Source organism: Chenopodium album, chromosome 22 (genome assembly GCF_948465745.1).
Source record: "Chenopodium album chromosome 22, dcCheAlbu1.1, whole genome shotgun sequence".
Classification (NCBI taxonomy): Eukaryota; Viridiplantae; Streptophyta; class Magnoliopsida; order Caryophyllales; family Amaranthaceae; genus Chenopodium; species Chenopodium album.
Window position 1 is genome coordinate 15,152,671 of NC_137855.1, and position 51,717 is coordinate 15,204,387.

The 51,717-nt window shown below is 35.1% G+C and overlaps 5 protein-coding genes and 1 pseudogene across 5 annotated transcripts; 2 read left to right on the plus strand and 4 right to left on the minus strand.

Moving 5' to 3' along the window:
• The first annotated feature begins 1,690 nt into the window (after window positions 1–1,690).
• On the plus strand, window positions 1,691–6,517 carry LOC145605252 (glycerol-3-phosphate dehydrogenase [NAD(+)]-like). Its single transcript, XM_081661295.1, has 11 exons — window positions 1,691–1,869; window positions 1,973–2,049; window positions 3,155–3,227; window positions 4,528–4,745; window positions 4,865–4,972; window positions 5,117–5,180; window positions 5,258–5,295; window positions 5,529–5,649; window positions 5,752–5,806; window positions 5,911–5,959; window positions 6,181–6,517. Exons 1-11 carry the CDS (start codon window positions 1,752–1,754, stop codon window positions 6,355–6,357), a joined length of 1,098 nt encoding a protein of 365 aa, XP_081517421.1. The 5' UTR covers window positions 1,691–1,751; the 3' UTR covers window positions 6,358–6,517.
• A 941-nt stretch (window positions 6,518–7,458) lies between these two features.
• Window positions 7,459–11,423, minus strand: LOC145605654 (protein SIEVE ELEMENT OCCLUSION B-like). The gene is made up of 7 exons (XM_081661727.1): window positions 11,073–11,423; window positions 10,879–10,971; window positions 10,210–10,658; window positions 10,028–10,137; window positions 9,757–9,902; window positions 9,178–9,651; window positions 7,459–8,344 (listed from the first exon to the last, which is right to left on the minus strand). The coding sequence occupies exons 1-7, from the start codon at window positions 11,379–11,381 to the stop codon at window positions 7,652–7,654; spliced, it is 2,274 nt and encodes a 757-aa protein (XP_081517853.1). The 5' UTR covers window positions 11,382–11,423; the 3' UTR covers window positions 7,459–7,651.
• A 1,651-nt stretch (window positions 11,424–13,074) lies between these two features.
• Window positions 13,075–16,594, minus strand: LOC145605138 (protein SIEVE ELEMENT OCCLUSION B-like). The gene is made up of 7 exons (XM_081661162.1): window positions 16,262–16,594; window positions 16,056–16,154; window positions 15,414–15,844; window positions 15,224–15,321; window positions 14,979–15,124; window positions 14,371–14,844; window positions 13,075–14,017 (listed from the first exon to the last, which is right to left on the minus strand). Exons 1-7 carry the CDS (start codon window positions 16,502–16,504, stop codon window positions 13,334–13,336), a joined length of 2,175 nt encoding a protein of 724 aa, XP_081517288.1. The 5' UTR covers window positions 16,505–16,594; the 3' UTR covers window positions 13,075–13,333.
• Window positions 16,595–18,880: 2,286 nt separating this feature from the next.
• LOC145605085 (protein SIEVE ELEMENT OCCLUSION B-like) lies at window positions 18,881–22,779 on the minus strand. The gene is made up of 7 exons (XM_081661101.1): window positions 22,041–22,779; window positions 21,831–21,920; window positions 21,194–21,642; window positions 20,981–21,090; window positions 20,701–20,846; window positions 20,115–20,588; window positions 18,881–19,811 (listed from the first exon to the last, which is right to left on the minus strand). The coding sequence occupies exons 1-7, from the start codon at window positions 22,722–22,724 to the stop codon at window positions 19,137–19,139; spliced, it is 2,628 nt and encodes an 875-aa protein (XP_081517227.1). The 5' UTR covers window positions 22,725–22,779; the 3' UTR covers window positions 18,881–19,136.
• A 2,406-nt stretch (window positions 22,780–25,185) lies between these two features.
• LOC145605385 (CO(2)-response secreted protease-like) lies at window positions 25,186–34,864 on the minus strand. The gene is made up of 11 exons (XM_081661427.1): window positions 34,619–34,864; window positions 34,405–34,505; window positions 34,204–34,301; window positions 33,037–33,198; window positions 28,220–28,331; window positions 27,426–27,966; window positions 27,235–27,335; window positions 26,695–26,937; window positions 26,472–26,586; window positions 26,152–26,365; window positions 25,186–25,939 (listed from the first exon to the last, which is right to left on the minus strand). The coding sequence occupies exons 1-11, from the start codon at window positions 34,727–34,729 to the stop codon at window positions 25,389–25,391; spliced, it is 2,349 nt and encodes a 782-aa protein (XP_081517553.1). The 5' UTR covers window positions 34,730–34,864; the 3' UTR covers window positions 25,186–25,388.
• A 4,955-nt stretch (window positions 34,865–39,819) lies between these two features.
• Window positions 39,820–41,938, plus strand: LOC145604009 (pentatricopeptide repeat-containing protein At3g49740-like; annotated as a pseudogene).
• The last annotated feature ends 9,779 nt before the right edge of the window (window positions 41,939–51,717 follow it).

Sequence of the window (51,717 nt, forward strand, 5' to 3'; positions counted from 1 at the left end):
AATCTATATCAAGAGCACTATCATCTGACTCAGATGAGGATCCTGTTTCAGATCCACTTTCATCACCCTTAAACAGCTTCCTCTTCACCAGTTCACCATTCCCCTTATCACTCACACCACTCACACCTTGCCCCTTTGAACTCTTTTCTGTAAACCTAGGACTTCTCCTCACCACAACCTCAGTTGGCTTCCTAGGTTTCAGTTTAGCTTTAGGTTTAGGTTGAGGCAAACAAAGAGTTTTTGGTTCACTTCCAGAAAGTTTGTTCAATCTTGGGCTCCTCCTGCTGACAGGTACAATGCTCAAATCTGGGGTTTTTTTGGTTTCAGATGGGCCTTTTGTAGTTGAACATTGTTGGGTGTGAGTTGGATTTTTGTGGGATGGGTTTGAACTAGAAGGTTTAGATCCATTGCCATTTGGTTTTGGGTTATTTGGATTAGAATGGGTTGCTTGAGATCCACTTGGGTTGGATGTGGATGGGTTATCTAAAATGACAGTAGGAGGGTGAAACCTGTCCCACTCTTCCACCCCAACTGTTTGAAACAGCTCCAAATGCCCATCACTGTGTTTGGACTCTAAGAATCCCCTAACATCATCATCATTTTCAATCCTTCTCTTCCCATTAACCCAAGTCTTGCCTTTCTCCCTATACCACAAGCTGTAAATCTGAGGTACCTCCCACCCAAACTGTATAAAACCTTCACTACAGAGATACCTTAAATAACTAACACTCCTCACAAATGACACAGGGACACCATACTTCCAATACACAAACCCAGCTTCATACACCAAATACTGCCTCCCACTTCTTTGCTTTTCCACAAACCCTCCAAACAATCTAATTTTAATGTCAACACACTCCTCATCACCATCCATTAGTCTACAATTACAGCCACACAAACATGCAACAAATCAATTTAAAATTCCAGCATCAGATTCCACCAATACACAATTATAAACAACACAGCGTAACACATAACAGTGCACACACACACACTTAATTAATTCATAATTAAGGGCTTAAATTAATCAAAGCGCGCAATTCTAGGGTTTACTATCAACTTTTTTTCCCTAAATTGCCCAAATTGAACACATAAAATTGCAATTAAACCACCATTGATGCTTTGTTGGACCACTACAAGTACGAAAAAGGGTACTTACCTGTCAATTGCTGTCAAAAGAATCTCCAACCTTCCACTTCAGCAATGGAGAACACGATGCTCTTACTTGGACCTTCCCTTCCACTCAGAAACTTACACGCACACACCTAGCAGATCTGAGGATAAGTTAGAGAGAGAGAGAATGAGGAGCTTGTGTAAGAGAGAGAAAGAGAGTCGTGGTCAAAGGGGAGGTAAAAAAAATTTCAAAACAAGTCAACAATGGAGGTTGAGAACAATGAATGGGAAGAGAAGAGAGAGAAGGCATCAGTAAGAGGAAGAGAGTAGAGGGTAGTTAATAAGCTGGGCCCCACTAACGGCATATTAACAGAATCCGTCAACTGGTAGTTATTTCTACAGTTAGGGATTTTAGGTGGTAGTTATATAATTTTTTTTTTTTTTAACAGGTAGTAAATCTGACAAGTGGTGTTTTTAGTGGTAGTAAATGTCAAATTTTCCTTTAAATTTTTAATACAAAATCAATTCATTGGAACTCCAAAGATACCATAAGAAAGTAGTTTCTACAAAAAAAAAAAAAACATGCACAATCTATCACAAAACCAAATCTCTCCTCATTTTCTGTAATAATCATCTCCATGAAAGCTGAAGAATTTCCAGAAAAATACAAAGTCGCTGTTATTGGCAGCGGCAACTGGGGAAGTGTTGCTGCCAAGCTAATTGCATCCAATACCCTTAATTACAGCATCTTCCATGGTAATATCAAAACATTTTATTGTTTTTACCTCCAATTTTTGTATACATTTGATTAAAATTTTGGGAATTTATATTGATTTATGATGTTTTTGATGTCCATCAGATGAAGTTAGGATGTGGGTATTTGATGAAACATTGCCCAATGGAGAGAAATTGTCGAATGTTATCAATCAAACCAATGTAAGGTGAAATATTTGTGTTGTATTTATGTTTGATTCCATAGATGACGTAATATTTATGAGATGATGATCCTGAATTATTATGAAAATGATATGTAAAATTAAAGTAAGAGTAGCAAAAATCACTTAGAGATAGTATCATGAATTCTAAATTGATAATCCTAAATGTTCTTCACATTTTGATTGTGTAACTTTGACATTTGATCATATATATCTATAGTTGGATATTAGTAAAGAACATAACATTTGAATATTAGTGGGACGAATCAATTAAGACCCAACTTGGCTATGTTGTTTTTTCATGTATTGATAGTAATTTAGAAGATTTTCTCAACTTATGAATAGCATCAAGATTCCAAATTGGAAGAAGGACTATTGTGTTTGGAAATGAGTTAAAGGGTCTATTCTATTGGACTTATTTGTCTAAACTTATCTTACATTTCGTATGTACTTATTATGACCTTATTTTGTCTTAAAGTTTATTATACTCTTTGAGTGTGTCATAACTTAATTTGTTTGAACTTATTCGAACTAATATTATCTATTTTGTTTGAATTAGTCAATATACTCAATATAAGTCGAATACAATAAGGCCTAATGCTTATGCTTATCTCTTGGGTTCATGTATATAGTGAAACCCTATTATAAATGAAAATAACAATTGTTTGTAGTTGCTTTACCTCATCATTTCACCTAAAGTCTAAAGATCTTTTCCTTCAATAAATGTTCCATTACATTTTTATTTATTTTTTATTCGCTTTTAATTGACCAAATTCCACTATCTTATTTTATATCAATATTAAATAAACAAAACCCCAATATCTTGCTTTTTATTTATACAATCATCATAAACTAACCAAATTCTATTGTCTTATATCTTTTAATTTACCATCATAAAAATTTCTGTTAAAAGCATATGAGACTTTTATTTGGAGATGGGAGTATTGATAGTGAATGGAATATGATGTATTCACATTATCATTTGAATTAGTAGTATTCCTTGATTATGGCTTTTGTTTGTTTTGATCAAGTAAATTTGACATCCTACTGAATTGATGAGATGGATCATTTGTCATTGGTCTGTTTATTTTTGGGTATTTTCATAGATAAATGTGAAGTACCTGCCTGGCATAGAGCTTGGTAGAAATGTGATTGCGGACCCGGACCTCGATACCACAGGTATTATATATTTTCTTTGCTTGAAGTTAGGGATCACATATACTTCACTTGTTGCAATTTATGGAGCAAGGGTTTTGTTTGTAGAGAGGTATGAAGTTGGAATCAGCCATGAAATCATGGTGGAAACAGTTTATTATTTGATATTAATACTTTGCATTTGGTTTGGTTTTTAAATGATATCTTTTTTTCCCTGTTATTTGATATCTAAAATTTTGGTTTGATGGGTTTAAAATTCTTATTAGTGTCAACAAAACACATGTGGAAACCCATACTTAATACCTAAAATTCGTGAACTAAACACCCCTTAAGGATGTGGTAAGTTTTTTGGTCGATAATGGGGGTAATAAAAATAACTAAAAACTGATTGATTAAAGATAATTAGTGGTGAGAGGACCCACATTACATGAAATCTGAAGGGAGAATATGAGAGAAAAAGAGCATATTAGTGGGTCTACATGGATTGGGTGAGTTAAGTTTTTATTATAAGATAATTAGATTGTTTGTGGTCATCACAAAAATAAATTCATAAATGTTAATAATCCAGTAGAGGAGTCCTATTTGAGGATAGCTCAGAAAGATGTGTCTTATTTCTTGAAGCTTTAGTGGTTTGTGATTGATTTTTCTTGAATGTATCCTTACTGTAGTAAGTGATATCAGGGAGAGAATGGGGTTAAAACAACTATTAAAAGATATATATGTGAATCATGTCAAATTCTTCGATTTGAGTGGTTGGGACTATGTAACAATTGATTTCAGGAGGGAAATTGGAAAAAGTTACTTGTTGGTTTGCTACTTAAGATAATTATACAACTATCCTAGTTAGCTACCATGCTATTGAGGAATCAGAATAGTTATGTTCAATTTCCTCCTCTACATATTGTTTAGAGTTCCTTAAATATTCATACTGCTTCTTATAAGTGATTACAATTTTACTATTTAGGTGTATTTTGGTACCAAGAGATTTGACAATAAAGGCTAATATGCTCATTAAGAAGCATCAAACTATGTAGACATCTGCAAATACAGAGTTTCTATCCACTGCTTCAACCTTGATACTTGATACATACAAATGAAACTATGAAAAATTAAAATGACATTTTTTAAGTACTCAATATCCAATTGTCACAATGTTTGATACATTAAATGAGAATTTTGACTTGGTAAAGTGGGTTAATATTGTTCTCTTTAGAAGCTCTACTCAAGATTAACTTGTATGTTCTGTGATCATCATAGTTCAATGGTATGTTTTCTTTTTAATTCATTTTATTGCTTAAATATTGGCTGGGTGAACTGTGTGCAGTCAGAGATGCTAACATGCTGGTATTCGTGACACCCCATCAGTTTGTCGATGGTGTTTGTAAGAGACTTGCTGGAAAACTAAGGGGTGATGTTGAGGCTATTTCATTGATCAAAGGCATGGAGGTCAAAGTTGACGGCCCACGCATGATATCCTCTGTAATCTCTAAGCAACTTGGAGTCAATTGTTGTGTTTTAATGGGGGCAAATATTGCTGATGAGGTAATTAAACAATTATTTGTTTATTTATTTTGACTTCCTATTATACTATCTTTCAAAAAGAGGTATGGCCTATCGATCTCTTTCTTGGGTGCTCAAAATAACTGATTCTTCTTTTGTAGATAGCTGAGGAGAAGTTTAGTGAAGCAACATTAGGATATAGTGAAAATAAAGAGGTTGCAGAGAGGTGGGCTCGACTGTTTGCCACACCCTATTTTTCTGTCACAGCTGTGAGTTGGTTCTTTATTCTTTTGGAATCTCTTCCGAAAATCATAGATACTGTTGTGTGGATAGAACATTTCATGATTTATTTCATCTGCGCTATGTCTCCTCACAATCTCACGACACCATTATAATTGTTTCTTGAAAAACAGATTCAAGATGTGGAAGGAGTGGAATTATGTGGTACACTAAAAAATGTAGTGGCCATAGCTGCAGGTTAGCACTTGTTCTTTCCCATCGAAGATTATTGATACGAGTTAATGCATTCAATGGATAATGTGCTCTACTTACAGGATTTGTTGATGGCTTGGATATGGGGAGTAATTCAAAAGTAAGCAAATTTTTGTGTGTAAATATCATATGGCTCAAAATGTATTTCAAAAGTAATTAAATGTCCAATATATATTCAAAATGCTGTAAAAATCTATTTAGCTAGATTTGTTGCTGGTATAGGTCACATGTGGCTGCAACTCCTGCAAGAGTAATCTGAACGGTCTATATAGCTAGACTTGTTGCTGGTAGGTCACATGTGGCTGCAAAAGTAATCAGAATGGTTTATTTCAGGCAGCAATCATGAGAATTGGCTTGAATGAAATGAGGGCATTCTCCAAGCGACTGTTCCCATCTGTTAGAGAGGACACTTTCTTCGAGAGTTGTGGAGTGGCTGATCTTATCGCAACTTGTTGTAAAATCTCAGCTCACATTCTTGTTTGTTTGATTGTTTTTCTTTTTTTTTGTTCAGTACATTCTTTTCAACTTAATCTACTCAATGGTTTTCCTTTGACAGTTGGCGGAAGGAACAGAAAAGTTGCGGAGGCTTTTGCAGTTCATGGAGGAAAGAGGTATAGATTTTGTAGAGCTTTTTTATGCTTCCCTAAAATGTATTTTGCGGTGATTGACTGTTTCAGGCAAATGCTAACTTAATATTATTTTTTTATTGTGCTAGACCCTTTAAGGAGCTGGAAGCTGAGATGTTGCAGGGGCAGAAATTACAGGTAGGCTGTTAAAAATCTTTGTATCCATTGGATGCATATGGAAAATGAAATATATACAACTTAAAAGACAATGTTAAACTGCATAATTAAAGCTTCTGATTCTACAGAGAAGTTGATCAATATCTCGGATGCTCAAGTCATTTGACTAGCAATATAATTTTCTGATACAGTAGATGATGTTTATTCCACTAATAGCAGCCTCTGTCTTTAATTTCTTGAAGGGTGTCTCGACAGCCAAAGAGGTATACGAGGTCTTAGAAAGCAACAGATGGTTTGATTCATTTCCCCTTTTCAGAACAATACACGAGATTTGTATCGGATCTATACCGCCGTCTGCCATAGTGCACTATAAATCAGAAGTACATCCAAGTTCTCTCCAACAGAAATCTGTGAGCTGATACAATACCCTAACCAAATTTTTATCCTTTTTTTTTTTCAACATTCCAAATTGATTTAGACTCCAAGTTTCACAAAATATTGACATCGTTGGGGTTGAACCTAAACATTGGGTTCAGCTCTGCTGTTTTGACTGAAACCAAGTTATATTTTCTGTAATTGTTATAGTGAGAGTCAGCAGAAGAAGTTTGTAGTGCAATCTGTAATCTGTATCTGCAACCTATCTGTGAAGTTTATATAACTTGGAGCATAAATACCATGAAAAGATACATGATACACATGAAAATTTAATGGTTTTCCTATAGAAATGTATTGAATTTGAATTTGATGAAACAGTAAATTTCATCAAATGAATTATGCAGAAAAACTTTTAATGTATGAAGAGGAATTGAGAATTTTATTGATATTTTGATAGGGAGGGAAGCTCTTAAAACCCAAAATTTGGGGAAAAATTAATCCTCATTTCTCATAAATTTACATAGTAACATATACAGTATATAAAAATGCAGAAGTTGAAAGGAGCTGAGCTTATTACATCCTATCAACTTTCTAACAGAATTGGACTATCATAACAAACTATCAAAAAACTTCTTGCTGAGGTGGATGAGGCCTAACAACCTCTTGCTGAGCCAGACAAGGTCGTATGATGACCAATTCTCTTGACCTTAACTTGCTATGATTATTTGCCCCGCATCTGCTGCTGCTAGATTGAACTTGAACCAAGTTACCTAGCTGGGAATATAAACCGACAAACTGTGCTGACGTTTCTTCCAGCAACTGAGTCTGTAAGTTTAGAATCAGCAGTTCCATGTAAAGATGGGTGTAACCTAAACCAGTTGTCAACTCTATTCATATGTTATCCTATCTTCGACATAGTATATGAGCTCCATCCACGGTTTTCATGGCATTCCTTGTGCTTCTCAACCTTTTCGAATGATTAAGATTCACTTACGTGTCAATGTTTTAGTAGGAACAAAAGGAAGCCCAAACCTGAGATCAATCAGTGGATATCTTAAAGAGTTTTAATCTCTCTAAACTAATTAACATAGAGGCTAGTTTAGCATCAACATTGAATAATAACTTGATACTTTGTATGTGGAGAGAGTACATTAATACATGAAAGTGAATTACAACATTGAACCCACTTACAACGATAATGGATCAAAATATTGGTAGCAAAAGTATCACTTGATTCACCTCACCTCTTTGGTCTTTATTCTTGTATAATGCTTTTATGACAGAAGGAAAAAAAAAAAAAAAAACAAGACAAAATGAAAATCACAGAATCATTGTGACTTAGCCCTCATATTGAGCAACAGCAGTTGCAGCAGCCGCCACTGCAGGTGGAATCTCAGCTTCAGGATCGTAATCTTCATGGCAGCAGATGAATGAATTGAACCTATGCATGTGGCGGCGGCACTCAGGGCATAGCATACTTTTTGGAATTCTCACACTAGAGGGGAACTCAATCCTATGGCATGGATATTCCTTCATATGAAGTTCTTTGTAATGACTTCCAAACCCAACTTCGAATCCTTCTCTTATAGCACGTTCCTTCCATATCTCCATTTCTTGAAGAGCAGTCAAAGCAAGTTTACCCTGACCGTGGACCACAATTGTCGAGCCTTTGGCTAGGACTGCCCAGCCACCATGAGATTTGTCATGGCTGTGGAGCCTTTGTATCTCTTGCAGTATGATATCTGCATGGTCATGGACTCTCCCTAGTTGAATCTTCGAGAAGATCATGCTCTCAATTCTTGTCCAAAAATACCAAACAAAGGTCGGGTCTTGCCAGCAGTGGCTCAGTTGTTCCATTGTTATAGCTGCACAAACCTTACGCACCAGTTCCTTGTTATGGCTCCTGCCTACATAGACCATTTCAAGTGGAACTCGCAGAGCTCGCGAGACAGTACGTGCCTCGTTTGTAAAATTTCTGATCCATTGTAAGTCATCTCCTCCATACAAGAAAATGTACTTCTCTTCTCTGATCTGTTTGTTGGAAAGTTAGAGGTTCCCTTGAAGTTAGTGTAGAAATTGTTCACCAATAGTACTTTACTAACATTATTGTTTCGACTTTTGACAGGACTAAAGGTACTAAAATTAACATATAATAGTTGAAGCCATGACAAGAAGAACAAGAACCTACTACGGATGTTAGCATAATTTGGTGAGTTTTAATAGTTATGCAATCTTGCCATAATTTTGAGGGTTTTTTCCCCCTTTATTTGGTCATTGTAGACTCATTAACCTGATCTATTAGCTTAAATTCTATTGATTCTCTGTTGCAGATTGTCTTTGATATTCAAGTTGCGAAAGCACTTCTTTTAGAGTTTCCCCCTCCTGCTAAACAAGTAAGCTATTTACTGCACTAATCAACTCCACCAGTTTTATCTATGATCTAATTGCCTTCGGATCATTGAGCTGTTATGATTGAGAGTCTGGTGTTTCTGCCTATTTTAAATTTTCTACAACTAGTAATCACGTCTAAAATTTTCATGGCTTTTGGAATTGTGGTAATGCAATACTCTCTTTACAAACTACCAAGAAACTGCATGCATGGGCATATGAATATTTCAGTAATTCACTTAAGGTGGGCAAATGGACTTTGTGGGGCTTTGAAGCTCTTGATGTGTATATAGGATTGTAATGGTTTTAATTATTCTGAACTTATGACTGTTCTTTCCTTGTTTTTATTAGTTCATAACCAAATTGTAGTAAGCTACTCAAAATTTGCCTGGTTAATTTCTTTCTAAAAAGCAGACAACCTGTATGTTTGCAAGTAGCTGGGAACTTGCTTAGACAAAATTGTAAAGGAAACTTACCCAGTCTAGTATTTTTTGATCAATGCCGTCAACAAGAAGTTCAAGCCTCCATGTTTCCTGTTCCCAAAGAGCCTCCTCCCTTATGCTTGTGAATGGGAAAGCTTGGCTTTGCCATATCCACATCATGTGGATTGCGTTTGGGCTCAAAACTTTTCCCTGAGGATCCAGCACCACAAGCATAGGCTTACCATGATAGTGCCAATCATCTTTAAGGAACTTGATGACTGCATTTCCGATTATTGAAGGATGATGAACAGAATACCAGGGCATTGAGGCTTTTAGAGTCTCAAGCTTTATTTCCATGGCATCTGTCCATTGGAAAGAACGGTCAATGACTGGCATCCAGACAATCTCATATTCGTGAACCTTCGATTCATTGTAGCTTTGCTCAAGAATGAAGAGCTCTTCATGAGTGATATCCAGGCCTGATATGAGTAATAGCACATTTTTCCTCCTCAAGATCTCAAGGTGGACCTGCAGATAAGCAAAAATATAAGTACAGTTTCCTGCAAGATAAATATTATTTTGGAAGGAATGATATTAGATACATTAATATGGGCTGAAGTTTCGAGCACAAACCCTTCTCTTTGCAGGACCATCATATAGTGGAGATATATCATCATCAGCATAGATCAAGGTCTTCAAGACTTTCATGTTGTCAACATGAATTGTGTGGTATATGATTTTCTTGATCATATTATACGCGTCAATCTGTTTCTTCTCCTCTATATGAGAAAGCAATGTCCATTAGAGCTAGATGATTTATTAGGCATTATTGTACAGGTATCATGCAAAATTAGAAGTAAGAAGTTTGATGAATTGAGAAATGGCGAGGCACATGCTATCTGACCTATAAGCCTGTACAAGTTGTCTAAGGTGCTCCTGAGATGATCATTGATAGTTTTAAGTTTGTGAGCCCAGTTGCAGAGCTCCCATGATTCAGCTGTGGCTGACATATTTCTGACAAAAGAAAATCTGTTAGAAAACCTTGCATTGTATCAGGCATCGCATTATTGTATAGTCAAAGCTTACCCCACTCCCTTGCTAGACAAGGTTGTAATCTGGGTCGCAGCAGCCACAGCACTTCTGATTATCCAATAAACAGCTATCGGGAAATGCCTCATTGCAGCCTTGACTTCAGGATCTTCATCTGTGATATACATAGTGGGTAACTCTCCAAACTCAACAATGCACCTGGTTGTATCAAGCATGGCCTTTATTAGATTATTAGTGGCTTCAAACTGGTTCCTGTAGGCGCCTGCATGCTCCACGACCATAGGCAATTGCTTCATAAGTGCCATCGATTTTGCCAGGGCATTTGTAGAATAAATTTGGGCAAGAAGCCAGAAGTCTCCAAAAGTCATAGCAAATGCTGCTAATGTGAGCACCACCTTGGCTTCCCAAGAAAAGTGTGGCAGCATATTCAACACCGAAAGGGTGGTATTGTGTGCATCGTATCCACTCAGTAACTTACATGTCATCTGCATCAGTTTTACAGGTATTACTTACAGTAAACTAAAACCAAATTTAGCAAGTAATTTTCAGAAAACAGGACACATTCTTGTGCATGTAATTAACTAAAACTGCATTTAATTATATGCTAATAAAGGTGAAAACAGGGAACCTGTTAGTGTGTTTAGATTAAGCTGCAACCACTGAATACTTGGATCTTATAGTTCATTAAAAATGTACAACAAATACCTCAGAGGATATCCTTTCGACAATGAGTGGCAAATCAGGAACTTCTTGAAGACCGTCAAGGGTAAGTCTGCTTCCTTGAGCATCCCTCTGACCCTGTAACAAATCAGAACACCTCTCTCAGTAAACATTCAAGGCCTGGTATGAAGAAAATACTAATACAAATATACAAAAAATCAGTTATTAATTCGCTTTACCATTGAAGGCCTTTCAGTATTTTGAGTAGCATGACGGATGATTTCCTCAACTAGATGGAAAAGAGGTCTGACATTAACATTTCGAGCATCAGGTTGGTGTAGCTGCTCAATCTGATTGGAGAGGGCATTATCATCAGAGGTCAAGAAGATGCCTCCTCGTTCGTTACCCCTCAAAAGCAGTGGCCTGATTATATCAGAAGGTAACATGTTTTTTTCAGCATCCCATGATAGTTTTGGTAGCTGAGGCTGTAATTGAGGCTGTAACTGAGCTGATACTTTGGGGGTCATTGGATTCGGGGTGTTTGCCATGGTGGCTATAAAAGTTGTTATACACTTTTGTTTGGTTTACGAATGTCAAAACTTAGAATGGCTTGTGTGTTCCGTTTGATGTTTACTGCTCTTTTATAGCATTGCAGGAATAAAGCAAAGTGAATCAACTTCAATTCCTTGCTTCCATTGAAGTTTAGTTTGTAAAAATATTCTTCGTTTGTTTAATGAAATACTTAGATTTTGTCTCTCAATCACCTTTTACTTTTTCACTGTGGGATTCTGGACTTGCGGTTGTTAATCAACACAATAATTTCCCTTAATTGATGGTGTTTATTCTCGTGTTTGTGTTCGAAGTTTAGAGATCGAAATCGGTTCAAGGACAATTAGTTAAATGCAAACAGTGTTGTGAAAGGCAGAGTGTCAGAGCAATTGCTTAGTTGATTTGGTTTGCTCGATTCTCTAATTAACTTCAATCTCAATATTCTTCAGTTTGGTAGGTAAAACCACAGTAGAGCAAAGAACAAAAGATTCCATACCCTTGCTTTTTCCCCTGTTTTGGAAAGGGAAATGAATTCTTGCTTTTGTAACATATGTCAAATGACTTAATTAGATTGATGTAACAAGCATGAGTAACGTAAATAAAAGTGGCTAAATCACAACCCGTTTTGTGTGTGGTTAGGCACACCGTGTGTCCACTTATAAAAGAACAAAGTAACACATACTTTGTATAACACAAACCAAGTAACCCCTGTAATACTACTCAAGTAACCCTTGTAACACTGATCGAGTAACCCTATAATACCGACAAAGTAATACACCTTTAAGACTAACCAAGTAACTCCTATCACACTGACTAAGTAATCTCTATAATGGCGGTGTGGCCAATCACATAAGAGCATATGTATTTGTGCTTGAAATATTATCATATATATTAATATTATAGCCTTCTACTTAAACTGTAAATATAACACATAAGTATGTGGGTGAAAGTGAAGAAAGGACAAAAGCACCTAATAATCTGATATGGCTGATATCAATCTTCTATGCTCCAATTTTCCAATTAGCTTTTGTCCATGGCTCTAATTTTAAAACTGAATAACAAAACAATTACATATTAGGTATTTATATAAAGTAATTTGAAAATTAAAAAAAAAGAAAAAAAATCAAAGGTAATGTCACCTCATTGGTTAAACAATTTTCAGCAACAAAATACCCAAAATTAAGAGATAATTGCATTAGGATAACCCCCATCATCGTCATGCTATCAACTGCATACTTGAAACTTTTATGGAATGAATGGAGCTTAGTATCATATATAAAGTTTACATTGTACTAGGTATAGAGGAGAAATAATATAATGGATACTTAGTATTGGTTTGGTTTCAGAGCATTTTTAAGATAACAATGTTACTATGTTAGAATATATGGCATGTCTGGTGCTTTGTCCGATTGGGGGAAAGGTCGCCCAGTCAGGCAAAGCTCAAATCATGTTACGTCAATTTTCTCCATTTCATGGTGATGTTACGCACCGGAGAAGTGAGTAACGGTGGAAATTCGATCAATGATAGTTTTTTTAAACAGAAAATTATTTTATTAGGTAGTTTCTTTACTTTCTTACAACATTTTTTAAGTACTTAGTTGATTTTTTTTTTTTTTTTTTTTTTTTTTCGACAGGAAGTACTTTGTTGATAGTTTCTCACAAAAACAGGATTATGATAGGTAGTTCTTACCAAAAAAAAAAAAAAAAAAAAAAAAACCTTAAAGTTAAATAGTTACAAATGTAAAGTAAATTAACATGTAAAAACTTATTTAGGACAAAGAGAGTTTTTACTTAAATGGAGAGTACATTAACACATGAAATTAAACTACAAGATTAAACTAACCCAATTGCAACAACATGATAACAATGCAAAGTATCACCTCACCTCTGGGATTTATTTGCTCATATAAAAATGCAAGACAAATTAAAAATAACATAAACATATTGTAACTCAGGCCTCATATTGATCAACATCAGTTGCAGCAGCCAGAACTTCAGCAACTTCAGCATTGTGATCTTCATGGCAGCAGATGAAAGATTTATTCTTATGCATAGGGCGACAACAGTCAGGGCAAGGCATACTCCCTGGAATTCTCATACCAGAGGGAAACAGAATCCTATGACATGGATATTCCTCCATATGAAGATCTGTGTAATGATTTCTGAACCCCACATCGAATCCATCTCTTATAGCTGGTTCCTTCCACTTCTCGAGTTCTTGAAGAGTCATCATGGCCACCTTACCCTGACCATGGACAATGATCCTAGAGCCTTTGGCTAGCACTACCCATCCACTGTGTGATTTGTCATGACTATGGAGCTTTTGTAACTCTTGCCATATGGTATCTCCATGGTCATGGACATTACCTAGTTGAATCTTCGAGTAGATTATGCTCTCGATTCTTGTCCAGAAGTACCAAACAAAGGTTTGGTCTTGCCAGCAATAGCTCAGCTGCTCCATTATTATAGATGCACAGATTTTGTGCACTTCCTCCTTTGTATGGCTCCTGCCAACATAGACCATTTCAAGAGGAACTTGGAGAGTTTTTGCTACATTTCGCGCCTCATTAGTGAATTGTCTGATCCATTTTAGGTCATCAGCTCCATACAATAGAATGTATTTATCTTCTCTGATCTGATGTTAGCATAATTATATGAGGTTAGATTATGCAGTATTACATAAGAGAATCTGAAATTTATAATTGACACAGTCAAATATGATTCATATGCCAATGCACTAGTTTGAATTTGGTACATATGATTAAATTTTGATTTTATGAAACATTATGTATTTTTTTTTTTTGAGGGATTATGAAACATTATATTAATACCTATCTAACAGTATATTTCATTATTAAATTTATTTTTTATATGTTAAAAAAAACAAGGGTCTAAGTTAGTGTATGAATATTGAAAATAAAAGTCAAACGTGTCAATTATTTAAGAACGAAGGGAGTAAAATTTTGCATCATAGTGAAGGAAAATTACCCAGTCTAGAATTGTCTGATCAATGGCATCAACAAGCAGTTCAAGCCTCCATGTTTCCTGCTCCCAAAGCACCTCCTCCCTTAGGCGTGTGAACGGGAAAGCTTGATTTTTCCAGATCCACATCATGTGGATTGCGTTCGGGCTCAGAACTTTTCCCTGAGGATCTAGCACCACAAGCATAGGCTTACCATGAAAGTTCCAGTCATCTGTCAGGAACCTGATGACTGCATTTCTGATTAAGGAAGGATTATGAACAGAGTACCAGGGCATTGAGTCTTTTAAGTTCTCGAGCTTAACTTTCATGGGATCAGTCCATTGCAGAGAACTGTCAATGATTGGGATCCAGACTACCTCATATTCATGGACCTTCGATTCAATGTAACTTTGCTCGAGAATGGATAGCTCTTCATGAGTGATATCGAGGCCTGATATGAGTAACAACACATTCTTCCTCCTCAAAATCTCAAGGGGGACCTGAAAAATTATAAAATCACAAGTATAATTTCCACAAGTTGATAGCCATGTCATTATGTCAAGGCCGAGATATATAGAAGATGCTCTGTGGAACGAATATTATTGATATACTGACTGAAGTTTCGTGCACAAACCCTTTTCTTTGCAGGACCGTCATACAGTGGTGGCATATCATCATCAGCATAGATCAAGGTCCTCAGGATTTTCATGTTGTCAAAATGCATTTTATTATTCATGATTTCCTTGGTCATATTATAAGAATTAATATGCTTCTTCTCATCTGTACAGCAAAACAATGTCTTTCATTTGCTCAATTTTTTAGACATTATTATATAAACATCATGCTAGATTAGAAGTAAGAAATTTGATTAAATCTGACCTATTACTCTGTACAAATTAATTAAGGTTTTCCTGAAATGATCACTGATAGTTTTAAGCTTGTGGAGCTCAGATGAATTAGCCTTTCCTGATATAATTCTGTCAAAAAAAGAAAATGAATGAGTAAATTAAACCTTCTGTTATTGATTCTTACATTAGGTGACGTATTATAGTATAGTCATATAACTTACCCAACTCCCTCGTCAGTCATGGTAGAAAATCGAGTAATCTGTCTTGCAACAGCCACAGCACTTCTGATTATCCAATAAACAGCTATCGGAATTTGACTCATTGCAGCCTTGACGTCAGGATCTTCATCTGTGATATACATAGCGGGAATTGTTCCAAACTCAACTATGCACCTAGTTGTGTCTTGTATGGCCCTTATTAGATGATTAGTGGCTTCAAACTGGTTTCTGGCGACCACATCATTTGTGCGCAGTTTTGAAATCGAATTTGCAAGGTCATTTGTTAATCTATTTTTTGTAACAAGCCAGATCCTTCCTACAGTTACAGCAACAGCTGCTAATGTAATAACCACCTTGGCTTCCCAAGATAAGTGTTGCAAAATATGTAACACTGAGAGGGTGGTTTTGTGTTGATCAAGGTGATTTCGTTTCATCTGCATAAAACAAATTTAGCAACTAATTCTTAGGAAAAAAACTGCAGACATACTAATGACTAGTGTAAAAATTAATCTAGGACAACGAAAGTACTGTGTATCGACTATAACATTAGGGTCCCTCTAAGATAATTTCTAAATTTAGGAAGTGTGTCACTTAAAAACGCGCCTACTTGAGAAAAGAGTGTTACTTAAACAAACTAAGTAGTACCTCAGAAGATATCCAAGCAACAAGTAGTGGCAAATCCGGAATTTCAAGATGAACATCATCATGGGATTCATAGGTAACTCTGCTTCCTTTGGTCTCAGTCTGACGATATATGATGATTATAACAAACAGTAAACATGAAAGCAGAAATCGAGCACAAATAAATAAAAAACATACAAGAAAAAAACAAAAGTAAAAAACATTGATACCAATGAAGGATGTCTTTCAGTAACTTGAGTATCATCAACATGGCTGATGATTTCCTCAACAAGACGGAAAAGATGGCTGACATCAAAATTACGAGCATCCGGGTTGTGCAGCTGCTCAATCTGTTTTGAGAGGGCATAATCATCTGATGTCAAGAAAATGCCTCCTCTTTCAGAACCCTGTGACAGCAGTGTCTTGCTACCATCAAAAGGCATAGGGGTCATTTGAATCGGGGCGTATGCCATGGTGGCTATAAACCCAATTATACACCCCTGTGGTTCAGAAATGAGAAATCTTAGAATGTGCAGTGTTTGTGTATTTAGTTTTGCAGTTTACTGATGTTTCTTATTAAAGCATTGTATCAGGAATAAAGCATTGTGTATCAATTTTACTGTCTTTTATTAAAGTATAGTTTGTAAAAATATTCTTTGATTGTTTAATGGAAAACTTAGATTCTGTCTCTGAATCACGTTTAACCTTTTGCACTGCTGTGGGAATCTGGATACGAAGATCAGATGTTTTTTAACAAAAATAATTTCAGTTTGATTAAGGAAATAAATATGGAGTACGTAATGTATTTTGCTCATCATTTGTTAATGAACAATGTTTTTTTGGGGTTAGAAAAGAGCTTTTAGCTAAGAGCACCCACAATGGTGGGGTGGCTCACAATTTTCTCTTCTCTACTTTCCGCCCTCCACATCATATTCCACTGTCTTGAGTTACTCTCTTGTGTTATTCCCTTTATTTTTCCTACAATAGTGAGTAACCCCACCGTTCTCTCTCTTATTTTTTATCAATACCCCATCATGTTCTGTCTTTCCTACCAATGGAGTTTATGTTTAATTATTCTTCTAATAAACATATTATTCTTCTAAGAATCTTGGGTGTACACAGATCAAATGTGACAATCAAGCTGCATGCACTAGCAATAGCAGCTAGCCTAGTGCATCATGAACGCACAAAGCATGTTGACAAAGACTACCATTTCATTAGGGAGAAGACTTAAACAAAGAGATCCAACATATATATGTTCATACAGCCCAGCAGCTGGCAGATGTGTTCACCAAACTTCTTTTGGTCAAGCAAATGCAAATTCTTCTCAGCAAGCTTGGAGTTCAAAGAAGCTCCTCACTCTCAGCTCGAGGGGGAGTGCTAGGAACGATGAAACGATGAGATGAATAGAGCAGCAAATATTCCCTTCCTAGGATCATGTGATGTGGTTATGTAGCTTTTGTACTATTTCTGAGAAACTTCCTGTTTATATGAGGTATCCTAGGTTAAATGAGAGAGCACATAATTTGTTGTGTGCATCCTCATATAAAAGGCTCAGAGAGCCGTCATTTGAACATTAGAACAAACAATCACAGAGAAATGAAAATGACTGTTTTTTTTTTTGGTAAGGAGAACTTAAATTAGAAACAACAAAGAGTTCAAAACAAGCTTCTTAAGAAGGATCAACCCTCTCCACCTAGTACAAGCATCAAGTCTTTCCTTTAGGATTGTATCATTACGGACCAAGGGAGGGGTATCAAAGGTAGCCAAATTATATAAAAGGTCGTTTCTAGTCCTTGCTTCCTTTGCCAAAATGTCTGCTGCCCTGAAAGTACAGGGTTGTACCTGACTGCTGGTCCAGGAGCTCCCTGCATGTTGTTAGAATATTGGTTGGTCTATTGTTCTCATGCAAGTCTCTGTTGTTGATTAGCTCCAACCACTGCTTGCAATCTATTGCTAAAATGCATCTTTCCCAATTGCTATTTTCTACCATCTTCAGAGCCATTTGTATTGAGTATAGTTCGAATTGCCACTCTGCAGCAGCCCATATGCGGTTAGATTTGAGGGAAGAACCACTATGAAAATGACTGCTTGCTGCAACATTTTCCGCAATATTCTTGCTGCATTTTTAGCTAGAATGTATTCAGGATGTAATAATGCTATAGGAGCTAGAAGGGAGGTTATGATTAAAGGGGAGTAATACAGCTAAAAGAGGTTATAATGGACACACATTAATGTATATCTCACAACACTCCACTTTGGATATGGGATAAAAATCTAGTGAAGAAATGATAGTACAACATTATTCATAAGACGTTTAGGATGTTGCCTCATAAAAAATTTAGGATAACTCAACGGCACAAAACCATGGTTAAGGAAAAAAAAATCTAGCGCATAGTTTCTCTTCCTAATGTCAGATGCCTTCATTTCATCAAACTCATAAAATAATACAGGCATTTAACTCAATTCATCTTATTTCATCCTTTTATTTTAAGTTGTCATAACCCTAAAACTTATGCCTTCTTCTCGAGGTCATATTTAGTAGAAATTGAGGATCAATATTTGATAATATATGGCAACACGTAATTTCATTGTCCAATCTTAAAAGAGGTTACAAAGGGAGGTAACGTAAACCAATCCAGGCCATGCTCACCCCTAGATTTCGTAGTCTACCATGACACTATGATTAATTGTTCTTTTTTTTTGATAATTAGTCATCAAGACAGTTGTTTTTTTAGAACAAAAAGAAACCCTGATGCTCATGAGAACTTGCCTTTGGGAAGAAAAATACATCATTAGCCAAAGAAAATCAGAAGATAGTACTTCTTATGATAATATGACACACAATGAAACAACAATTTCATATAGTTTTATTGTATAAGTAATAACATTAGTCCAACAAGACAAATATTTCAACCACTAATTGGCTGAGTTACAAATCATCATTCCCTCTTCATAGCCTTCAAGAAATTATTTAACACATTACTCAGTTGCCATTACACATACTTTTATTATTGGAAATAAACACATATCTTTAGATTGGCAGCACGCCAAAATCACACAAAATACTATTAGTAAGATGGCTTAGCTTCATTAGGCTTCAATTCAACCCTCGTACGGAAGACCAGGAACAAACTCCGGTCCAGCGGCAATGCCATAGTCCTCGTGACAACAGATGAAGGAGTTATAGCTTTTCATGTGGCGACGACAGTCAGGACAGAGCATACTCTCAGGAACCTTCACATTAGATGGGAATTCAATCTTATGGCATGGAAATTCCTTTCGATGGATTTCATGATAATGATATCCAAACCCTGAATGGAATCCCTCATCTTCAGCTCTCTTCTTCCAGAGCTCGAACTCTTGCAGGGTAGTCAGGGTAAGCTTGCCATGTCCATGGACTATGATTTTTGATCCTTGAGCAAGAACAGCCCACCCGCCGTGGGACTTATCATGACTATGCAGCCTTTGGACCTCTTGAAGTATGTTGTCATCATGGTCATGGACTCTCCCTAGCTGTATCTTCGAGTATATCATGCACTCGATTCTTGTCCAGAAGTACCAAACAAATGTTGGGTCTTGCCAACAATGGCTCAGCTGCTCAGTCACAATAGCATCAGTTACCTTTCGAACTAGCTCTTTGTTGTGGCTTCTCCCCACATACACCATCTCCACTGACACTTGCAAAGCTCGTGCAACTGCGTGTGCCTCCCTTGTGAACTTACGGATCCATTCTAGATCATCCCCTCCATACACAAAGATGTACTTATCTTCTCGAATCTGTTCACACAAATCAGAATACTTTTAAGTACAATTCAAACTTTATTTAATAGAAACAAAAACAAATGTGAGTACAATAACTTCATAACATTGGATGGGTTAAAGGATCAATAATGTTAGGGGTCTTGCCAACAATTTCATCATATGTCATACATCATATGTCATATTACGAACCAAAAGATATGTCATATTGCGAACCAAAAATTATTCAAATTTATTGAAATCATGATAATTTTGAAAACTGAAAACACCTGTAGGCACAAATTAAACTAAGTAGACTGTGAAGTAGTGTATTTAATTTACCCAATCCAAAATCTTTGAATCGATGCCATTAACCAAGAGCTCAAGCCTCCAAGTCTCCTGAGCCCAAAGAGTCTCCTCCCTTATGCTTGTAAAGGGGAAAGCTTGGCTTTGCCAAATCCACATCATGTGGATAGCATTTGGGCTAACAACTTTTCCTAGAGGATCCAACACCACAAGGATAGGCCTACCGCGAAAGTGCCAGTCTTCTCTGATGAACTTGTTGACAGCACTTCCGATCATTGAAGGATGGTGAACAGAGTACCAGGGCATTGATTTCTTCATCTTCTCAAACTTCACGTGCATATCATCCGTCCACTGGTGTGGATAATCTACCACCGGGATCCATACAATGTCGTAGGAGTGCACCTTTGAATCAGTGTAGCTTTGTTCAAGCATATACAGCTCTTCTTGAGTGATGTCCAGGTCTGATATGAGTAGCAGCACATTTTTCCTCCTCAACACTTCAAGATGGACCTGAGATTTGTCCAGAGAATTACATACGAGTATATATTGTTAATATTAATATGAGAATTATTAGAAGCTGGCAATTAAAAATTTTAAATGAAATGATGACTTCATCACTAACCCTTGTCTTCGCTGGACAATCAAACAATTCAGGATCCTGATTTTCGGCATAGATGAGGACATTTAAGACTTTCATGTTGTCAACATGAATTGTGTCGTAGATAATTTTTCTTATCATATTATAAGCATCCATGTCTCTCTTCTCTCCTGCATCAAATTTCAGTGCCCTCAATTAGAGCTTTGGTAACATCACAATGTATACATATAATTATCGCGCTATTATCAAGTCTCAAGGTGTATGAAAGAATAAAGAATTGTAACGAAGGTAAATGTTCACGAACTTATGAGCTGATCCAGTCTAGACAGTGTTTCCCTGAGATGTTCGCTAATGGTTTTAAGCTTGTGAGCCCAGTTGGAGAGCTCCCATGACTCAGAAGTAGCTGCTCCATGTCTGAAAAATCCACGAAAACACAATTATTATTTCTTGTAATGAATTTATTCAACTTTGCATAAGCTTAATACCAAGATAATTAACTTGTGTTCATTATACTTACTCGAGTCCCCTGCTCGACAAAGTAGTAATGTGTGTAGCAGCAGCAACAGCACTTCTGACAATCCAATAAACAGCAATTGGAAAATGATGAATTGCAGCCTTAACTTCCGGATCCTCAGGTGAGATGTATGCAGAAGGCAACTCTCCGAACTCTACAATGCACCTGGTTGTTTCAAGCATTGCTTTTATAAGATTATTAGTTGCATCGAACTGATGCCTAAATGCTCCTCCTTTTTCCATAACCATTGGCAATCGCTTGATAAGCGCCATTGCTTTTCCCAGGGCATTTGTGGAGTAAATTTGAACAAGAAGCCAAAAGTCTCCGTATGTCAATGCAAATGCTGCTAGTGTCAGCACTACCTTGGCTTCCCAGGAAAAGTGTTGCAACATACTTAGCACCGCGAGGGTGGTATTGTGTGCATCAACACCACTTAGCACCTTGCAGGTCATCTGCATCAGGCATATAATATATAAACTGTCAAATACTGTATAGTTTTGTATACTTAAATCTCGATTAACTCTAAAATCTGAGGAACAGATTACTTATTGAGTTATTTAGCCTAGTGTAATGACATTAAAAAAAAAAAAAAAAAAAAAAAAAAAAAAAAAAAAAAAATGTAGTGTTGATATGTAATTACCTCACAGGAAATTCGTTCGACGATAAGTGGTAATTCAGGAACTTCTTGCAGACCAGTCGGGGCATATTTACCATCAAAGGAAGCCTCTCTCTTTGAGATAATAGTACCGTGATGCATAGATCAAATTAAAACAGAGGTTTTAGTAAAAATATGAAATATTGTAGTCTACAATTATAAGACTGAATAATTCAAGCAATTTTAGTGCCATACCGATACCAGTGATTCCCCTTCAACAGCTTGAGTGGAACGGTCAATGATATCCTGAACAAGACGGAGTAGGTATCTGACATCAACGTTACGAGCATCAGGAAAATGCAGCTGCTCAACCTGCCTGACGAGAGAATGATCATCCGATGTCAGAAAAATGCCTCCTCGTTCAGTACCCCTCGACATTAGCCCCAAGGGCTCATGACGATCAGATGGATAACGCAATCCATGCTCTGTACCTCTTGACAGTAGAGGTCTGCCTAGGCTATCAGATGGCACGAGTGCCAGGCCATGGTCAGTACCTTTCGATGATAATGGTAGCCGACCTACTTGATCATATGCTGCTACAGGAAGCCTACTGTCATCATAAGGCAATTGCGACTTGCCAATACGTTCAGTACCTCTTGGTGGTGCTACCAGTGACCTTCGGTCATCAGATGGCAAGTACATGCCTCGCGGATCAGCAGCAGCAGCAGCAGCAGCAGCACCCCTAGGCAGTTGTGACCTCACATCATCAGAAGGCAAGTACATGCCTCGTTGATCAGCAACACTACCCCTTGGCAGTTGTGATCTAGCATCATCAGAAGGCAAGTACACGCCTCGCTGATCAGCAGCAGTCCTTGACGCTGGTGTCAAGGACGAGGACAGTGGAGTTGAAAGATTGGAGGTCAGAGGGTTGTTGGCCATAGTGCTTAAAAAGCGCGGTACCCTTTTGTTTGGTGTTTGAAATGAATAAATCAGGCTAAAGATGTTGTGGGTTTGATGGTAATGTTATTGACCCTTTATATAGCATTCGAAAAGGAATAAAGCGATCTGAATCAACTTCCTTACTTCCATTGATAAACATTATCAAACTTGAGTAGTTAAGTGGAAGCCTTGTATTGAAGGACCCATTCATATTTAGCTTTCACTTTCTTTTGCTGTAGGAAAGCTAGATTTGTTCTGAGTTACTTGAATAAGATCTCAACAAGAATATTGGACATAGCCTTATTAGGAAACAATTCTCGAAAATGACCCTTGCTACAAATTAAATTAACAGCAACTAATCCGGGACAATTTTAATCATCATCAAAAAAAATCACGCCATAACTCAATATAATATCAACTAGTGTACGTAAGATCGAAATTTGTATGTTTTGACCATTGAAGTCGAGCTTGGTTTATTATTAGGAATGCAATGTCAAAGGGGTAGCTTAGTTTGTAAAGTCAAACGATTTCAGCCTCATTTAGCAATAATGAAGCAAATTTAGTCCTTAGATGCTATTAAAAGGTACACTTTCTAATCTATAATTAAACACAATAATCTAAATTTGAATCCTAAACATTGAATAATTGATGTTGTTATGTAATTGGTTAAGACAATAATAAATTAATCGTAAGATAAAAGTGTTGTAAAAAGGCATAAAAGTAAGTGCTAGGTTTATTTGCTACTTTACTTGATTCTAATATCATATTTGCTGCTCTTTTGCACACAAAATTTTCTTTACTCAGTTAAGACAGATTAAAGTTACAAGAACAGACAAAAAAGAAATATTTCATTCCTTGCTTCTTTTCTCAAGCTAAAAAAAGAATCTTAAATTCTGCATTCTAGTTCACTACACATAGTAATGATAACATGAATAATCGAACATTATCCAAATTAATATTTGTGACAAGGGTGCAGTATATAGTTTGTATCTAAGAATGTTACTTTGATTAATGGTGAAATCTAAAAGCTAAATTGCCTAAATCATGTGATTAATAATAAATTATGTAAATTTTAACAAATGATGTCAATAATATTACGTTGCCAAAATCACGTGTAACGAGAATGTGCTTTACTCTCCTTTATAAGTCAATCAAGGGTAGAATAAAATATCACAGTATAAAGAAAAACTTCATCAGCACAAAGGCATACATCGAAATTTCTTCAAATTTAACTTAAATGATAAGCACAGTAAAACTTACTCATAAATACTCTTAACTCTTTTATATACGTAGAGAGGTACAGAGGAGTTATTATAAATAATAAAAGTCTTCTATATCAAGATTAAAACCTAACCTATGTCGAAAATAACTACTATTATTATAATTAAAGGATCTATATCTTATGTTCGTAGGTTTTGTATAAATACTCTACCTATTGATGAATAATAATCACGCTAAGCTATTCTCTTATAAATAATTTGTCACTTTGTGAGTTTACATGCAGTGTGGCTTAAAAACTGCAACATAAACGGTTATATAGATTTGTGATAAAAATGACGAGTGTGCCAAAATGTCGAATAATTCATGCCTAGTTGACCAATGAAGGATTTCGATCCAATAAGACCCTTTACGTTACCACTATCAACAAAAATAAAAATACAAAGGATGGAGAAACCATGGATAAAAGATTGACAAGCTATATTGTTACCTAGATTATTTTTCATAACGACACCAACAACAGCATAAGTGCATAACTACTGCCTCCATATTTTATTATGCTTCATTTCTTCATACGCAGAGTTTTATGAGTAAATAGTAAAAAGTAATAAAATATAAAAGAAGTGGAGTTGGTGGAAGAATAAAGTATGAGAATTTAAAAAAGAGACCGTCATAGTTAATAGTGTTAATACATTATTGTTAGTCCTGCAACACCTAGATAGCCATAACATAAGCGACGTTTATATTCCTGCTACATCGAATCCATGAGCAAAAGGAGATATGTTGAAGTATATCACCACATGTAAGTGTCCCACATTGGTTTAAGAAGAGAGAGTTAAACACTTGTATTAAGTACAACTGTATTGTGAGGCAACCCTGGCCTTTGTGTGCTAGTAGTTGTATTCCTACATGGATTACCTTCAATTCACCCAGAAAGCTTGATTCTAAAAGCGTAATATTTTAGATAAGTAAAAATGTGTAAAACCGCTAACATCAGTAGTGGTTTTACTCTAAAATTGCTATTGGTATTGGTCTTAGAGTGAAAATGTGCAGAACTACTAACAGTGTTAGCTATTTAACCAAATTTTACCCCAAAATCTTACCGTTTTTCCCTTAGGCAAACGAAGAATGTTTGCCAACAATCAGATAAAGTACAGCTCCCTCACAAGAATATGAACTGCACTATTCATGTATTAGGCTAGTAACATAGTCAACATATGCAAAATAAAGTTTTAAATTAAATAAATAAATGATGCAAGACTTTATACTACATTCAAAGGATAAGCCATTGAGGTCTGTATCACTGTATGTAATATACACATTTTACAGCATATATTATACATTTAACAGAAAGAATGAATCTTTTTCCTATGTATCAATTGTAATAAATGTATAATTTTTGATTATATGGTCGATGTGCGTATGGGATTGTGATTCTTCGTTCAATCAATCTACGATATTTACAGCAAATACAACACGAACATTGTGTATACCATCGAACCAATTTAATGAGCCATAATTATAGCCTTTCTGAGCTTGTTTCCCATGGAATGAAACATTAAACATAGCTGTTGTAGAACCCTTGTTAAAATCTATCTGCTTCGGAAATATATTTACCTTTAATCCTTCTGGAGCTTGTACAGTGGCGGTGTATGATGCATTTGATGATCCAACATTGATTACTTGCCTAGTAACTCTTTTTTCGTGATTTCGTTTTAATTCACCTATGGAGATGGATGGATAATTTATGTTGGATATAATCGCGTCTGAAATAACCTTTGGACAACTGAACTTTGTGCTTGACATTGATCGAAGGACTTTCTCTTTATATCCACAATAACATAAGAAATGAAAGTAATCCTCTGTAGTGGTTGGAAATACAAGTCCTGGATCAAGGGCTTTGACTGGACTTATCTCCCCAGCTCCTGTTTCGTGTGCATTTGCAATGTCCCCGGAACTGTTTGTTAAACCTTTCCCGATGTTATCAGCAACAATTGCTGTAATATATATGAGAAAGGTTATGAATTGACATGAAAATTGTAATATAGCATATAGTAATGATTATTTAGTTTGCAAGATCTATTGTTTGATATGTCTTTGCTATAAATTTTTTTTTTTCTGTATGACTGTATAGCATGTATAGTAATAAACAAGCAGGATATGTTTTTGAGTATTTGCCTTGTAAAAATATGGGGTGTTGCAGCATTACCTGTGGTCATCAAAGCTGATTTAATCATGGAAGGTGTCCATTCAGGGTGTATGGACTTAATGAAAGCCGCGGCACCAGTTACATGAGGACAAGCCATGGATGTTCCAGATTTTATAGCAAATTTTGACGGCTCTTTTTCAATAGTTTCTTGTCCTGGTTCGATTTCTAGAATATTTGCTGCGAGTATTGCAACTCCAGGAGCCATAATGTCTGGCTACAATGATATAAGAAACAGAATTTTGAATAGATATGTAACTTACTAGTATATAATGTTGTGTCTAGGTGAGCCAATAGACACTAAAAGTCTAATAACTTTGTACCTTAAGAATATTTTCAGTGAATTCTCCAGGACCTCTTGATGAGAAATCTGCAACAGCTGGTGCTGGTTCATATTTTTGCACAGAGACGGTTGACAGGATTGTCGCTGTTGGTTCCCTGTAGTGGCCATTGGAAGTCAAGTCATTTTTGTACTTTACCTTAAGGTATGTTTTGATAGAACATTCTAGCATCAAAGAGATTTTAAGGATTAATGAAATAACATACCTCGTAGAATTAATGTACTTCAATATCTTTAGTCCATCATCTTCTCCGACTTGTGTAAATGGGAAAGAACCTGAATCATATGGCACACCTTTTTCAACATTACTGATGTATAATAACCCGCTTGCACCAGCATCTTGTACCACCAACATTTTTATCCTCCGTGATATACTAGGGTAAATGTTCAAACAAACCAATATTTTTCCAGCCACTTTCTGAGGATCCAGTGATCCTGGATAGCAATTGCTGCAAGGAAAAAGTGAGTATTAGAAATTACAATGTTATGACTGTTCTATAACCTCCTACATCTATAGTATGTTAAACTTGAGTATTCATGTCTGATAGACTATGCTGATAGGTGACTTGTCCGAAAATGCCACTTCATTACAAATTTCTACAATTTTGAGCTAAAGATTAGTTTTAAGTATCCTTACCCATGTCAAAACTCTGACATGGGTATGATTGTATCATAATGGTGTATGTGTTTGTGGTCTCATTCAATCTGAGCATACTTGGTTCTGGAAATTAATGAACAAGACTTACCTCGCTTCTGATGCAGGAGTGAACGCAGAAGCCATATCTCCTGCGAATGCTAGTGGATATTGGGTAGAGATAGTAAGATTTGACAGCGTGATTCCAGACCCCTGCATAGAAAATGAAATCAATGATCTTAACATCAAATTCTACATCAGTGTAGTATTATGATGTACAAGTATCCGGACAAGTCATCTCACTTTGAAACTCGCATTGTTTCCTAAGAGCACAACTGATTCTAAATCCCTGTCAATATTGGAAGCAGCAACAGTAAATATCCACGGGGCGGTATTCACTGCAGTATATGGGTCAGGACCACTATTTCCGGCTGAGCATACAACCATTACCCCCATTTGGTATGCATGAAACGCTGCTATGGCTATTGGGTCACTCAAGAAATCAGCCTGTAAAAGTAAATCCATGCCCAAAGATATCGAGATTATGTCAACACCATCTTTGACAGCATCATCAATAGCCTTCAAAATTGTGGAGCCAGAGCAATTGTCTATTGTGCAGGCCTTGTAAACCGCAAGCCTAGCAGATGGTAGACCACCTCTCGCCGTGCCTTGTGCTAATCCAAAATAACTAGCATTCATAACTTGGACCCCTGCTGCAGTTGATGCTGTATGAGTCCCATGGCTGTCGTGGTCTCGTGCTGAGTCACTTGACTTGGTGGCAGTGGAGTTGCTGTATCTTCCAAAGCCGCCTTGTTGGATGTAGTTTCTTGCTCCAATTAATTTCCTGTGAAAAGTATATTAGACCATATAACAAATATGTTTGCTTAAGATCGAACACATAGCAGCATATTTTGCCCTTCAAACAGAAAATCAAGTGATAATACAAAATGTCATAGATATATGCATGTCTCAAGATTAACTATAACCACAATACTACCTATTATCTGAAGCTATGTGTAAAAATCAAGGGGCATGCTAAATTAGAACAGAGCGAGTAAGATAAGTGAAATTCAGGTGACAAAATTCTGAGTAATTACCTGTTACAATCAGACTTCTTGAAGTCGGAGCCTTCCATGCAAACTCCTTTCCATCTTGGAGGTATTTCTCCAAGACCTTCGTCAGTGAAACTAGGAGATTCAGGCCATATTCCTGAAATAATAACAATAGTAAGCTGATTTTATGTTATATACTTATATAACTACTCATGCTATGTACTATAATTACATAAGAAAATTTTGGCATTGTTTGTTGTTACATGCATTGTTATTTGTTAGATGGACTAACTCAACCAAAAGCTTAAGCTGATGGTTGAGGCCCAGAAATATATTACATACATAGGAGTGTCAAAAAATGATCCAACCTTTAATAAACTAATCTGTCTTTAAATGACATGAGTCACATGACTCAACTCAACTAGACCCGACCAACAATGGCCCACACTTACATCAAGTCAAAAAAAAATTTACGCTATGACAAATTTTTTTTTTTTATTGACGTCAGCAACTTTTATTTTAGTATTAGTTAATAGACGTCAGCAACTTCTGTTTTAGTAATAGTTAATAGTAATAGTTAATAGAAAATTTTTATTCAGAGAATGACACGTGTGCAATGATGACAAGATTATATAAGAACAAATAAGGTTTTTTGGGTAAATAAAATAGATAAGATTACTTCAGAGAAATAAGGTTTTCTGACGTTTTCGGTTAAAATAACTCAAATAAGTTGAGAATATATTTTGTTGCTTCAAAAAATAAAAAAAAAAACATCTAGTTTATCGATTCGCACACTAATCTAAATCAAGATTATCCATATTATTATGGTGGCCCTATAGAATTTGTATCTATCGAAGTGGGCCTTAATTTGAGTTGTTAGCAAGTCATTTTCATCAAGCCCCATCACTTTTATGAATCATCTAGATTTCCTAGGAAGCCAATTAGATTTGTTCTTTCTTAAAGAGCTAGAAGGACAATAAAATACAAATAATTAACGTATATAGGTATACTATTTTACAAAATCACATAGATTTTAGGATACCTATCGTCTTAGGGAATTTCGTATTGATAGCCAAAGATGTCAATTTGGGTATTTGGATTGGATTCAGTGAAGTCGATTAAATTAGGTATATTTTTAAACTTGAGTCATGCTAAATTATTATGTCCACACAAATCGGATGTTTTTTAATTTGGCTTGAATTGGGTTAGATTAGGTGTAATTTTGACACCTCTAGATAGCCTCACATTGTTACAAACCTACAGCAATGAGATTATTTTAAATTTTTACTCCCTCTAATCTACTTCTCAAATTTGATTACACGTTGAATCTGTGTGGAATCAATTGCAAATGAAATGTACTCCATAATACTATAGCAATTAATTTTGTAAACATATAAGAATTTATCGATGTATAATCTTGTTTGATTCATTTCGATTTACATTTTTCAATTATAATTACCTATAATATACTTCGTATATTTAGAGAGTTTTGTTAAACTTTGGATTGAGTCTTTTAAGTTATAAGTATATATATATTAGATAGATGTCAACTTAGGTAATTATTGGGTTATTCTTTATTTTTCTTAATTAGAAACTAAAAAATCTTAGGGATTGTTCTGATTGTCTGAAATGAGCTGAGCTGAACTAAACTAAATTTATTGGAGCTGAACTGAATTGAACTGAATATTTTATGAGTGAGGGAAATTAAAATAAGAATTAAAGTGAATAGAAAATAAATAAGCTGAAGAGAACATGCCCTAAGCTACCCAAATCGGCATTCGGTTATTCTTTATATTAGCTCATAATTCGTTCATTCTTAACGGTAACCCCCAATTTTTGCTACGCCCCAATGGTGACCTCTCCTTTTTTTAATTAGACAAAATGACCTTAGTTAAAAATTCCATCTCACTTATGACATTAATGAGAGTTAATTAATTAAAAAAAAAAAAACTAACTATGGTTAGCTTTGAAAAAAAAAACTTAAAAAAATAAAATAAAAAGGAAAACACCAACCCAGCTAGCCCCACCACCAGTTTACCACCTCCTGCCAGCGTCCAGGGTTCCCCGTTCCCCCTCGCCGGCGACGCTACCCCAGCCCCACCATCACCCAGAACCCAACCCCACCATTACCCAGAACCCAAACCCCGTCGACCCTCCATCTCTTTCCTCTTCCCACCGCAACCACCATTTTCGTATTGACAATCCAATTGAAAATCCATTATCAAATTAAGCTCCGAAAATCACATAAAATACTTCTAGCATAAGAAAATCAACAAAATGGCTCTTTTTCTATAAAATTTCATAATTACAATAATAACAATCAATAGTCAATAATCCACCTTAGAAAAACCCCAATTTGAAATAATAAATCAACGATAAACCCTAGATTTTGTAATTGATAATTGATGATTAAAATTGAATCTTAATTGAGATGATTCAATGGAGAAAAGAAAGATCAGAAGCCGCTTCAAGGGAACCTGGGAATATGCTTCAATGGAGGAGAGAGAGGCGCAGTGTAACAGTGAGTGAAAAGCTCCAAATGAAACTCATGACACGAACTCAAAATGGTCACGAGGTCGAGCTTCGAACCTCACTATCTTGGCGGTGGTCCGGCGGTCAGGGGGGTCTGGGTGGCGTCGTCGGCGATCGATGGAACCTGGGGTAGTGTCGCCGGAAGGGAGATGGTGGTTGGGCAGATGGTGGCTGATTTTAGGTGGTTGGGGTTAATTTTTTTTATTTTTCTTTTTTTTTTTAAAATAGAAATCTAACCATAGTTAATATTTAATGAAATAAGGTTAGGAGTGAAATGAAATTGTTAACTAAGGTCATTTTGTATAATAAAAAAAAAAGGGAGGTCACCATTGATGCGTAGCAGAAGTTGGAGGTTACCGTTGAGAATTTCCCTATTTATTTTAGTGTTGTGCTCATCAACTTGAGTACTTGACGACTCACTAAAATCATTCATTTATCAACGACTTTTTATGTTTTTCCATTATTTCTTTTATCATATCATTCTTTAACGGATCGGTTTAGTGTTGAATCGTTTATGATCATTTGCAATAGGATTATACAATTACAAATGACTTGATTATGTGTATATATATATATATATATTAAAAAAAAAAAATAGTCAGTTTAGTTATTTTTTATCATATAATTTAAGACAGAGAACATAAGAATCAACTTTTGCAACAACATGAATAACATGATAAGTGATTTGATAGAATATTAATAAAAAAAAAATACTTGTGTAACTTTATGACGACTATAAAAGGATAACAAATTTCAATATAGTCAAGTGACTTTTCACTACAAGCAAACAAAAATATACTTGCTCCGTTTTTAATAGTTGTAGCACACATTTTTTCACGGTATTTATCAAATGTGGGGTTCACATGATAGAATACACTTTAAAATGGGTTGAGTGGTTGTTAGGAGTGTAATTTAGTGGCCCATGTGCTTTAAATAAGGGAAATAATACAATTTTTCTCCAAAATAACTTTTTAATTATAGTGTGTTGCAAGTATTATGACATTTTTATTTAAGGGAAGTGTTGCAAGTATTAAAAAAATGGAGGAAGTATATCGTATAATAAGATGTATATGTACAATAATCGTTATTCTCTCTCCTTTAATTTTAACATTAAACAATTCATAATTCCTCTGTGTTTTAATAAGTGTTACACTTTGATCGGCACATAGTTTTAGGTAATTTAATTGACTTAAATAAAATAAGAGGTAAATGAGGTAGTTGAAGTATTAAAAAATTGTAAAAGAAAGATAATGAGGTTAATAGTGTTTTGAAAAGTAATGAATGTGAGAGGATTAAATTATATATATATATATATATATATATATATATAGTAGTGTGTTTAGGTGAGGACCATGAAAAGAGAAAGATATAATATTAAAATGTAGTTTTTTGTTAAAAAAAACAAAAGTGTAACACTTATTTAAACATGGCCGCATTTGATAAGCGTAACACTTATTAAAACTCAGAGGGAGTCGGTGAACGTCAAAGATGCCGAGTTTAACCAAACATTAGTATTTGTATATATATGTTTCTAAACTAAAGAAAAATTGCAAAAACCTACCTTTTATAACACCATTTTTGTAAAAAAAATAAAAATAAAATAAATAAATAAATAAATAAAAATCCTTGTAAATATTTTCCTGTGAAAGCACACCTTAAATCTCTTTTTTTTTTTTTTTTTTTTCTTTTTTACGAAGTAACACCTTAACCTGTTTTTCGGTGTTTGACTTTGGTTTTCAGGCTAATCTTTGTAAGAATTTTTTTTTTCCTAACTTTTCACCTCAGTAATCAAAACCCAATCCTTTACTTTTGCACAAAGTTTTATAGGTAGTTAGCCATATTTGTGGCCAGTGTTACTTATTCAGGGGTTAATCAGTTGGACAAGGGTTACCCGATCGATCAGAGGTTGTTATTCAGCCAGTCAGGGGTTACCTCGGCCAATAAAGAGTTATTCGATTATGGGTTATTCGGTCAGTCAGGGATTACTCGATCAGTTAGGAGTTACTCGTCTACTTACTCGGTTAGGGGTTCTTCAGTCCGTAAGGGTTTACTCGATCCGTCAGGGTTTACTTGGCAAGATTACTCATGTGTCATCACATATTGTGGTCAGCCACACAAAAAACGTGTTCTTTCTTTTGTGCATTCCTTTTTTTAAAAAAAAAAAAAATTATTGCAATAACCACAATTTTATACCTACCCATCACATTTATTTTTGTAAGAAACCAAAATATTCATATTCATCACAATGAATATATAAAGCACGGGCACATTCTAATTTCTGAAAATAAAACAGTTGAACCAAAATAATTAAATGCGAAGCTTAGAAATACCTGTATCAATCATTCCAATAATGACATCAGAGGAGGGAAATCCATGCTTCTGAAATTGAAAATGAGTTCCAAGTCCAGATTGCTGATCCAAGAAATCCCAAGATCTTGTTGTGTGGAGCTCCAAACTTGGATCACGAAACACTGATATTACTTCTTCATGACCTGTCTCACATTTTTTTTTTATTATTATAATTATTATTTTAATATTATAATTATTATTTTAATATTATTGCACCTCAATCAATTACATCTTCCTTTACCACTTCTTACACTACACTAATCAATTTTATGTGTTTTGCACACTCTTTATAATAAAAATTACAATTGTACACTCACGTCTAGGAAATTCTACTCGAATTCCAATCACTTCCAAATCGTAAGTACCACCATTAACTAACTAAATGTGGCCGTACCTCAACATGGGCAATATCTTACCAATTTCTTTTAATCATATTCCGTGTCTGTCAATACATAACTTTTTTTTATTTTTTAGAAAATTTCAATACATAGCTTTAAGCCTTTAACTATTGCTATATTTAATATAAGTATATTAACAATTTAAACGGAATAGAGCATGTTGAGGTAAAATGAAAAGCATTTTTATTTATTAATATATAATAAGGGCCTGTTCACATTTACTGAATTGAGCTGAACTGAACTAAGCTGAACTGAACTAAACTGAACTGATTCGAGCTAAATTGAACTGAATTGAACTGATTCGAGCTAAACTGAACTGTACTGAGCTGAGCTGAAATGAATATTTTATGAGAGAGGGAAATTAGGAGCTGAACTGAACTAAACTAAACTAAACTGATTGGAGCTAAACTGAACTGAACTGATTGGAGCTGAACTGAACTGAACTGAAATTAAGTAAATATGAATAGGCCCTAAGTGACTCATTTTGACCAGCAGTTAACTTGTTATCATATTTTATATCCATTGTAAATGTAACAAGTCTAAACTTAAATATAAGGAAAAGAATTGAATTAGATCTCATACGAAGTCCTATTTATTAAGTATTATTATAATACAAAGTACGGAGTATAATATAAAGTCGTATTATTTTCATAATTATGGACGTACTAGTATATAATAATAAAAATAAAAGGAATATAATGATAAGAGTTAGATAGATTGAAGTTGAGGGAGTAGAATAAAGAAAAGTACCAGAAAGCAGAGAAGCTTCAGTGGCAGTAAGAAAGGCAGAGAATCCCCTGAATGTATGATGGTATACATGACCCACCGACATCCTCTCTCTCTCAGAACTGCATTACATTTTTTAATTGATTTATTTTTATCAAAATCATCAAAATTCAATTTCAATATTATTTTAATTCATAAAATCTAATAGAAATGATTTGATCATACCTTGGAATAACAGTAGACAGCAATTGTGAGTGAGCTGACTCAGTGATTTTCATGTCAAATTGATCTTCATCATTTGATCCACCCAAGTACACTATATAACTCTGCATCATTAAAATTAATCACTAGGTTAGTTAATTAATTAGAAGTTTGTATAGTAATTAAGAAAAATGAGATGAGATATATGTATGTGTTTGAGGAATGATGAATGGATTACTTGAGGGGTATGATCATTGGATAAGGATGATGGCGGCGATGGCGGCAGCGACGACGAAGAGGAGGAAGAGAGGAGGAGGGAGAGGAAGAGAAAGAGGAGGGGAGAAGCCATGGAGGAGAAGGAAGAGTGGTGAAGTGAAGATGGAATGATGAAGTAAGAGAGAGAAGAGTAAGTAGTATTGGTTTTTCATGTAAGGAATGAAAGAGAGGGACAGAGTGTTTGTTTGTCAAAGTACTTGATTCTTTTCACTCCTTAGGAAACTTGATTCTGGGGTCAATTGAAATAAAAAAATACTTTGTATATAACATAAATTACATAGATTTTATATTTGAGGATTTAAAAAAAAATTAAATAAAATAAAATACTCCCTCCTTTTCAGAATGATGCTCCTGTTTCATAAATCGATGCAAATTTATACCCAACTTTGACCGCAAATATCTTTAATTTCACATTAGCAAAAATTATAAAAGTTAGATATTAATAATCGACTCACCAAGACGAATCAAACTAGATCCCACATGACTATATATATTCTTATAGATTAAGAGAAATTTAGAAGATTCTTTCTTTTTTAAAAAAATCAAAGATTCCAAACTAGAACATCATTGGAAACAGAGGGAGTAATATAAACAAAAAAACTTCTTTGTAATGTTTTTTTTTTCTTTTTTTTGAATAAAGATTATTGATTCACTGCTCCGTAATTGCATTGAATGAATTAAAGCTTTGCAATTGTTAAGCAAACAAGGTCCTTAGAAAATTGGAAGTGAGAAATTTTGTGGAAAACTATGCTATTACCTTATAAAAATAAATTTTTGAGAAAAAATACCTTATAAAAAAAGGAAAATGATAAATATAGCCCTTATGGCTATGGGCCTGTTCATATTTACTGAATTGAGCTGAACTGAACTGAACTGAACTGAACTGATTGGAACTGAACTGAACTGAACTGATTAGAACTGAACTGAATTGAGCTGAAATGAATATTTTATGTGAGAGGGAAATTAAGAGCTGAACTGAACTGATTGGAACTGAACTGAACTGAACTGATTGGAGCTGAACTGAACTGAACTGAACTGAAATTAAGTAAATGTGAACAGGCCCTATGTATAAGAAGCTCAAAAAGGAAAGATTGAGGAAAAATTAACATTAATTACACCGATCTGCGTGTGATTTTGTCATGAATTCCCACTTAATTTCATTTTGAGAAGTGTATTTAATGCTTATACATAGCCCTAAGGGCTACATATATCATTACCGATAAAAAAATATTTGTAATATGGCAAGATTTGGGGAGTTTGACTAGTTTCAGGCATTGATTGACTTTTTGCTTTTTACCCTTTTTTCTTCAATTTACTTGTTCATTTTTCCCTTCATTTAATGTGCTAATAGCTTCATTTGCTTGAAAAAATGGAAGATGGAAAAGAAAATAGCCAATTAGCTTATTTTAGGCTACTTGAACTCTGTTTCAAAAAAAAAAAAAAAAAAAAAAAAAGGCTACTTGAACTTAACGTTTTCCTACAAAAAAAAAAAAAAAAAAAAAAAAAAAAAAAAAAAAAAATCTACTTGAACCTAAACCTGGCAATCCTAACTCATACTCAATGATCCGACCCCAATAACCTGACCCATGACCCAAAAACATCATCCCAAAATTGACTCAAAATTAGAAATCTACCCGACCCAAAAACGGAGATGACCGACACCCGAACAGACCCAACCCAAAGTTGTCCTGATATAAAAAATGACTTAACCTGAAATTGACCATACCTAAAATTGACTTAATGTGTTTGACCCGAACAGACCTGGTACCCGAAATTTCCAAAACAAAAATTATCTTATAACTGAACTTAAAATATCTGGTGTCAAAAATGACTCGAATTATTCATCTCCAACCGTAGCCAAGCTCATAAACTAAGATGATAGTTATTATTATAATAATAACAAAATATAAAATTATCGATTTGAGCTTGATCCAAAATAAAACAACCCAAACATTTTGACCTGGCCCGATTTTTGACCAGACTTGAATATGACCCGAGCATACTCGACCTGAAAATGGTCTAACCTGAACATAATCGACCCGAAATTGACCCAAATCGAGCCAAACCCAAACTCCGAATTGACCCGAACCACCCCGTACTCGACCCAAATGTTAGCCAGCCTGAAATTGACCCGACTTGAATGACCCGTTTGCCAAATATACTTGAACCTCAAAAACTTAGACATTTAGGATGTGTAACTTGTATGAAGTAATATAAACTCGTAAATAACCATATGTGACAAACTGTGTTAAAAGAGTTAGTTTGCTTGAAAATATGGAACACATGAAAGTCTTGTAAAAAAAAATGGAACACATGAAAGAAACTAGCCAAATATAGCCTTTTAAGTTCATTTTAAGCTACTTTTTTTTTCTTTTTTTTTGACAAAGGGAACACAAAAAACAACTAAAAACAAAGTAAAGAAGATCTCTACACCGAGCCGCTCCAGCCAAGGAATGAACGTCCCTAATAGAAGTCCTCGAAACCTTTCAAATGAGGCAGGTAGTGAAATCTGACAAGGTGTTGCGAATATCCTGAAGAGTCCAAATTACTGCCATGTCCGCCACTTCCTGGCACAAAAGTAACGTAGAAATAATAGAGCAGTCGGTAAGAAGTAAGAGACGAGTAAAACCCCGCATCGAGCTTGTTGAAGACCAAACAAACAGGCAAGCAGTTCTGAATGGAGAGCCGACCCAGCAACACAAGCTTTGGCCCCACCAGCCATCAGGTGCGGCGAATCGGAGTCACAAAAACACCAACCAGTATCAGCATTATTAGTTTCCCTATCCCAAGCTCCATAAAAATAATAGAAACCTCACAAACGTCCTTAAGAGCACCACAAAGAGCATAAGTAGTAGAAGGAGAAGGAAAGCCCGGAGGCCTACCCGTGGAATCAGAAGTTAAGTTACGAGCATTCTGACTTTTAAGGCACCAATCTGAGGCCAAATCCAAGGTGGAATTGGGAGAATAAACTGTGGATCGGAACCTAACATTATTCCTTGTTAACCAAATTGCCCAGCAAACCCCAAAGAAATAGTCCAGATTGGCCTAGAACCTAGCGGAACTAAGCCCAAAGACAATACCTATAAATCAATCTAGGAAAGGTAAAAGGAAACGGTCCCCAGTCTATAGGATACCATAAAGATCCAATAAAGGGGCAATCGCGAAACAAATGATCCCTTGATTCCACGGAACTGTGACAGAAAACACAAGTCAAATCTACAGGAATACCTTTACGGGAGAGTACCTCCATGGACGGAAGAGCATCATGAACAATCTTCCAAGCTAACATCTTCCACTTAGGAAGGATTGGCAAACCCCACAGTCGTTTCCACCAGTTAGGAGGAAGCAAGGATACTAGGGACTTAGAATGTTGAGATAACATATGTAAATATGCTGATTTTGTAGAGAAATAACCATCCCGGGTATATTTCCAGTACACAAAATCATCAAATGTTGTCGAAGGACGTTCCAAACTGAAAATAGACATAGCCACAGGTTGAGGGAAAAGAGATCTAACCTTAGATGGATTCCAAGCGGAGGAGTTAGGAGATAAAAGTTCCGAAACATAAGTAGGCCTACCGTGAGCAGGAATCAATCCCTTGAACTCCACCTTAACATTAGGAAGCCAACAATCATTTAAAATATTTATATTCTTCCCTGAACCAATCTTCCAAACAACACCTGCCAAAAGAGCTAAGTTCCCCTCCAGAAGTCCTCGACTACCCAAGAAGGTCGGGCGCCAGAGATATGTGACTTGTGCTGAAGAAGATTCGGATATTTTTGCAGAAAGAACACGAGAAGCCAAGAGTTGAGGATTATGCCTCAACCTCCAAGGTTGCTTAGCAAGCAGTGCAACATTAAAGGACTGAAGGTGGTGGATTCCAAGACCACCTAAACCTTTCGGGAGAAACACAGTAGCAGCAGGAGCCAAAGCTAGGCCCCTGGAAGCTTCCCTAGACTTCCACCAAAAACGCAATAGGAGAGAATTCACCCTATCGCAAATTGTAGAAGGCATCTTGAACACTAAAAGAACATGGTTAAAAGAGGCAATGAAAACAGAGTTAATAACAACCAACTTGGCAACAGCCGAAAGCCTAAGAGAGGAGAAGCCTGAAAGTCGTTGAACCATCTTATCAATCATAAATTGAAACTCTTTGCATTTGCTACATCCCATATCCACAGGGAGACCTAAATAATTACCGATGGAAGAACGAGCCTTCATCTTAAGACTAGCCGCAAGATAATCTCGATAATCTTCCGGAGTGTTAAAGTTGAATCTAACAAAGGATTTCTGGAGGTTAACCATTAGACCAGAAATCTAACAAAACTCATTTATCACCGAAAGCACATAATCACATGTCTCAGGGGAAATATGAAAGAAAAGCAGCGCATCATCTGCAAAAAAGAGATGCGAAACAGAAGGAGCCCGACGAGAAACACGAATACCACGCAATAAACCCCGCCGTTCATCACGCCGTAGCATTAAAGAGAAAACTTCCATACATAAAACAAAGAGGTAGGGAGAAAGAGGATCTCCTTGCCTCAGTCCGCATTTAGGAATGAATGGTTGCGAATATACCTGGTTATTGGGCGGTCGGGTTAGGGTCGGTGCGGGTCAGGATCAAAGAGGGTCACAATTTATAGGGTCAATATAGGGTCGGGCCAATGCGGGTCGCGGGTCGATAATGGGCGGGCCTACAAAATATCAATTAAAATAAATATTGGACAAAGCCATTATTAAATACATATGAAACAAATTAATCTATATAACTATTTTTACATTATGTATTTTCTTTATCAACTAAATTGGAAAAACATGTTGGCCCTATATGGACCCTACCCAATAAGGGCCCTGTCCATTAATAGCCCTGTCCATTAAAAGCCCTATAAGCTTGGCCCTGACCCTATTATTATTGGGCTACCCTGTCCAATAACCACCTCTAGTTTCGAAGGAGAGATATTGATCAGGAGTTGGTACGATACCCCAAAAGTCAAAGTGAAGAGCTTAAAAAAAAAAAGTTTTACATTTAGACATAAGCTATACTACTTGTCTAAAACAATCACCAAATCAAATGGACTTTTCCGCATAGAAATGGACCCATGGCCCATCACCATTCCCCTAGACTTAATTAAAGCTTTCCTCCCTATCTCACTTAAATCACTCTCCTTTCCCTCTATGCCAAAACTCATGACTTGGGTTTTTCTTCAAAAAAAAAAAAAAAAAAAAAAAAGAAAAACTCATGACTTGGGTTCTGCTAAAACTGTCTTTGCTGAATTGGGTATCCCTCATACTTTCTCTTGGACCACTTGTTATCAGCATTTACTAAGTTGGGTCAAGTTCATTATGCCTGCCAACTGCTTGATGAAATGCCTCAGTGAAACGTTGCGCCTTTGAATGCTGTAACTACTGCTTTTTTCTAGAATTGGGTATGATGATATTGCATTTGATTCGTTTAGGAGAATGCATATGTTGGGTGTGAGCCATGGCATTTACACTTTTCTTGTGTTCTTAGCTTGTGTGCTTTTGTCGAATTATATGGCTTTGGGAAGCAAGTGCATTTGTTGATCAGTAACAGCATGGTTTCTGGGTTGGAGCTCAGTGATAAACTCATTGCTTACAATGTATCTTAATCCTGGAAATTCCATTGATGCTTATATGGAATTTTAAGATACAGATGAGATGGTGCGTGATGTGATTCGCGGTGTGATTTTGTATAATGTACTGATCAATGGGTTAGTAAGTGTTGAGAAGAAGGAAGAAGCCTTGATAATATTCCAAGAAATGTTAGAGGCTCGGTTAAGACATACTGAATTAACTTTTATAAGTCATGAGCTTGAATTTGGTTCTCAATGTGTGCTTTCCGCGACATGCTCAGGCTGTAAAGGCAGGCTATGAATTTTGCACAGCTATTAGCAATGCTGCCATGGCCTTCAATGCCGAGTACGGGCTATTTGATAATGTCAAAAAAATAAGAAATAGGAAGTGGAGGAAAATGTTGTTTTATGGAACACTATGATAGCCGAATGCACTCATAACAATGATATGCAATTAGCAATCTTAGCTTACAAAGAGATGCAGAGGATTGGGTTTGTTCTAGATGAGTATACTATCGCAGCACTCGTAGCTAGCTCGGAATGCTTAGTAATATTCAGATGATCTATGCCCTTGTGCTGAAGAATGGCTTCAGTCTAACTAGTGAAGTTATTAATGCTTTGATGTCTGCATGCTCCGAGCAATGTGACATTGATCAGGCCTGTCAAATATTCTGCAGCATACACTCTAATAATCTGATTACTTGGAATGCAATTATTTCGGGGTTCTTGTGAAATGGATACCCTGAGCATTGCTCTTAAACTGTTTCTTCAGCTGCACGAGTCAATATCAGACCAGATGTATACACTCAACTATTGTATCGAACCTCTGTTCCAGTATTTCAGCCTGAGCCCTGAAGTCATGGAAAGTAGGCCCATTGCATCATTCGAAGATATATATTTCTAAACGAGATCTCCTTATGAAATGGCCTTGATCAATGATCATCACAATGTATGCAAAATGTGGGCTTTTGGATTGGTCTTTTAAGATATAATACATGAGCAAAAGGAACACTATGAGTTGCAATGCCATCATCTCATTCTCGGCATTAGCACAATATGGAGAAAGGAAAAAAGCTTTCTGGTACTGCTGTAATTTACTATGGCATTCACATGTACAATGCAATGATCAATGGTTATAGGGTGAAACTTGGAGAAGATCACTTTTCTTGCCTTTTTAGGGTAAGTTGAATACATAGATGAGAGGGAGAGACTTATTGAGAGAGAGGATTACAAGGCTTTGGTGGATTCTGTCCATCTGTCTCGTGTATGTGCAATATACAGAAACGTATGGTTGGTAAGGATTGTTGCTGGGTAGATTCGTCGAACTGGGAAAAACAACCAAGCAGTTAATGTATTGCTGTCCAATATTCATGAAAATGGTGGACAATTAGAAGGTGTAGCTCAAGCTACGGAATTGATGAAAATAGTCAAGAGTTACAAAGCAACCATGGTGTAGTTGGATGAAGCCACAGCAACGTCGAAAAATCAATTTGACAAAAAAATACTGCTGTTGAGATTTGCATTTAGAAAATCCTTAAGGCACCCTTCATATGTAGTGAACTTCAACTGACATAAAACCTCCAATATTCCTTGTCTTGAGAAGCACCAATGCTGTTGATTACTAATTGCTGGACTTTATTCGTGTTTCTTGCATCCATCTTCGAATCTCGAGGAAGATTATGCCTACAAAAATTTCATTAACCGTCTACCAGGTGTAAACATAGTGAAGTCAGCAATACAGGCATCATAACAGGGTGAAATTGTCCTGTTCTTATCTTAAGATTTCAATTTATGTTACCTTTCTCTGCTGCTGTTCTAGTTCTAATATGATTACTAACAAACGTTTTTTCTTCAAGGCCGTTCATTGCATCACCTTCCAAGGCAAGACTCTAAAACAAAGTAATAAAATTATTAAATAATAGACATACAACATCTACAATAATAAAGATCTATAAACCACAGGTTTAGAAAAACAACTTTTACAAATCATAACTAATTTGCATATTTAGCATAGCTCATACTCCATCACTTAAAACTTGACGCGAGCAATGATTTTCGATGTCTTTGCGTTTTTCCAAGTTGAGAGCTCCGCAATTGTGCTGATATTTTCATCGACTAGTTGATGACAAATCCCAGACCCATAGGAATCCGATTGACCTTCCCAATTATTATAAGAACCCTAAAAATAAAATTATCATCCTTGAATGAGAATCAAAATTCTAGAAAATTGGGAAAACCACAGAAAATTGGGACAAACTTTCACAGATGGAGAGAATAAAACAAAACGAACAAACCAAAACGTTAAATAAAATAAAAAAAGACAAATTTGAATTAAAGAAAAATGGTCGAAAACAGTCTAATTTCTTCTTTCCGACCTAATTGGCCAAGAAAACTAAAACTGTAGAAGAGAGAGGAGAGAGAAAAAGAAAAAAGAAAAAAAGAAAAAAAAACATGGACTAAACAGTATAATGGACATAAATAATGAGCCCAAAATCATTTAGGTAAGATAACTAAACCTGAGAGATCCTAAATTCTATAATGCTATTTTGGTTAGTTCTATTTTAAATCATTTTGTTGGAAGAGAATTGGTTTATTTATTTATTTATTTATTTTTTAGATTCGATCAAGTTTTGATTTACTTTGTTGTGATGTTAATTTGGGTAATTAATCTAATTATAGTATTATCAATGAAGGTGTTGCATTTTGTAATTTTTTTTACTACCCTTTGTATCATACTAGATGAAGCCCGTGCGATGCACGGTTTGTTTGAATTTTTTTTGTTGTATTTATGAGCTAAAATTTATTATATATTTAGATAAAATTCCTAATATTAAAAGATAATATTTAATGTTTAATTAATTTAAACTTAAAAATCTCATTCGCTAATTTTGCTTATATGGCATTTGAATTATTTAATTCTAAAAGAAATTAATAATCACTTATTTAATTGGCTACTACTAAGATTTATAATCCTACAGGCGCGCTGAGAAAATTAGATCCTACGTGGCTCTCTAAAAACTCGGGGAAAAACTCCCCTTTATATATATATATATATTAGATTATGTACAGCAAATAAAGACCTTAACCTAGAATCTAGGCAAAATTAATTTGTAAATATTAAATTGAGACAAAAAAGTAATACAAGCGTATATGAAGTGAGAGATAAGAGAATTGACAACTTAAAAATAGAAAGAAAACAATTGTTACACATAACGATAACAACTGTTTTTATAGTAAATGTTGCACATAATGTGGAACGAAGGTAGTAGAGAATTATATTGACAATTTGACATCATAATTGTATAACTAATTTTAATATAATATAAGCAAATATTTAACTTCCTCTGTTTTTTTTATTATTGCACTATAAGGGTTGGGTACAAATATTTTGGTAGTGGAAAAAGGTAAGAGAGAGAAAGGTAAAAAAAAACAAAAGTGCGGTGTGACATATTGATAAACTAAAAAGTAATTGTGAAAAAGCAAGGGTGTGTTGGGCATTTGTAGTGTGAACACAAATACTGTCTCCGTTACATATTATTTGCAACGATATAACATAAAGTAGAGAGGAAAAATGATTAATCGTTGCAAATATGTAACGGAGGTAGTAATTTTTTTCCTAAAGAGAAAATGGTGTAATATTTGTGAAACAACCTAAAAAGGTAAGTGGTGCAATAATAAAATAATGGAGGAAGTACATATCTTCTATGAAAGTCGATTAATGAGAAAAATTATGGAAAAATTGACATTTATTGTCAGCGAAATCACCTTGAATCACATTTGCTACCCGTTTAAAATTTTATTTTATATAACTACCACCCAAATCCCAAAAAAATATATATTGCTACCACTTAACAAAATCCTTTGTTAAGTATCCGTTGGGTGGAACCCAATATTTCATTAGATAATAATTTAATTCATTAAAGTAGGACCCAACACCATTTTCTCTCTCCTGGTGCAACAATGGCGGCCGAGAATTTGCTTGGTTTTATGAGTACCAAATTCAGAAATGGCAGCCACCATTATCATCTAACAATTTAACAAAAACCCCAACTCACATTAAAAATTAGAAGACTCAAAACCACGAATACAGAAAAAATTGCTCAAAACTCTGCTGCAATCTTAAATTCAGAGAATAACCCAGCTGCAATCATAAATTCGATACTTGTTGAGTAAATTTTCGGTAGTAGTAATTAAAATTAATTCTAAACCATAATGAGCTAGGGCGAGGAGCGATTGAGAGGTTTAAGGATAGGGGAGGGGTTTTTCTAGGTTTTGTGTGAGAAAATGGTGCACCGGCCACGGGAAGAGATTTGTGGCGTCGACGGGGTTGGGGGTAGTCGGAAGGGGGGACATGGAGAAGGTAGGATTCGCTGGCATCGGGGGAATGTATGGGCGGCGGCAAGGGGAGTGGGGAGGGTGGCAGAAGGGAGGGGGAGGTGTTTGGGAATTTATCTATTTTTTAAAGTTTTTTTTAATAAATTAAATTATTATCTAATGAAATATTGGGTCCACTTAACGGAACCTTAACGGATTCTGTTAAGTGGTAGTAATATATATTTTTTTACGATTTGGGTGGTAGTAATGTTAAATAAAATTTTAAACGGGTATCAAATGTGACAAAGGTGTTTTTGCTGGTAGCAAATGTCAATTTTTTCAAAAATTATATGGTTTTACTGTCCATTAAATGGACTAGTCAATTATTTATTTTCTAAACCCACCCATTCTAGGCCCAAGTCCTAAGTAAACCTATGAACTAAGGGCCTGTTCTCTTACGTTGAAATTCAATTTAGTTCAGTTCAGTTCAATTCAGTTCAGTTCAGTTCAGTTCAGTTCAGCTCAGTTCAGTTCAGTTCAGCTCAGTTCAGCTCAGTTCAGTTCAGCTCCTAATTTCCTTCTCTTATAAAATATTCAGTTCAGTTCAGTTCAGCTGAGTTCAGTTTAGTTCAGTTCAGCTCAGTTCGGTTTAGTTCAGCTCAGTTCGGTTCAGTTCAGTTCAGCTCCTAATTTCCTTCTCTTATAAAATATTCAGTTCAGTTCAGTTTAGTTCAGTTCAGCTGAGTTCAGTTCAGTTTAGTTCATTTCAGCTGAATTTAGTCAATAAGAACAGGCCCTAAGCCCATTTTTCAATTCATAGAACAAAAAAACCCACAAACTTTTGAACTCCCCCCTTTCTTATTCTAAATTTACGTAGTTTGTACTAGTACTACCCCCTACTACCTTCCTGCTCGCTGCTATCGCTGCCCTGCCGACCCTCCTTGCCAACCTGCCGGTTCTTGCTTCTTCTTCTCTCTTCTCTTCTTCCTCCTTTATTGTTTTTATTACCTTAAAATCATGTAAAGATTCAAGTTTTGTTTAATGTAAATGGTGATTTGTTTTGGTGATTTAATTAAGGATTTCAAATTCATCAATTTTATGAAGGAATAATACATTTTAATAATCCCAACATTGGCCAATTTATTTTATATAATCTCAACTTTTGATTATTCTGCAATGATCCCAATTTTTACTTGTGTTTTCTTTCTTCAATCCAGATTACTAGTTACCTGAAGGAAAGGTTAAAATTTTTTTAAAACAAATTATTTGACACGTGTTTCAAATAATGAGTAATTTAATTCAAAAAACAAAAAAAAAGAAAAAAAGGAAAACAAACTAAAGACCACCAGCCACCAAACGTTGGCGGCCGTCCTATCCCAACCGTCAAGCCCCAACCCCAAATCACCATATTCGATCCCCCAACGCTGCATTTTCGACCTCCCTTTCTTCCCCCCACATCGAAAACCTTCCCTCACCCCCTTTAATTGCGTTATTCGGTACATGGAGGAGATAGAAAGGGGGGGAGTTGCGGTTTTGGTGGTTTCGAGGGTGGTAGAAGAGATGGACGGTTGCGGGGTCAAGGGCTTCAGTTATGGGTGGTTTCGGGGTTATGGGCGACGGTTAGACCTTTTGTTTATTGTTGGTTTAGGGAGTCGATCGGGGAGGGAGGGATGGTGGTTTCGCAGGGATCGACAGTTACGGGGGAATGTTCGCGAAGATCTGGCGGTTTCAGGGGAGGTTCTCGGGGTTGGAGCTATGGAGGAGGTGGTTCAGGGTTGGCAGCGGCTACCGCCAGTGATTGTGGGCTAGTGGTTGCTTAGTTTTGTTTTTTTTTTCTATTGATTTTTTCTTTATTTTTTTAAATTTTTAGACCAATTACTATTTGACACGTGTCAAATTACCTAGGATAATAGGCAGTTGACTTTTGTTGACCGGTTTGAGATTGAAGAAAGAAAACACAAGTAAAAATTGGGATCATTGCAGAATAATCAAAAGTTGGGATTATTGAAAGTAAATTGACCAAAGTTGGGAATACTAAAGTGTATTTTTCCTTTTATGAATTATGATACGGAGTATATGATTTAAGTTTTCAGATTTATTATTCATTTAAATTAGGGTTTATGTATTGATTTTTCATAAATTTTTGGATTTAAACAAGTTTAACATGGTAACTAATTATTTTAGGATTTCATTATGTTAAAGTAAGCAATTTTGTGTTTACACTAAATTTTCAGATTATATAAGTTACAAAATTTAGGTATATATAAGATAGGTAATTTGATGAGCTTTTGAGCTTTTTATATGTTTCATGTACTATGCTACTATACTTCTTATGTTGTGAACTTGTGATTATGGACTATTAAATCATCAAGATTTGTAATCTACATATGTAGTAAATAATAAATTTTCAGATTATGTATAGTATGAATTTTGTTATTTTAGGATTAAAATAAAAGATTATAATGTTGCGCTTTACTTTAGTGACCTAGCTAGGGACCTACTATTACAATGCTACTAAGTATAAACTTTATGATTTCCAAAAGACTTAAATAAAAAATAGTTTTCAGCTTTTAGTAGTAACTAGTAAGTAATTAAGCATGCTAAAAAGTAATTTCTAAGAAGCCTCTCCTATCCTCCTCTATTCTAGGATTTCTCCAAAATCTTGGACATTTAGGCCGGAAATAGTTTAAATTCTCCGGAAAGTGGACTATTTCTGACCCTTTTCTTTTAATTTTATTTAGTTTTACCATTTAGATTTCAATAATAAATCTACACAAGTACTGTAGATATTTCGTCTGTCTCCCTATGGTGGAGTCGTTAATTTTTGTTAGTTTAGTTGTTTGTTCATGTTTAGAGTTTGTTTGTGTGTTAGGGTTTATCAAAAAGATAATCATTTTTTGCCCTATTGCCAGTTCTTTGATAAAGATATGCTCGGGATCTCAATAGTTGTCAAGTTTTCAAATGCGTTCTAGCGAATCAGATGAAAATCATCCTTATAGCTACAACAAATCGTTAGACCATCTCTCCGAAAAAGTTGTATGTTCCAGCGATGTGTGCAAGAGATGTACCACAATGCAGCAAGATTTTTTCAACGATCGTAGCTTTGATGAAGAAAACCCTAATTTGTTTCAATTTTATGTATTTGTTAATTTAGATTTCATTTGTAGATGCTAGATAACTTTTTATTAATGAATTAATTTGTTTCAAAAAAAATAAGCATGCTAATTTTATAAGCAGAGGTGTATTTTGGGGAATTTTCGATTGAACTTCATAGTACTACTCAAGTACTCATGGCTTAGAAGTTTTTTTTTTTTTTTTTTTTTTTTTTTTTTTTTTTTTTTTTTTTTTTTTTTACAATGGGAACTATAATAAAGACTAAATTACAACCTAGGCTAAAAGAAAGGAACTAAAATACAAGGCGCACACTACAAATATATTACATGCTTTGGTAATACTTGTATAACATATGCAAAGGAGGCTTAGAAGTGTTGTTTTAATGAATTTTGAAGCTTCTAAAGTCTACTAGTATTGCTATAAATTTTGTGGATTGATTGAATTTTTGATATTTGGCTAAGGAGGAGATTTCGTAGAAGATGATTTTAGGTGGAAAAGTGGTCACTTGCTCCGTTTATTCAAGGTACGTATGAGTTTAAGAAATCCTCGAGTGAAGCATGTTTAAGGAGTTGTAAGAATCTAGTTTCATGTATAGGACACGGAACTACTTGGTTGTGGATTTTTTGGTTACGATTTATTCATATGCTTGTGTCTGAGAAGCATGTTTTGGTATTTGGAAAATGTTGTTAGCTCTCTAATTAATTAATTAATCATTCTATGATTGATTAAGAATTTGGAATTTGATGACTTAAGTAAATTTAATTTATTAATTACTAGCTACATGAGGTAATTTTACTATTACTCTTTCATGACTTGAATTATGATTGAGTAAAGGGATTTATTAAAGTCTTATATGACAAGGTTAGTTGGCTTTGTTCAATAAGAAATGGGGAATCAACTAGTTGAATAAATGTTCCTTCTAAAATCTTAGGTACAAATTAAAAGAATCTAAAAGGTATATATTTCAGCGATGTGTACAAGAGATTTACCATACTGTAAGATCTATTATCGATTATGGCTTCAATGATGAGAAGATTGAGAACTTCTTTTTGATTTGTTTATACTTTATATATATGTATTTGAAAAATTTAGCTTGCTTTTGTAAATATCATATGGCTTTTCATTAATAAATAAATTATTTCAAAATAAAATAAAATACTAACTATATTTATATTTAGAAAAGTGTCCACTTCGTTATCAAAATTTTGTCAAAAAAACAAATTAGAAAACGAAGGACATGCACTTTCTTTATTTATTAAATGAGACAACCATTTTACACAAGATAATTCAGTCCACCAAACAACATAAATAAAAACACATCCACACAAAAAAAAAAAAAAAAAAAAAGACATAAAAGTTTCATAATAAAGTTATAGAACTCAAAGGAGATCTAATATATAGAGCATTACAATAGGTTGCCATTGATGTTGCAGTTGGTGGTGATGGATGACCGTTTTACATGCACCGGAAACCGTTCGAAGATGGCGCAGCCACACATTGGCGTCCGGTGTTAGCACAACATTCTCTAACACCAGGAGTGCATGGATGTCCAAGGTGCTCCTCGCACACTGGATTCTCTTGTTGTGCTTTCACAGCAAGGACTTGCAGCATCACTACATACGTACAACAAAATTAATTTATATAAGTAAAATCTTAGTTATAACTTATAAATGCATATAATAGGGTAGTGTACGTAAATCCATTTATAGCATTATTGTAAAACTGAAAACAGGTTGTTTATGAAAAGCGTCACACTTCAATAAAAATACGGGGAAGAAGTATTAAACGACAAATTGAGTGTATATTAATTGTACAATCATACATGCTCATGCTAGGTTTTTTACTTTTACTCCGTATTTTATTTTATTTGTAAAATGAACCTAACTGGACCTCAATCCTCACGGTTTTTTTTTTTTGTTTGAGGGGGAGGATAAAGGATCCTCACTCCCAAGTACTACAATTGAGAGAATTCGACTTTGTGACTTCAAAATTACAAGGTAAATCCTCACCAACTAAACAAAGACTTGCTTGGTAATTTTTAGTCATTAATATATGAAACGGAAAAATATGAAGTTAAAATAGAAGAGGTAATAATGTAATATTACCAGTTGCAACGATGAAAAAAAGTGCTACTATGATTCTCTTGTACCCAACTTTGCCTTCCATTACTGTTTTTGTCACGAAGAATTGTTTGCCAAATTTGTGTTTTATGTATGGTGTATTATGGCTTGAATTGTTGGTGAATGTACGTACCACACTAAGTAAACTCTATTAATAGTAGGTTTATCCTGATCAATTGGTTATTATTATACTCATCAACTTGATTTGTGAGTGTTATGACCACTAATTGATTAATATGGCAATAGATAGTGTTCCACATTTCATTACACCCCACTATGTGTATATGGGATATTTTATTCATTAACAAGATCATTTTTTTTTTAAATTGGGCCTTTTGAAATGTCGCCATTTCAACCAGTTTTTTTTTTTGATGAATTTACTGACGCAGATATCCACTAACTAGTAAATATTGCTGGTTTTGTTTCAGACATAGGTCACGTTCTCTTCATTTTAATTTTCTTGAACTGAAATTATTTTTACTGAACTGAAATTATTTTTGCTGAACTTAAACTATTTTTACTGAACTTAAATTAATTTTACTGAACTGAAATTATTTTTGCTGAACTGAATTATTTTTACTGATTTTCTATTATAATTCTTCTTTAAGAAAACTGAATTTCACTGAACTAAACTTATTTTTACTGAACTGAAATTATTTTTACTGAACTAAGGGTCTGTTCTCTTACGTTGTAATTAAGTTCAGTTCAGTTCAGTTCAGCTGAGTTCAGTTCAGTTCAGTTCAGCTCAATTCAGTTTAGTTCAGTTCAGTTCAGTTCAGCTCCTAATTTCCTTCTCTTATAAAATATTCATTTCAGTTCAATTCAGTTCAGTTCAGTTCAGTTCAGTTCAGTTCAGTTCAGTTCAGCTGAGTTCAGTTCAGTTCAGTTCAGCTGAGTTCAGTCAATGAGAATAGGCCCTAAACTTATTTTTACTGAACTGAAATTATTTTTACTTAATACTATTTTTTAAAGGTGAAGAGCACATGACCTTACACTATAGTTTGCGTCAAGATTCCACTTGTTTTTTTTTGGTGAATTTTCTTATCCGAACTTCATTAATTACATAGGACTCCTTAATTAATTATGTTATCTCCCTGTCTTATTATATGCTACTTTAAAGGGGTGTACAGTTTATTAGGAAAAAATTGTTTGTAATTGATAAATAGAATGACAGAGAGAAACAATTACTTTGAAACAAATATAGTAGCGATATTGATTCGATGACATTAAAATTAAATCACACAAATCTTGAATGCGTGTTTAATTTCAATGCTTGATCTGTACACCCAGGTGTACCGTACACATGGTGCACACAGTTAAATAAAAAAGGCGGAAAGAACATTATGTATTTCACAAAGAACATACATGTGTTGGACAAAGAGCATGTTTGTATTTGACAAAAATATGCAATACCAAAAAAAAAAAGATATAACAAAAAGACCATGATAAAAACATTGTTAAAATTTCCTCAAAATTACACATTAACGAAAAAAAAATAAAAAAACTAGAGGTGAAAAAAAATCGGGTAGGGCTAGGCCTTAACACAATTCCTCGTGCCCAAAATCATAAAAAGTAGCGGGCTTTTAGGATAATTGGTATACACTAGACCCTAGTGTAGGTACCACACCCTACACCCCCCTCTAAACGATGCGTTTAACAATCTCCCTCATATACCCACTTTCTGCAATTGTACAGTAAAAATCAAACCACCAATTATCGATTTTCACTTTCTCTCTCCTCACCCATTTTCTGCATTTTCTCTCTCTACACCTATTTTCAGCATTTTCTAATCCAAAATTTTCAACAAACTTTGCGACAAATTATCCAAAAAAGTTGTTCAACTGCTACATAATTCAACAAATCAAGGTTGAAATTCAAAGGAATAAGTGATTTTGTTCATATTTAATTCGAAAAAGTG

Coding starts and splice junctions, on each gene's coding strand:
- LOC145605138 (XM_081661162.1), bottom strand. CDS start 16,504: ATGGCATACGCCCCGATTCAAATGACCCCTATGCCTTTTGATGGTAGC. Junction 16,155..16,261: donor CTGAAAGACATCCTTCATTG/GTATCAATGTTT, acceptor ATATATCGTCAG/ACTGAGACCAAAGGAAGCAG. Junction 15,125..15,223: donor TAATTTGTACAGAGTAATAG/GTCAGATTTAAT, acceptor TTTGCTGTACAG/ATGAGAAGAAGCATATTAAT.
- LOC145605385 (XM_081661427.1), bottom strand. CDS start 34,729: ATGGCTTCTCCCCTCCTCTTTCTCTTCCTCTCCCTCCTCCTCTCTTCC. Junction 33,199..34,203: donor TGAAGCTTCTCTGCTTTCTG/GTACTTTTCTTT, acceptor AATGTGAGACAG/GTCATGAAGAAGTAATATCA. Junction 26,366..26,471: donor TCACTGAAAATATTCTTAAG/GTACAAAGTTAT, acceptor ATATCATTGTAG/CCAGACATTATGGCTCCTGG.
- LOC145605252 (XM_081661295.1), top strand. CDS start 1,752: ATGAAAGCTGAAGAATTTCCAGAAAAATACAAAGTCGCTGTTATTGGC. Junction 1,870..1,972: donor TAATTACAGCATCTTCCATG/GTAATATCAAAA, acceptor GATGTCCATCAG/ATGAAGTTAGGATGTGGGTA. Junction 4,746..4,864: donor GGGCAAATATTGCTGATGAG/GTAATTAAACAA, acceptor CTTCTTTTGTAG/ATAGCTGAGGAGAAGTTTAG.
- LOC145605654 (XM_081661727.1), bottom strand. CDS start 11,381: ATGGCAAACACCCCGAATCCAATGACCCCCAAAGTATCAGCTCAGTTA. Junction 10,972..11,072: donor ATACTGAAAGGCCTTCAATG/GTAAAGCGAATT, acceptor GATTTGTTACAG/GGTCAGAGGGATGCTCAAGG. Junction 9,652..9,756: donor ATGGTCCTGCAAAGAGAAGG/GTTTGTGCTCGA, acceptor GCTTATCTGCAG/GTCCACCTTGAGATCTTGAG.
- LOC145605085 (XM_081661101.1), bottom strand. CDS start 22,724: ATGGCCAACAACCCTCTGACCTCCAATCTTTCAACTCCACTGTCCTCG. Junction 21,921..22,040: donor AAGGGGAATCACTGGTATCG/GTATGGCACTAA, acceptor ATTATCTCAAAG/AGAGAGGCTTCCTTTGATGG. Junction 19,812..20,114: donor ATTCAAAGATTTTGGATTGG/GTAAATTAAATA, acceptor TTGTGTGAACAG/ATTCGAGAAGATAAGTACAT.